Raw genomic sequence first — 72089 nt, forward strand, 5'->3', positions numbered from 1 at the left:
TAGAAAAATGCTCATAACTTTGCAAATAATTAACGTTTTAAAAAAAATAAAAAATTGCACTGTAGTTATCAGCATCAAAACGCATCGAAAACGTAATATTAGGTGTGGGTTTTACCTGCGCAATTACCGGTTTTGATGCAGATTTTCTGCCACAAATTCCGCAACGTGTGCATGTAGCCTTAGGCCAGGTTCCCACGTAGTGTAAACACTGCGGAATATCCGCAACGGAATTCAGTGTGGAAATTCCGCAGCATTTACAGTAGCAGCGAAGTTAAAGAGGCTCTGTCACCAGATTTTGCAACCCCTATCTGCTATTGCAGCAGATAGGCGCTGCAATGTAGATAAGAGTAACGTTTTTATTTTTTAAAAACGAGAATTTTTGGCCAAGTTATGACCATTTTTGTATTTATGCAAATGAGGCTTACAAAAGTAAAACTGGGCGTGTTTAAAAGTAAAAGTCCAAGTGGGCGTGTATTATGTGTGTTACATCGGGGCGTTTTTACTACTTTTACTAGCTGGGCGTTCTGACGAGAAGTATCATCCACTTCTCTTCAGAACGCCCAGCTTCTGGCAGATCACGCTGTGACGTCACTCACAGGTCCTGCATCGTGTCAGACGAGCGAGGCCACATTGGCACCAGAGGCTACAGTTGATTCTGCAGCAGCATCAGCGTTTGCAGGTAAGTAGCTACATCGACTTACCTGCTAACGCCGATGCTGCTGCAGAATCAACTGAGGCCTCTGGTGCCGATGTGTCCTCGCTCGTCCGACACGATGCAGGACCTGTGAGTGACGACACAGCGTGATCTCTCGAGAACACGGCTGTGTCTGCACTGTCAGAAGCTGGGCGTTCTAAAGAGAAGTGGATGATACTTAGTGTGTTTAACCTGTTAGTGACCGCCAATACGCCTTTTAACAGCGGCCACTAATGGGCTTTATTCTGATGCATATGCCTTTTTACGGCACTGCATCAGAATGAGTAAACAGAGCAGGGAGCCGTCAAATCTCCCTGCTCTCAGCTGCCAGAGGCAGCTGGGGGCGTCCCTGCTCTGCCGTGTGAGATCGATATTAGTATCGATCTCACATGTTTAACCCCTCAGATGCGGTACGCAATAGCGAGCACCGCATCTGAGTGGTTTGGGAGAGAGGGAGGGAGCTCCCTCTCCCGGAGATACGATCGCCGAGTGTCAGTGTCTTCTATGGCAGCCGGGGGCCTAATAAAGGCCCCCAGGTCTGCCTGTCATGATTGCCTGCTAGATCATGCCTCTGGCATGACCTAGCAGATGCCTGTCCGTTTTAAACGGACAGGCAGTAATACACTGCAATACAGAAGTATTGCAGTGTATTATAATAGCGATCGGAGAATCGCATATTATAGTCCCCTAGTGGGACTAGTAAAAAAGAAAACAAAAAGTTTAATAAAGGTGATTAAAAAAAAAAATTGAAAAAAAATGAAAAACCCAGCTTTTTCCCTTACAAAATGCTTTACTATTAAAAAACCAAACTAAATTAAAAAAGTTACACATATTTGGTATCGCCGCGTCCGTAACGACCCCGACTATAAATATATTACATTATTTAACCCGCACGGTGAACGCCGTAAAAAATGTAATAAAAAACTATGGAAAAATTGCTGTTTTCTGTGAATACTGACTTAAAAAAAATGTGATAAAAATGATCAAAAAGTCGCATCTACTCCAAAATGGTACCAATAAAAACTACAAGTCTTCCCGCAAAAAAAAAGCCCGCATACAACCGCATCGGCGAAAAAATAAAAACGTTACGGCTCTTCAAACATGGAGACACAAAAACAAATAATCTTGAAAAAAATGCGTTTTTACTGTGTAAAAGTAGTAAAACATACAAAAACTATACAAATTTGATATCGTTGCAATCGTAACAACCCGCTGAATAATGTTATTGTGTTATTTATATCACACGGTAAACGGCGTAGACTTAAGACGCGAAAAAGCGTGGCAAAATTTCAGGGTTTTTTCTATTCCCCCCCAAAAAAAAGTTGATAAAAGTTAATCAATAAATAATATGTACCTCAAAATGGTGCTATTAAAAAATACAACTTGTCCCGCAAAAAACAAGACCTTATACAGCTATGTCGACGCAAAAATAAAAGAGTTATAGCTCTTGGAATGCGACGATGGAAAAACGTAAAAAATGGCTTGGTCATTAAGGTTTAAAATAGGCTGGTCATTAAGGGGTTAAAAAACACGCCACGTAAAAAAAGAAGTGTCAGGTCACTTCTTTGGTGCATAAAAGGCGCCAAAAACACACCAAATTCCCTTAGTCAAGGGGAGTACTAATTAGCCGCCAAAAAAACGCGCAGAAAGTGTGCACAAAACGTGAAAAAGACACATCAAAAACACCTGTAGTTTAAAAAGCGCTTTAGAAAAACGCTGGTGTATTTGACACGTTTACACAACGTTTTTTTTTAGCGCTGTGTGAACAAGACCGTAAGTACCAGGGATCTTTAACTTCTTGCATTGAACTTGCAGAATCTTCCAAGATCAACACGAGATATGAATGGACTTGGTGACAGCCTGCAGGTGATCTGACTGACCGAAACCTGTCAGAAATGAAGATGAAACAGACAAAAGAGAGGCCGACGTCTCTTGTAATCTATCTGCGGGCTGGTGCGGGGCTGGCAGACAATAGGACCCTGCCAGATAAGTGCATGCAGGTTAGCAAAGGTCCTGCAGGAATCCAAAATAAGACTCTTATCACTGAATGGTTTCCACTGTGTGATTGATACATGTCAAAACGACCGTGACGCGTCTATCCAGCGCTCTCTAGGAGGTCTCTTCAGGAACTGTCTATTTGTAATTCGACAACTGATCTATTGTCACTGAACATCTATTAAGATGAAACAAGGGTCTCCGCATATGTGCATGACATCAAACAAGACCGAGGACTGGAAGATTGATCACATTTCCAGAATTCTGCACAATCCGCACTCATCTCCTGACTGGGACTATTAACCATTTCAATATGAATGATGTATGTGCCCCACAAGTTGCTTCCTTTCTCGGAGTGTACATTCAATATATCCACATGTTCTCCTTTTATTAGAGAACTAAATGTCCCAGCATGCCCATATAACGAAATACACAAATGCTGGTAGCGTCACTGTGGAGGAACTGGGGATGTGCCCGCAGCTTCTGACAATCATTACCTGCTCACTAGTTATGATTCTAATGTTCACCTTCACTAGGCTGTGCTTAATCCAGTTTAGAAATCGCTCGATCATGTGCTGATGTATCTTTTTAAAAAAGTAAAATATTATCGTTGTCGGCAGAACATCTTGGTGTGTAAACAGGGAGACGCGCTGCCGACATGATGATAATGTATGGGGACGAGCGATCGGACTAACGACCGCTCGTCCCCATCCATAGCTCCATGTGACAAGAGCAAGCGAGCGCCGATCAACAATCAGCCGGTATTAAAGGGCCTTTACTATCAGGTTTCCCCAGATTACAGCTGATTGCTGGAGGTACCAGCAGGGAGAGACTTTGTGATCTGCTTATTGTCAAGGAACCCTACTAACAAGTAGGAATTGTCAAAATTGGAGAACCCCCCTTTAAAGTAGTTTTCTCCATTTAAAAAAATGTGATACTGCAGCCTTGGGTCTGTTCACATCTGCGTTGTAGGCTCCGTCATAGATCCAGCCGAAAATACCGCCGCATGCTGTGCTGTTGTTTTACGATAAAGCCACAGACACCATGACGGAACACATTAAAGATAATGGGTTCCGTCAGGTGCTGATGTTGTCTGTCATGTGACAGAAGCGGCGCTTTCTGTATTTTTGTTGGTTTGCTCCTCTGATGGAGCAGAACAATGGAAACACCAACACAGGTGTGAACAGGCCCTTAGATAGAGAATAGTATGAAGTGACTGCTGCGAGCTGCTTTCACCCCTTCTCTGCTGCTAGCACAGTGCCAACCAAGTTTGGAATTTGACAGACAGGTTGCTAGGGACACACTACCTAACAACCTACAGCATACCTGCCAACAATCCCGATTTTTCCCCCCAGGACTGTCCTATAGTATGAACCGCTTGTGTAAATAAAATACATAAAAGGAGATGTTTCTGTGTTGTTTTGGGGGTGTTGCTGAGCAAAATAGAGGTGAAGATTAAAATGTCAGAGAATTCAGAATTGGGAGTTTGGTTGTATGACATTTGGCCCAAACTGTGTTAAAAAAGAACTAGTAACCGAAAAAGAAAGTACACCTCGTATGCCGTCTATGGCATGTCCTCTCCCCTAATGCGTGATCCTGCACAGATCGCTAATGTGACTGGCCCTGACAAATGGCTCATGACATCCCGTCTAATACATTTACAAAATCTCGCCCGATGCTTATTGCAGGACTGCATAATAACATACAACATGAAACTAGCCTAAATTTATATTTTAACACAGAATAAAATGACGCAATTTCAGTACCTCGTGATTAAGGATATCAATAGGATACGTTCCCGATTATCCGTGCATTTTTTACCAGGCCATGGCACATAGATGAGAACGTCTCAAACAAATACAGGACTGATGGATGACTTCTAAACAAAACAGACTATCGCTAGTAATTAGGAACAGTTGTAAGCTCTACAACTGGGAAATACAGTACTGCATGCAGACCTCGAAAAAAAAAAATACTCAGAAATTCCTGGATGTACAAGCGAAGACTTTTATTCACAGTTATGACACACAACTGATCAACACAATAATTAATCATGACAATATGGGGAGTTCATCTCAGGCTGTTTCGACCTTTCTCTGTGATCTTTTAAACCGTGCACTTCCGCTCATTGGCCACTAGGGGGAGAATAGTGCATATAAATAAAATGATGTGATACAAAGTATTGAGTGATGTACAGACAGATGTTTCTTTTTATCTGGCACATAGGGCTAGATATGTTATTGTCACAATCCTTATTTTGTTTTTTATTGGCTATTTTGATCAAATATTTTGCTAATTTGCTCACCAATGATAGTTGGGTCATGGTAGCGTGTCACTTTTTATTGTTTGTCGGTATCTTTAAAGGGAACCTGTCACCAGCATTTCACCTATTAAACAAGCAATACCAGGTGGTAGTGGGTAAAAAAAATCATTGCTATATAACTTATAATTGTCTTTGTAGTCACCTCTATAGCTTTAGTATTCCGTTTTTTAATGTTCCCGCACCGTATGCTAATGAGCATGAGTCAAATCTTCATTCCTCAAATCTTTCCGAGTTTTTCCCGCCCCCTTACTTTTGATTGACAGCTCCTCGCCTTCCCCCAGCACACAAAATCCCGCACTTGTGCATTGATGTCCTCTTCTGGTGTGTGCGAACAAAGGGACACCGGATTATTACGATAATTACGAAATGTTTGCAGACCGTTATTTACAGTCGCAGGAGGAATTTAGGAGAGGGGATAACGGCAATGAACTTTTGATAGCAGCGGCCGGCGAGGGGTGAGTAAAGTTCAATAGGTGAAATGCTGGTGACAGATTCCCTTTAACAATCAGCTGATGACAGTGGCCAGGTAGACCGTATCAGGGAGAGCAAAATCTAAAATTTCAGGCATGACCACGCCGCTATAGGAAGGTTTTGCACCGCCACAATGGAAATTCACAAAAATTAAACTGGTTGCCTCATCAGAGATAAAACCTTTCAGAATGCAGCCACTGCAACCCAAGCAGACAGCTTTCTGCCAAAGGAAGCTGCGGACAGCCAGGCATTTCCCCTGCAGTGGCCACTAGAGGAGAGATGTAGTATTACATGGCGGACATTCAGGTGAATGGTTGTAATACAAGGACAGCTCAAGTCCGCTAGAACAGGAGCCACTCGTCTAGATTATACTCTTGTACATAATAGCTCACATAACTTTCTAGAAAAGTGTCTAGAAAAACAGGCGTGGTTATAAGGAGTCATAAATTGTGCCACATTTTGTAATGAGGGGCACCATTCTTGTCGCGCAAAATATTGCTGTAAGGTACGCCAGCTATGAAGTGGCATTAGGAAGAGAATAGTGTCTAACGTGTCTATCAAGGTGCGGCAAATTTACTGATAAAAGTGCGTCCCTTATATATTAACCGTATTGTCCAGTCCGGTAAATAAAGCTTCATCCGTGTAAGGGTATGTTCACACGCAGTGACCAAAAACGTCTGAAAATACGGAGCTGTTTTCAGGCGAAAACAGCTCCTGATTTTTAGACGTTTTTGTAACTACTCGCGTTTTTTGCAGTGTATTTTACGGCCGTTATTGGAGCTGTTTTTCAATTAAGTCAATGAAAAACGGCTCCAAAAATATCCCAAGAAGTGACATGCACTTCTTTTTCGCGGGCGTCTTTTTACGCGCCGTCTTTTGACGTCGTGGGAACAGAACATCGTAAAACCCATTGAAAGCAATGGGCAGAAGTTTGTAGGCGTAATGGAGCCGTTTTTTCAGGCGTAATTCGAGGCGTAAAACGGCCGAATTACGTCTGAAAACAGTGCGTGTGAACATACCCTAATAATGAATTATACTTTGTTTCAACTTTTCACTTTCAAGTTCTCAGCTTGCAGTCAGTGAACAGAAACATTATTCCTTAAACCCAAGGGTTGAAACTCTCCTGACCTAATAATTTTGCCACCGTTGTATCCAGTCTAGACAATCCTCTGTGAGCTAAAAAATCGGGTAAATTTTACCTGCACTGATACATTGTAGCAAACTATCAGGACAGCAGAGAGATTTGTGCTGCTGATGTATTTAGCTTTTTTTTGTTTTAAACTGGATACGATTGTAATAAACCCTCCGCTGTTCATGTTAGGTCTGCACAGACTGCAATAATGTTTCCATTCACTGACAGCCGGCAGAGATCTTGAAAATAATTACATTATTGCAGGGCCGGACTCAGGGGTGTGCGGCAGCACAGGGCGCATCACTCCTCCTAAGTAAAGGGGGCGCCCTCACTGACAAACATGCTGCCTAATGCTTCAGTAGATAGTCCCTCTGCAGCCAGTATTCCCTCCTACAACATAATCTTCTCTATGGTGGCACCATATCCCGTCTCCTCAGCCTGTGGACTGCTGTGAACACAAACTACGGTCCTCTCTCTCTTGTCTGAAGCAGTCGGGACAGAGAAGAGGGGGAGGGGAGAGTTCACAGCCTGAGTGTCTGCAGAGAGGAAGCTCCGTTTCTAGCCGTCTCCTGTATCCCCCTCCTCTGCTGTGTTGCATTTCTCTCCTGTGTCCCCCTCCACTCCAGGGCTGGGTCCCCCTATTCTTGAAGAGCAACAGACCAGCTACTTCTGCAGCTGGTTATATCTGCTGTCCTGGGATGGGGCATGTTGTAAAGGGCCCTGCTGCTTCAGGAGACTGTCTGCATGAGAGATCCTACATAGAAGGTAAGTGTGTGTGTGTATGTATGTATGTGTGTGTATATGAGTGTGTGTGTGTGTGTGTGTGTGTGTGTGTGTGTGTGTATGAGTACGTAAATTGAGTGTGTGTGCGTGCATATATCTGTGTGCATGTGGATATATATGATTCTCGTGTACATATGATACTGTAAGGCATATTCACACATTGTAGTTTTGCAGCAATGACTTAAAAAAAGTTTTTGCTGTGCTTTTGTGGAAATAGTGGCAAAACTGATGTGTACAGTATATAGTGGTATTGTGTGTGTGTAGACTGTATAGCAGTATTTTGTGGGTAGTGTATGTTGCAATATTATAGGTGTATGCAGTATATAGCGGTATTATATGGGAGTATAGTATATAGCAGTATAATAGGTGTGTAGTGAATAGAACGGTATTATATGTACAGTGTAGAGCAGTATTTTTTGATACAAACAATATGTAGTGGTGTTGTGTGTAGAGTATAAAGTGATTATTATATTTACAGCATATGTTGGACACACAGTACATGGGGGTATTATTTATATGTACAGTATTAACGTGTACTGTATATGGCGGTATTACATATGGTTACATAGCTGTTGAGAGCAGGGTCCTCACTCCTCTTGTTTGAATTGGAAATTAGTTTTGTCAATATGTAATGTCTGTACAATGTACCCCCTGAACTGAAAAGTGCTGCGGAATATGTTGGTGCTATATAAATAAAAAATATTATATATACATTTTACAAATGTATTATTTATGTATAAAGTAAATGGTTGCATTATTTATACATACAGGACATACCGGTGTTATTTATGTGAACAGTATACGGTGGAATTATTTGTGTGGAAGGTATATAATATGGGAGGGGGCACCAAAACTATTCTGCTGGACAGGGCGCCCTCCAGCCTAAGGCCGGCCCTGCATTAATGACACACTAAAACACAAGGTATATTACAAAGTTGGATTACTTTGCACTATACATTGTACAGGAGGGTAACTAAATGGGGTGCAGAGATTACAGGCAATGGACCAAATCTCTATGTAAAGGCTGGGGGGGGTCCTTGTTCATATGTTGCCCTGGGGCTCAGAAGCTTCCACGTTATGCTCCTAACTCCAATGTGAACATAGCCTTATCTGTGCGGACTGGCCAAATATAAATAACCATAAGTAAGAAAAGGAGCGTGTTCACACTTTTATGGGTGGGAGTCAGTGTGTCAAAATGACACTTGCTTTAACCCCTTCGCGCCATTTCACGTACAGTTACGTGATGGGAGATGGCCTTTTCGCGCATCTCCACGTAACTGTACGTGATGGAGATGAAGCTGGCTCAGGAGCTGAGCCAGCGACATCACCGCCGGGTGACAGCTGTATGTTACAGCTGGCACCCTGAGGTATCGGCCAGGACCGGAGCTAGCCGCCGATCCGACCGATTAACCCCTCACATGCTGCGTTCAATAGAGATCGCAGCATGTGAGGAGTTTATAGCCACCGGCGCCCCAGCAACGTGATCGCTGGGTTGCCGTTGGCTGCAAAGGCGATCGGAGGGCTAATGCTTACCTCCCGATCAGCCTGTAACGGAATCCTCCTATGCCCCGTCGTCGGCGGGGCCCAGGAGGCTTCCGGTACCATCGGCAAGATGGCGCCGGCTCAGCTTCCGGCTCAGAAGCTGAGCCGGCGTCATCAGCAGTGGGTGTCCGCTGTATGTTACAGCGGACACCCCGATCTATCGGCAGGAACCGGAGCTAGCTCCGATTCCTGGCATTAACCCCTTCAATGCAGCGATTCAATGCAATCGCTGCATCAAAGTGGTTTGTATGCAATTGGCAGCCTTGCCATGCGATGGCAAGGCTGGCGACTGCTACTATGGCAACAGGATGCCTAACAATGGCTTCCTATCTGCCATTACGTTAGCCGATTAGGCCCCGCCCGGAGGCGGAGCCTGATCGGCTTGCTGTCAGTGAACAACTGACAGTTCTAATACATTGCACTACATAGGTAGTGCAATGTATTAGAACATCAAACAAACAGTTGGACCTTCAAGTCCCCTAGTGGGACCAAAGAAAAGTGTAAAAAAAAGTGTAAAAAAAGTAAAAATAAAAGTTGTAAAACATACAATAAAAGTTTCAAATAATAACACAAAACACAATCGCCCTTTTTCCTTTATCAAGTCATTTTATTATTGAAAAAAATAATAAAGCCATACATATTTGGTATCGCTGCGACCGTAACGACCTGAACTATAAAAATATTATGTTATTTATTCCGCACAGTGAACGCCGTAAAAAAACAAAACTAAAAAATACTGACATAATTGCTATTTTTTGGTCACTTTGTCTTCCAAAAATTTTAATAAAAAGTGATCAAAAAGTCGCATGTACCTAAAAATGGTACCTATAAAAACTATAACTCGTCTCGCTAAAAACAAGCCCTCATAGAGCACCGTCGACGAAAAATTAAAACCGTTATGGTTCTCACAACTTGGCGACAGAAAAAATCCATTCGCTTTACAAAAGTTATTTTATTGTGCAAAAAGTTGTAAAACATAAAAAGTGCTATAAATTAGGTATCACCGGAATCGGACTGACCTGCAGAATAAAAGTAACATGTAATTTATAATGCGTGGTGAACGCTGTATAAAAAAAACTAAAAAAATATGCCAGAATTGCTGTTTTTTGGTCACCTTGCCTCCCAAAAAAAAAAGGATAACAGGTGATCAAAATGTCGCATGTACCCCAAAATGGTACCAATAAAAACTACAGCCCGTCCCGCAACAAACCAGCCGTCATACCACTACGTCTATGAAAAAATAAAATTAGTCAAGGCACCAATAAATCAGGAAAGAAAAATATGTAGTTGTGCCGGCTCGAGGGGAACATTTCTTCTGTTTCAAGTGGCGAATTATCAAGGCCCCTAAAATTAGGGAACCAGGAAGGGGTGGGCCCAAACATATCTGCTGGAAGTGAGGGCGCCCGTATTATACTTGGACAACACTTTCCCAGCAAAATTCCCCAAACTTCAAAGGTGCCGAGTGTGGACCAAAAGGGGAATAAGTAAAGACCATTTATTAGTGCGACACCGGCCTGTGCAGAAAGGATTGTGTCACAGCATAACACACATCTATGGATTATTTTATTGTTTTTTTTTACCCCACTATACCACCTGACTATGCCCCTTATATACTCCGCCCGCCTTACATGTGCCCCGACATTATAAACGGAAACACCAGTAAGACTCAAAACAAAACTACTACAAGCAAAATCCACGCTCCAAAAGCCAAATGGCGCTACCTCCCTTCTGAGCCCTACAGTGTGCCCAAACAGCAGTTTACTTCCACATATATGGCATCGCCATACCCGGGAGAACCCTTTTAACAATTTTTGGGGTGTGTGTCTCCAGTGGCACAAGCTGGGCGCCACATATTGGCATATCTATTGAAAAACCATTTTCACTCTGCAATATCGAGTGCACACCAATTTCTGCCAATCACCTGTGGGGTTAATATGCTCACTACAGCCCTAGGTGAATACCTTGAGGGGTGTAGTTTCCAAAATGGGGTCACTTCTGGGGGGTTTCCACTGTTTTGGTCCCACAGGGACTTTGCAAATGCGACATAGCGCCCAGAAACCAATCCAGCAAAATCTGTACTCCAAAAGCCAAATGGCGCTCCTTCCCTTCTGAGCCCTACTCTGTGCCCAAACAGCAGTTTATGACCACATATGTGGTATTGCCGTACACAGGAGAAGTTGCTTTACAAGTGTTGGGGTGCTTTTTTTCATTTATTTGTTGAGAATATGAAACATTTTCAGCTAAAACTACGTCTTATTGAAGAAAAAGGATTTTTTTTATTTTCACTGCCCAATTCTAATAAAATCTATGAAACACCTGTGGGGTCAAAATGCTCACTACACCCCTAGATGAATTCCTCAAGGGGTGTAGTTTCGTGAATCGAGTCACTTTTGGGGAGTTTCCACTGTACTGGTACCTTAGGAGCTTTGCAAAAGTGACATGGTGTCAAGAAACCAATCCAGCAAAATCTGTGCTCCAAAAGCCAAATGGCACTCCTTCTCTTCTGATCCTTGCCGTATGCCCAAACAGCCGTTTATGACCACAAATTGGGTATTGCCGTACTCCAGAGAAGTTGCTTTACAAATGTTGGGGTTATTTTATTCCTTTATTTGTTGAGAAAATGAAAAATTTTGAGCTAAAGCTACGTCTTATTGGAAAAAAATGTTTTTTTTTTATCTTCACTGCCCAATTCTAATAAAATCTATGAAACCCCTGTGGGTTCAAAATGCTCACTACACCCCTAGATGGATTCTTCAAGGGGTGTAGTTTCCTAAATGGAGTCACTTTTTTGGTGTTTTCACTGTTTTGGTCCCTTAGGGGCTTTGCAAATGTGACGTGGTCTCCGCAAACCATTCCTGCTAAATTTGATCTCCAAAAGACAAATGGCACTCTTTCCCTTCTAAGCTCCGCCGTGTGTCCAAACAGCCGTTTATGACCACATGCGGGGTATTGTTTTACTCGGGAGAAATTGCTTTACAAAAGTAGTGGTGCATTTTCTCCTTTTAGTCCTTGTGGAAATTAGAAAAAATTAGCTAAACCTACATTTTCTTTGAAAGAATGTAGATTTTCATTTTCACGGCCTACTTCCAATAATTTCTGCAATAAACCTGCGGGGTCAAAATGCTAACTATACCCCTAGATAATTTCCTCAAGGGGTGTAGTTTCCAAAATGGGGTCACTTTTGGGGGATTTCCACTGTTTTGGCGCCGCAAGAGCCTTTCAGACCCGACATGGTGCCTAAAATATTTTCTAATAAAAAGGAGGCCCCAAAATCCTCTAGGTGCTCCTTTGTTTCTGAGGCCGGTGCTTCAGTCAATAAGTGCACTAGGGCCACATGTGGGGTATTTCTAAAAACTGCAGAATCTGGGCAATAGATATTGAGTTGCATTTCTCTGGTAAAACTTTCTGTGTTACAAAAAAAATAGATGAAAAATGAATTTCTGCAAAAAAAAAAAGAAATTTGAACATTTCACATCTACTTTGCCTTAATTCCTGTGAAACATCTAAAGGGTTAATAAACTTTTTAAATGCTGTTTTGAATACTTTGAGGGGTGAAGTTTTTAAAATGGGGTGACTTATCGAGGGTTTCTAATATATAAGGCCTTAAAATCCACTTCACAACTGAACTGGGCCCTGTAAAAATAGCCTTTTGACATTTTCTTGAAAATGTGAGAAATTGCTGCTAAAGTTCTAAGCCTTGTGAGGTCATAGAAAAATAAAAGGATGTTCAAAAAACGATGCCAATCTAAAGTAGACATATGGGTGATGTTAATTAGCAACAATTTTGTGTGGTATTACTATCTGTCTTACAAGCCGATACATATAAATTTAGAAAAATGCTAATTTTTGCAATTTTTCGCTAAATTTTGATGTTTTTCACAATTAAATACTTAATGTATCGAGCAAATTTTGCCAGTAACATAAAGTCCAATGTGTCACGAGAAAACAATCTCAGAATCGCTTGGATAGGTAAAAGCATTCCGGAGTTATTACCACATAAAGTGACACATGTCAGATTTGAAAAAATAGGCTGTGTCCTTAAGGCCAAAACAGGCTCAGTCCTTAAGGGGTTAAGGATACATTCACACAGTGCAGTTCTGGTTCGGACGCATTTTGTCCCGACTTCTACCTTAATAGGCGGTTTTGTGCCGCTACGTTCGAACACAAAATAACCATTCATGTCCCTGAGAAATCGTTTACAGTTTTAAAATTGAAGAAAAAAAAGAAAAAGCAACCTAAACCGCACCGTGTGAATACACCCTAACCCCCCTCCTATGTGCAGTTGTATGAGATTCTGGAGTATTTCATGGGACACCCGGACAAGTTCCGCAGCCGTCATCAGACGTAAACAGGTGGGATTGGCAGCTGGAGTGGTGCTCCGCGAGTGGCCCACCACTGTCTATTGGCAGCCTTATGCCACCTGTGCAGTTCTGTATGTAGGTACATCACGTGCGTCCAGATCTGTGAGTGTGCAGGGCGTGGGTGAGAGTGGGATGAGGTGAAGGCTTCAGACTATGAATGAACAGCCGGGATGCATTGTAATCATAGTCTGCAGGACCCCGCGAGTCTCCACCTCTTCTTAGTGTAACCTATAACTGCCAAGCTCCATTACATATGACAACACTGTGGACAGACTGGCTTCATGAGCACATTAGTATGTGATCAGAGGGTACGCAGCCTTCCTCCCCACCACAAGCCCCTGTGTTACACACAAAGTGCTGACACTGGCCAGGGGAGCAGAGACTCTCATCATCATTGCAAAGTTTGCACTTCTCTTGGCTCCAAGACTCCAACCTCCATCGGAGTGATGGCACAGCGTTACTGCACCCTGGCATGCTTTCTAGGTAGGCAGCAAGCAGTTATGTTGAATGATGGGCAATGTGTGCCTGATGTTGTAGGACTACATTACCCAGCCACTGGTTGTCTTGTTTATTGTGAATGAATCTGGCGTTCAGTGTATAAATGATCAGCAGGGAATACTGAGACTTGTAGTCCTCCTACAACTTCAGGTTGTGTTACGTTCCACTGCGATTAGGAATCTATTTTGTTTTTTTCTTATCTGCTTTTATATCATTTGTACAGGTTTTGATATTTGCTATTCTATGATTCCGACTTTGTGTTATGTTTGATGGTCGGGCGTTACGACAAAGTTTGTTACGTTTGGTCACCTTCGTAGTTGGAGTGATTGATTTGTGCGCTCATTTCGTAGCAGATTTTGGTGACCTGGACGGTCAGCTGTATATTCCGAAACTTTAAGAAAAAATTTGTATTACTGTATTAGATCATATTTCAGAAATACAGATGTAGCAGAGCTGAACGTTTCTTTTGTACAGTGATATCCAAATGGAAAGCAGCAAATGTATTATGTGTTTTTAGCCACTTTTTCCACTACATTGGCAGTTTTAAAAAGTATTTATAAAAGGGGTGTGGCTAACAGGAGTCGTACAATGCGTCAAATTTATTAACGTTGTGCGCCAAAGTATTTATGTAAAGTATGCCAGCCATGATGTGGCGTAAAGTGCGTAACACACCCAGCGAGTTATGCCATATTGATAAAATTGGTGCAATTTGCAATTTGCACTAATTTGGTTGTTTAATATGATACAGTTTACGACAATATTGATAAATCCCCTGTTGTATTTGCAATTGGCTTACACTCAAGTCATGCTATTCCTCTCTGTTATCATCTAAAATAAGTTGGATATAGACATGACAATGATTTTTAACGATTCACTAAGGCACTAAAACAATTGGCTTCAAATTAAAGACATTTGTTGCATTGGTTAGAAACCGTATTGGAATTGTTTACATTTCTTCTAGTGATTGAATGCTACGAATGTGTATAGTGTGTGTGTGTGTGTGTGTGTGTGTGTGTATGTATATAAAATACATAAACAGTGGGAAACATTTTTCGCTCACAAGATCATCTCTATCACTACAGAGGTCTTGTACGGTTGACGTCCCCCTTCGCCGACCAGTGTCCTGAAAAGTCTAGGGCAAATCGTCCCGTCTATTGCCAGCTTTAGAGGTGCCTTCTGGCATTGAGTCATCAATGTAACCCATAGTCATTAATTTAACTGTAAATGTTCATTGATGTAAAAACCTACACTGCATAGTTCAATATGGTTCTTGGTTTTAACATATTGGGAAAAGTTTCAGAAGTTGGACATTACGATGTGGCACCTGTTTATCGGCTATTGACTAGAGCAGTGTTTCCAAACCCTGGGAACTTGGTTAGAGGTTCCCCAGAAGACAGCAGACGCAGTTACCCCACAGGCAGTTACCCCAAGGAAGTGAAATAATTTTCTTAATGGTAAAAAGGTTGGGAATTACTGGAACAGAGATTTCTTTGGTTGAGGATAAAGCAGACAATGTATCTGGTATGGGGCGCAGCAGTGTTGGTGGATTGTCACATATAATGTAGATAATTTATATACAGTACATGTCTACAGTTAGAACCGCAGAGGTAGATCTGAGACTATTATACGTTCCATATACCTGAGCACATCTAGTGATACAATTTACTAATATACATTGTGTTAAGATTTGGTCCCCGAGCACTGATCTTAGGGACCGCGGCTCCGGGGGGTAAAGTTTGTGTATACGATCTGCCTGCAGGATTGATTGGCTAGTCTTCTAGGTCTGGTGTCCCTATTTTCCAACTTTGTAAATTGCAATACATGGTGAAGCATAGTGGCCATTATAACACCGGCCGAGGGGTCATTTCTGGAAAATGGTTTAGACCAGGGATGGCTCTCCCTAGCTGTGTTGAAACTACAACTCTCAGCAGCCATAGGTATGCTTGGAGTTCTATTTGCACATTGGATGGAGAGTCACCGGCTGAGTGCCCCTGATGTAAACAATATATTAACGTAGAAGTGCAGCAAATGAGCCATGTGCCGTATTTATGTAATGGACGTCACTTTTTCCTCTTTCACATATGGCTGACAATTTGTTGGCGTAGTTAAAAATGGCGCATGTCACCTTTCATGCATAAAAATCGTGAACATTTTCTATAGACAGAAACTGCCAGCCATCTAATAACAGCTCTGTTGTACAGTATAGAAGGTTTTTTTGTAATGAGTGAAATGTTGGATGCCGTCACTATAGGGCATGTTCACATGTGGCTTTTTTTCCACATAATTTTTTTAGAAAAAACAGAGAAAAAAATTGCAGAAAAAATCTGCTGCTACAACACAGTAAAGACGCCTTGTGTGAATATCCGATACATTTTAGTGATTGCTTTATAACTTCAGTTTATACTGTGGCTGTTACAATATGTGGTTCATGTTCATTTATATAATTGCAGATATATGGAAAGCTCTACAATGAGAGCGGCACTGATCGGTGTATTTATTTCGGCCTTTGAATTTTGTAGTAAATGGTTTACATGTCTCTGCAGTAAATGAAATTCGGGGTAGGGCTTGTCCACATCTCCGTGCATGTCCCCTGGGATCATGACGATGTAGGTCAGTGGTCTCCAACCTGTTGCTAGTTCAGCCACAGATGTAGGGCCACCGGTAGGAGACCACTGTAGATGTTAAACGTACCGTGAAGCTGTCTAGGGCTATGTTCACATTGTCATCATGTCTTCTGCTTCGCTCTGCTCGATCTATCGTACAATGGATTCAGGCGGTGACCAACGGGCCCCACTTAAGGGGTCCCTGGATTTATTAAGGGGATATATCGGGGTTCCGAAGAGCGATCTGTCGTTTTGTCAGCAAGAATAGGGCTGCATGCTACACTATTATTACCATCAAAGGTGATCGTAGCCAAACTGACTGGCAATGTGAACAGAGCCTTAAGGCCAAATGCACACAATGCGTATTGCATGCAGATTTGTGGCCCATAATTTTTAGGTGGCAAATCCGCAGCGTAATGAGGTGTCAATTTCAAGAAATCTCATCTACACATTGCAGAGTTTTTGTGCACGTAAACTGATCTGTGGTGCGTATTTTAACATCCTCAGCATGTGCATTTATCTGACTAGTATAAAAAAACAAAAACGCACCAAAATCCGCAGCATAAAAATGCACATATTTCTGTATCAAAATGTAAAAAAACACACACAAAAAAAAACCCTCACACTATTAGGTGCGGGTTTTACCTGAGGAATTTCCTTTTGTCGTGGATTTTCTGCACAAAATTCCGCAACGTGTGTATGTAGCCTAAATGGGTATTCCCATCACATAAACTAATGGCATATCGCTAGAATATGCCATCACTTTTTGATCAGTGGGCGTCCAACTGCCAGAACCCCCACCCATCCTAAGATTGAAGGAGTATCAGCGAAGTTTTAGTACGGTGTCCCCTTAAAAGATTTTCCATGCCACTAGGAACAACAGTGCAGTCCCATGTACTTAACCAGTACTGTGGCCCCTTCAATCTCATGCTCAGTCTGGGTGCAGGCAGTCGGACCCCCCCCCCCCACCTGATCAAAAAGTAAATCTTCCCATTTACGGAAGTGCGTCTCCATATGGTAAAAACCGCACAATTTGAGTTCCTTGAATGTTGCATCAAGCTGCTTAGATCACAAGACAAATCTGCTCCTGACACCGTACAGACCAAAATCACCTCCTAGAAGTTTATGGCCGAAGTCACAAAGCAATATACTTGGTCTATGTTTATTCTGCATATTTTTCATAAAAGGAAATCCTTCTAAAGAAGAACCCCCGTCCTAATAGACTATTAATGCAATTTCAGCTAATAAACGGGAGTTCGCCCACTATAGACCTCCAAACTGTACATGTCTCCCAGATGTATTAATAAATGAGCTGTTTATTATTCCAGATCTCGTGCTGTGATGTGGATCTAGGGACTGCAGGGGGGACTTAGAAGTTCTAGCACAACAATGGGCGTCCGATCAAAGAAGCTGACAGTCTACTGACAATCTAGCAGTACACATGGTACACAAGTGACTTAGGCTTCGTGCGCATCTGCGTCCGGGTACAGTTCTGATGTTCCGTCGGAGATTCCCGTCAGAACGGTTCCCTGACTGACTCAAACGGAAACCATCACTAGCATAGTCGACTACGCTATTTATTCCGTCAAAACGACGGAACCCTTGGACAACTGAGACAAATGGAAACCATTGGGACAGGATCCGTCACGATTTAAATCGATGGGGATGATGAATGGGGAAAGGGCCCTATTCTGACAGAACCCTCCGACGGCATGTCAGAATAGAGCCCTAACGGATATGTGAATGAAGACTTAGGTTCCTATTATGGGCTGTGAAAACGAGCGCCGATCAACAAGACAGCTCATTGATCGACGCTCGTTTGCTCCTTTCACAAGGACCAATGATCAGTTATGTATGGTGACGAGCGATCGTTCTACGATCATTCATCCCAAAACATTTGTATCGTGTTGGCAGCACATCTCCCTGTTTACATGTGATGTGCTGCCGATTTGCGACTATTTTGTTGGCCGCATAAACAAGCAGATCAGCCAATGAACGAGTGTTTGCTGGTTCATCGGCTGATCGTTGCTCTGTTTACACATATAAACACTCAATCATCGGCCCGTGTAAAAGGGCCTATACAAAGAGGAAAAAAAATCAATACAGTACTTAGATATGAGTCTATCGGCAAAACTACTATTATAGTATCAAAGAAATTAACTAGTCCACAATGAAAGCTTAAAGGGGAATTCCACTGTTTTTATATTTAGATAAATCATAAAGAACTTAGAACTTGAGTTGCCCAGACAGGCTGGTACTACAAATGGCAATGGTGGGAACGCCCCCCTGAAGTGTATACATACAGTGAATTACATAGTTTGGTGGCAGGAGTTCAGTGCACCACCCAGTGGTTGGGGAGGTTCATACAATAAATGTTGAGACATGCCTTGTCCCCTACAGCCAGTTGTATTTATCCTTCATTAAAGGGGTTGTCCTCTAGTTAAAAAGGTCCCTTGATAATAAGCTGATCACAAACTGTTCCCTTGCCCGTTTAATTTCCCTGCAGCGCCACCCCAGGAGAATTTAAGATTAGGGCCCATTTACACGAACGTGAATCTCGTCCGTGGGCTGTGCATGGAAATCACGCACAGCACACGAAACCATTGATTTCAATGGGGCCTTTCACACATGCGTGAGTTTTCACGCAGCGAGAGTCCGTTGCGTGAAACTCACTGCATGTCCTATATTGGTGCGTTTTCACGTACCTACGCGGCCATTGAAGTCAATGGGTGCGTGAAAGCCAGGCAGCGCACATGGATGTACATCTGTGTGCGGTGCAGAATTTGTGCATCAATTCCATTAAAAAAATCTATATATATGCTTTGCGAGTACGTGAAAAATGCACGAGGCTCACAAAGCACACAGATGCATAACGCAACGCACACGGACCAGATTTACACGCGTTTTTTACGTGGAACTGACAGAACAATTAAAAGGGTTCTCCGGTTTCAGCAAATTAATGTTATTTTTTTGCATAGTGAAAAATTATACAATTTCCCAATAAACTTTCTGTATCAATTCCTCACAGTTCTCAAGATCTCTGCTTGCTGTCATGCAATTGCTTAGTTAATTTTCTAGTTTCTAGTGATTTTGGTCATGTGATAAACACAAGTGTAGGACTGATTATACAGTGCAGGTATGAAATCTATCTCTTCTAATGAGTTCTGCACCTGTCTGTCCAACACGTGACCAGGACAAATGTTTTATCCCATGAGAGTAAAAAAAATAAAGTTTCCTATGGCATAAAAGCAAGCAGAGATATTGAAAATCGTGAGGAATTGATACAGAAAGTATATTGGAAAGTTGTACAACTTTTCATTATACAATGAATAACATTTATTTTCTGAAACCAGAATATCCCTTTAAGAAGTGTTATGGAGTATTTGCTGGTACAATATAAGTATCATCACTATACTGTAAACCAAAACAGCAAGAAGTTTCTTGAATTGATAGGCCGCATCCTCAGGGATATTTGATCAAATAATATAATATATAATAAAATGGCTGCCGACACCAGGCGTAGGCGATGGACATGCTGTAAACTTATTCTGCGTGCATTTTGTAGAGCTTGACAGAGCAGTTTGTTTTTTTGTGTATTGTGGATAATTAATCACATGGACGACGTGGATGATTCATTAAGGGAGATTAGAGGTCTCTCAGTAAAAAGGAGCAGCTGGCCGGAACATTTGCACATTTTGGCTGAATGTTGTGTTTTTGAGGTTTCAACCAGAAATAAACATAATCTGATAAATCTACGGATAGGACTTAGCGGAGATATTTTTTAATTAATGTGCCATGTATTCTGTTGGTTGATATGATGATTTCAGAAACTGGATGTAACATAAACACATCCCTATTTACAGATTGTCGTCTCGAGTAGATGTTCTGCTCTTCTTTCTATATACCGGGATCTACATTCATATACATAGCCACAATAGAGCAACTAGTGCAGCCAACCAGAACAATAATTCACACTATGGAAAGGATCGCAGGCTTACATATGGCATTGAGCTGCCACACGCAATGGGTATCCAAAACACTTGTGAGTTAAAGAGGCTCTGTCACCACATTATAAGTGCCCTGTCTCCTACATAATCTGATCGGCGCTGTAATGTAGAGAACAGTGGTCTTTATTTTGAAAAACGATCAGTTTTGAGCAAGTTATGAGCAATTTTAGATTTATTCTAATGAGTTTCTGAATGCCCAAGTGGGAGTGTTTTTACTTTTTACCAACTGGGCGTTGTACAGAGGAGTGTATGACGCTGACCAATCAGCGTCATACACTTCTCTCCATTCATTTTTAGCAGTACTCGCAACACAGCGTGATCTGGCGACATCACGCTGTGCAGTCACATACTCCCACATTAACTTTACCAAAGTATCTTGAGTGAATAGACATCGCCTCCAGCCAGGACGCGATATCTATTCACTTCGGTAAAGTTTCTTGGGGACTTACTCACACAGCACGGCATGATCTCGTGAGATCACGCTGTTCTGTCATTCACAGAAACTTTACCGAAGTGTCGGGAGTGTGAATAGACATTGTGTCCTGGCTGGAGGCAATGTCTATTCACACTCAAGACACTTCGGTAAAGTTAATGTGGGAGTATGTGACTGCACAGCGTGATCTCGCGAGATCACGCTGTGTTGCGAGTACTGATAAAAATGAATGGAGAGAAGTGTATGACGCTGATTGGTCACTGTTTGGTCAGCGTCATACACTCCTCTGTACAACGCCCACTTGGTAAAAAAGTAAAAACACGACCAGTTGTCTATTAAGAAACTAATTAGCATAAATCTAAAATTGTGCATAACTTGCTCAAAATTGATCGTTTTGCAAAATAAAAACCACTGTTATCTACATTACAGCGACTATCACATTATGAAGGTGATAGGGCACTTATAATGTGGTGACAGCCTGTTTAGGGCCTACTAATCGGAGCGATTATCAGACAAAGTTTTGTATAATCATTCGAATGCAAGAGATAATAGCCACGTGTAAGGGTAAGTTCACACGTATCGTAAATACTGCGAATTTTCTGCAAAGTATCTAATTGCGGAAAATCGGAAGAATAATACAGTAGCAGCAGGATGGATGAGATTTGAACAAATCTCATTCTCACGGTGCGTAAATTAGAAGCGGAAAAACTCTGGAGGACCCGGCATGTCCATGTATTATACAGACCGCTTACTATAAAAGTTTACCCAACAGTCAACACAAATTGTCAAAATTGCTTTTGGGGCACAAAGATATGTATTGAATTAGCAAAGTTAGGTATTTTAGTCCAAAAGCTTCTAATGCGAATAATCAGGACTGTCTTGATAATAGGAGATGTCGAGGTGGTACACAACCACAAATGCTTAAAAAAAAAAAGGATTTCTGACAACTAGCTTATTGGAATTCACTAACCCCTGTGTGAGAATCGATCTACCCCGCTCCCCATCAAATTATGTTTAGAAGAGTTGAATAAAAGAAGAATAGGACGACCGCATCAATATAGATGGATAAGATCATTGAAATCCTCATCACGCCATTGAGAAGCCTTGTGACGAGGAAAAACCCTATGGATAGAAACCACATGCAGCACACGGACCCATTGATTTCAATGGGGCCGTTCACACATGCGTGAGTTTTCATGCAGCGAGAGCGCGCAGCGTGAAACTCACCGCATGTCCTATATGGATGCGTTTTCACGCACCTAGCCGCCCATTGAAGTCAATGGGTGCGTGAAAACCACACACAGATGCACATCCGTGTGCGGTGCGTGATTTGCGCATCAATTAGATAAAAAAAAGATGTGCTTTGCGAGTGCGTGAAAAACGCATGCCACTCGCAAAGCACACTGATGCACAACGCAACACACACGGACCAGATTCATGCACAGTTTTCACGCGCGTCAATCTGATATGCTCGTGTGAATGTAGCCTAATATAGTTTTGTTTCTTCAGTCCTCAACATTTTCAAGATCTCTGATTGCAGACTGCAGATGAAAACCTTTGTTATAGCCATCCAGAAGCTGATAACGGTCAGAGGTGCCCCTGGGCCCCATAGCAAAATCTATAAAATGGCCCCATTGTGCCACTCCTAAAACTGGTGGCTTTTTAAGGCTGGATTCGCACTGGACGGAAATGCTGCAGATTATCCGCAGTGAATCTGCAGCGTTTGTGTTACGTGAGGATCCTGCTGCTGATTTCACCCTTTCCACATTAAAAATGGTGACAATCTCATCTCATCCACATGGCTGGGACTGTTATCTGCAGCACATTTTTTGCTCAGAGAGTTTGCATGGAAAATCTGCAGCACTTCCATCCATTTGAATACAGCCTTTTTAGACACCAAGGCCCTGGTGCGACCGCTACCCCATGTGCAAGGGAATAGGGGAAGGCTGTAATATTGTAAACCGCCTCTTCAAGTGTGTCGGCATTTTACAGTATGGAGCAATGAAAGGAATTAAGAGGCTGCAGCTCCTGCACAATCTCCATGGGCCCTTTAAACAGCTGATCGGCGGGGGGTGCCGAGTGCTGGAACCCCACAATCCGATATTGAGGACTTTTATTTACTGGTGTTTGTAGTTTAGTGTCCACAGAGCATTCCTCTTATGTCACTATATTCACTTATGTCCAGGCATGTAAAGTATGTGAGCCCGGCATAATATGTCCATCATACGTGTCCACATTTACATGGCTGATCTGGTATCCTTACACTGAGCCCCCCCGCCAGTTCTTTGAAGCTCTATCTAGAACATTTCAGCTCTGACAGAACATCTAGATTGATCTGTTTCGCTCCTCACACTTGTGAATGAAATCTTCGGAATTCCTCACATAGGTCAGCCTGGGAAAAAAAAAACATTTCTGCCAGACGGGTTTTTATCTCCGAGGTGAGCTGTGCCGGGCACTCCCTCCAGTTGATATCACTAATGGACATTTATTGATCTCCTTCTATCTAGAAACCGATAAACAAGTCCAATAATCCATATTCCTACTGGTGATTATCTGACCAGGCCGGAGCCGCTACTACGCAAGGTTATGATCACACGGATGCCACGAGGATAAGCAGATGATCTGTCAAGGACAAGTCTATCTGATCCCGGCTCAGTAAACTAATTTATGAGACCAATTCATCTGTAATTAGATTATTTTGCTAACATTTTCTATTTGTATAATATTTTACGCTTCAATAATTTGACGGAAAAAAAAATCTACCTGCTGAAAACAAAACGTAGCTGTGCTGAGAATTTCACTTCTATCATTGTGTATTGGGTTTTTAATTCTTCTCTCATACAGTTATGCCTCTGACCTCTCCTTTCTCTTGTAGGAAGTTACAGTGGCCATTTTAGCAGCTATGGAGCTGAGTGCACTGTCACAAAGTCACCCAGGTGTCATAGAAATGCATAGTCCCTGCACTCTTCCCTCCTCCACATCTCCTCTCTGTGTGACTCTTTCTGTTGTGCAATTAATTCAGTATGGAAGAAATTAAAACTCTGCTTTAATGAGATGGATCCTATACAGTCACTGATTGGTAGATCAGGGCATTTTTGAGTGGATGCTATAACACCCCCTTTTAAGTCTATTGAGGGATCCGTGAAAATGGATAAAAATATTTTTTCACGTTACATCACACGGTCCGATAGAACGGCCGTGTGAATAGCCCCATAGAAATACATGTTGCCATGTGACGGTCATTAAAAAACCAAAATAATAAGCCCACACGCTGCAAATTTTATTTAGTACTGTAGACGCAATTAGTAATAGGGATTTCTCAATAATTTTCCAATGGCGTGGGGCCATAAAAAATATCCCAAAGCAAATTTAGGGTCCAAACATTGGGGTGAATACCCCTGAAATATTTCATCAGCAAGAATAAACTTGGAGATAACTAATAGAAGACTTCTAAGGTAACGTCCATTAGTCTGGTCCCGCACATGACGGACTACGAACATGTTACTGTTTACATGTTAATCACAAATTATAGTCAATTATAGTTAATTACCATCCGAGCCTTCTGCACCGCATGTAACTCCAGCCGCCGTGTGGTCTCTGATTGGTCCAGTGCATTTATGTCACCGTGGCTCGCGCGTCTCCCTTCAGATTAGATTGATATTTCATTTACAATTACCGCTATTCTGTTCAGTCATAGGAACAGAACAATGAAAATAACCGAAGCGCCGGATCCATCACAAGATGCACACCAACAGCAGCCGATGGAACCCATTTACTTTAATGGATTCCATAGGGTATCTGGCCTGGTTTTCTTCAATTTGCCGGACAAAAATAGCGCTGCATGATGTGTTCTGTCCAGCAAATATGATGCAAAATGCCACAGAGTCTCCAAAGCAAATGTGTACTAGCCGAAATATACAACTGAACGCACCTGGGCACATGTATCAATAGTGGAAATTCTGCTACGTGTGGACCTGGCCTCATTGGGTTGTCCATGGCAACAATGTCAACTGTTCCAACAACAATCAGCAGAATAATGAGTGCTGCTCTGGAGTATAATACAGGATGTGACTCAGGATCAGTACAGGATAAGTAATGTAATGTATGTACACAGTGACTCCACTAGCAGAATAGTGAGTGCAGCTCTGGAGTATAACACAGGATGTAACTCAGGATCAGTACAGGATAAGTAATGTAATGTATGTACACAGTGACTCCACTAGCAGAATAGTGAGTGCAGCTCTGGAGTATAACACAGGATGTAACTCAGGATCAGTACAGGATAAGTAATGTAATGTATGTACACAGTGACTCCACCAGCAGAATAGTGAGTGCTGCTCTGGAGTGTAATACAGGATGTAACTCAGGATCAGTACAGGATAAGTAATGTAATGTATGTACACAGTGACTCCACCAGCAGAATAGTGAGTGCAGCTCTGGAGTATAATACAGGATGTAACTCAGGATCAGTACAGGATAAGTAATGTATGTACACAGTGACTCCACCAGCAGAATAGTGAGTGCAGCTATGGAGTATAATACAGGATGTAACTCAGGATCAGTACAGGATAAGTAATGTAATGTATGTACACAGTGACCCCACCAGCAGAATAGTGAGTACAGCTCTGGAGTATAATACAGGATGTAACTCAGGATCAGTACAGGATAAGTAATGTAATGTATGTACACAGTGACTCCACCAGCAGAATAGTGAGTGCAGCTCTGGAGTATAATGCAGGATGTAACTCAGGATCAGTACAGGATAAGTAATGTAATGTATGTACACAGTGACTCCACCAGCAGAATAGTGAGTACAGCTCTGGAGTATAATACAGGATGTAACTCAGGATCAGTAGAGGATAAGTAATGTAATGTATGTACACAGTGACTCCACCAGCAGAATAGTGAGTGCAGCTCTGGAGTATAATGCAGGATGTAACTCAGGATCAGTACAGGATAAGTAATGTAATGTATGTACACAGTGACTCCACCAGCAGAATAGTGAGTACAGCTCTGGAGTATAATACAGGATATAACTCAGGATCAGTACAGGAGAAGTAATGTATGTACACAGTGACAATTTTTTAAGTCGTTTATATGTATATTTAACCTGTAATATGGTGTCCAAAGGTGGACATACCTTTTTAAATATAATAAATAATACCTAATATACAATACATACTTGCCAACAGTCCCAAAAAAGGAAAGTGGTTCATGCAATTTTTACATTTGTAGGGCGTTTCTGGCAGTTTGGAGACGGGGCTTTCAAATGTCCTTCAACTTGGTAATGCTGGTAAGTATGGCAATATAAAATAGAACAATAATGACTTCTACAGTTAATAATATATACAATTACATATTTAATATGAATATAAAGGAAAAAAAACCTGTATAAATTTCCTTGCTTCAGCGCCGCACCAGTCGTAATGACCAGACTCTCCCTCACAAACCATCATGGGCCTCATGTGCTGACAAATAGTAAAGGACCAATCAAATTACAGCTTTCATCTTTCCAGTGGAGGTTCAAAAATGAAAGAATTGATCTGATTCGTTGCTAGGGGCAACTAACTGCTCCAGACTCTGTCTCCACTGGTTTATACAGTGCAGGCTCAATATGTCTATCAATGTGTAATAACATGAAGGGCTATGATGTTTATTCCCACAAGTGATGAATTACGAGTTGCTGACATGCCTGCCTGGCTGTTCTCTTGTGCCTTACATATATACATACAGAGGAAAAGCAATGTTGTCATATTCACCTCAGGAGATTCTTGGGACAAGATGGCTGCAGCCCCTTTCCTATTGGATAAATGTAATCACATGACACAGCGCAGGCTCGTGCACATAATTAAAGCTGCAGAAAGAAGTTGCTCCGATGTGAAATATGAATTGCTTAGAACAGTTGTCTGCATCCTCTGTTGTGAAAATAGTAGGAGTAGTAGTAGTTCAATACAGCCACAGGTTGCAGACTATTGGTTTAGAATATTGAGCCTCATTTATTAAAGAGGTTGTACCACAAACGACAATTATCACAGGAAAGGCGACCCACAGTTGGGACCCCCAAAGATCTTAAGAACGGAGGACTCAAACCCCCCGTTTCTCCTCACTGGTCGACCGCTGGGGGAGGACATTGAATGGTGTGGCGGTCGAGCATGTGCGCTGCTTCAAAGTCTATGGGAATGATGGAAACTGCTCAATACAGTGCTCAGCTGTTTACGTCAGTTCTATAGACTAAATGGTGTGGCGGTTGCATGCTTGACCGCTGCGACATTCAAGCTCCTTCTCACTGCGGAGAGTGCATTGAGGTGGAACGAGGGGTTTGGGACCCCCGTTTTCTGATCTGTGGGGGTCCCAGCGATGAGACAATTTTTTAATTTTCGAATAAGGGACAAACCCTTTAACAGAAAAAACGGGCTTGTTTGCCCACAGCAACCAATCACAGTGCAGCTTTCCTTTTTTTTTGTTTTTTGTTTAGAGCTGTTGAAGAAATGAAAGCTGAACTCTTACTGGTTGCCATGGACAACAGGGCCAGTCTTTCTTCTACACAGTTTTAATAAATAAGTTCCATAGTACCAAAACATAAAATTTTTAGAGCAACTCGAATTCCATAATTGACGGTTTTTATTTTTAATCTGTTATGCAATTTGTCCCCAATAGATGTGGAGGTCCGACCTTTGGGGCCCCCACCAATTCTGAAAATGAAGGGCCTGCATTACTGATTTAGGCTGTGTTCACATCACGGTTCCTTTCCGCTGAGGGGCTCAGTCAGAGGTTTCCGTCGGGTTAACCCCTCAGCGGAAAGACAAACGGAAACCTAAGCTTCCGTTTACCTCACCATTGATATCAATGGTGACGGAAACATTGCTAAAGGTTTCCATTTGTCACCGTTGTGACAGGGTTCCATAGTTTTGGACGGAATCAATAGCGCAGTCGACTGCGCTATTGATTCCGTCAAAACAACCACTATAAATACCAAAGAACATTTGATTGTGGTTGTATTATTCTAGAGAAATTACAAAAGTATTAATTTGCATTGAGACCATGGGCCCCTGTTTATAAATGGTACTTTTTTGTGGTAAAATCTTTATTTTGTGTAGAGAAAATACGAGTGAAGTCGGAATAAAACTGAATTCTGTGCCCCAAAATGGCATTATGCATCACAAAATGGTTATCGAATATAATCACAAGATGGTATTTTAGTACAATGTCTCCTTTCTGGCAAATACGTACACTGGATTCTACAAAAATGGAGTTCGTTTATTTCGTCTCTGCTTATAACCTTTTACAGACTCCATCAATTGCGTTTTATAGATTGTATTCACTTCGGTCTCAAACCACTTTTCCATTAGTGAGATTTCCGGTACTGTAAATGATAAGAAAAGGCCTCAAAGTAGTTCCAGAAATTTCCATCAATCATTCTACGTTATCGCATTTAAAAGTCTGTTAAGATATGTGAAATATTGTACGTTCTATTACTATTGCGTATCATTTCCAGATGTTCATTAGTAAGATAATGGTAAAAGTATAAACTGTCATTTTTCTACTCCACTTTTTATAATAAATGAATGCGGATACAACAGGATATTTAAAAAAAAAGTTGATCACTTCCTTACGCCGATCCTCTATTTTAAAAAACGCGTTTCTAAGAACACTATCAAGGGCTCGATCATTTCCTAATAACCGATAGCAGGACCAGCTATGCAATGCACTGATATATGTATAAAGGTTTTATACATCACAAATATTTGAATGTAGGGGTCTAACCGCTCGGACCCCGACGGTACACTAAAATGAAGGACTGTGACTCTTTACTAAACACCAGGTCCCTTCGGCGGTAGTGAGTTACACTCCGGATTGGCAATCAATATTTAATTGTAAAGTCCGAATTACAGACCCCGGCCAATCGGCAGAATGAAGGGGCCCTTCATTGTTTGGAAAGGCACCCTGCCATTCATATAATGGTGGCTGTGCCTAGTACTGCAGTTTATACTTATTCACTTTAACAGGACTCAGGACCAAGCAAAGCCCCCCCCATATAGATGAGACAATGCAGCCCCGTTGATTTTTCTGATTGGCAGGGTTTCCCCATACCAATCAAATTATTGATTGCTTATCCTAAGGATAGGCCATCATTAATTAAAGGGGTTTTCCGGTCAAATACAAGTTTTGGGTCTTTCAATATGTAAGTCGGGGTTACTTCCCTACAGACCGACGCACCATTGATTAGCTGTGCCGTTAAGTCCCGTTCCACCGTTATCAGTATCAGTCACGTGAGCACCAAGTGCCGGTTTTCTATGTGATGACACTAAAATGGGCGGGCCAGGAAACCTCCGTCGTGACGCCTAAACCACTCCTTTACATCTTACCGCTTACAAGGAGGAAGATGTATTTTGCCACATCCGTGGTATGACGTGCCGACCACTAGGGGCATGTTTAGCACGAAGCCATGGAGGGCAGGTGGTAAGTACCACTGACTACCAATGAAGAGGTGTGGTTGCGGTAAGCACGTGACTGGCGATGGTAACAGTGGAAGGAGGCGGAACAGCGCATCTGACTGCCGGAGCGTCGGTCTATATGTAAGTAACCAACTTACATATTAAAGCAGCCAAAACTTTTAATTGCCCGGAAAACCCTTTTAAGTACCTGAAAACCCCATTTAAGGCTATGTTCACACTGAGTATTTTGCAGAGTTTTTTGACGCGGAAACCGCGTCGCATAACTCTGCAAAAACGGCCCGAAAATGCCCCCCATTGATTTCAATGGGAGGCGTCGGCGTCTTTTTCCAGCGAGCAGTAAAACTGCCTCGCGGGAAAAAGAAGCGACATGCCCTATCTTCGGGCGCTTCCGCCTCTGACCTCCCATTGACTTCAATGGGAGGCAGAGAAAGCGTATTTCGGGTGTTTTATGCCCGCGGCGCTCAATGGCCGCGGGCAAAAAACGCCGTGAAAAACTCTGCGAAAATCGGCGTGCAGGGAGAGGAAATCTGCCTCAAACTTCCAAACGGAATTTTGAGGCAGACATTCCTCCTGCAAAATACTCTGTGTGAACATAGCCTAAAGATTTATTACCATCATAGAAAAGATTGGTATGTTCCTAGGATATGTCATCACTTCATGATCGGTGGGGGTCTGATCTCTGGGACCCCTGCTAACCCTGAAAATGAAGGTCTCTCTGTCTGAGTGGCGCTGCCGGGCACGCGGCTGCCACTTCAATAGGGTCATGTTGCAGTGATCCTAATCGGCGATCAAAAAGTGATCCTTGCGATATGCCATAACTTTATAAGATGGAAATATAACTTTTAATATTTTCCCCTTTAAAACAATCCTATTTATCTACCATATCCCATCCAGAGAATAACGGTGACCTGTTTTTGTACCCGGACTGATGCCAATGTGGTCTGGACCACAAAATCCTTTGAAACTGCCAGGACATGTAACAAAATAGCTTCTTGTGAAAATCCGTCATCAACATTTTGGATAATCATATTTATGTTTAAATTCAGATGAAATGGTAAAATTCTATACATTTTACTGTATCATCATCTTTGACATAATGTTCCCCACATGGCAGTGTTTTGCAATTCCTGTCCGAGCCGTCTTCAGCAGAGGATCTCAATATTGAGCTATTATGGGTGTTAATGTAGCCAGCGATCGCTCGTGTTGTGGGCTTTTTTCCCAGGAAAGCGTTTTAATAAACCACTGGAAATGTAAAACTTGCTTATTTTGTTACTGTTTCCTTACTTACAGAATTAATACCAACTCATCACTTCATAGACTATATGAGTAATTGCTTAGCAGATTTAAAGGGGTTACGTGGGGACCAAAAATTATTATCAGTGTAGTCCCTGCAGTATGTGATACACTCGCTAATATACATTCCGGTCCCCGTCGCGCTGATTCTGAGAATACCTTCTGAGAAGGGTCGTATAGTCATCAAAGAAGACTGTGCAACTAGACTTCCGGTCCCCCAGCAGCGCTATGAAAATCTCAGAATCAGCGCGACGGGGGACCGGAAGTCTAGTTGCACAAGCTTCTTTGATGACTATACGACCCTTCGTCATGTGACCCACCCCGCTGTACTCTATGTACTCGCTGTACTACTACTCCTGCTTGTATATAGAGTACAGCAAGATCGGTCACGTGCTGAAGAGTTGTATCGTCCTCAAAGAAGGCTGCGCAACTAGATTTCCGGTCCACCGACAGCACTATAAAAATCTATGAAATCTCTCAGAATCAGCGGGACGGGGACCGGAATGTATATTAGCAAGTGTATCACATACTGCAGTGACTACACTGATAATTTTTGGTCACCATATAACCATTTTAAGTAATGAAAAATGATTCGCATATTATAAGTAGGATTACCACACAATTACAATGTTAAAAGGGTAATTGTTAAATTCATGCATCATAAGTCAAATCAGCAAGGGCTTACATACCATAGAGGCAGCACATGTTGGTGCTATGGGGCCCTTGGACTAAGGCTACATTTAGACGAGCATCGGCAACCTCGGACGTGGAAAACGTAAGTTTTTCACGTCCGAGGTGCACCAGTGGGGGACGCGTTGTCACGGATCCCCCTAAGACATAATATACGCTCTTCTGAATGAGCCCTAAGGGGGCCCGGCCCAGCCCTGGTTGACCCCATCACTGTTGGTAATTGTTACTGTCGCTGTCACGGACCACGACCTCCACTTACCTGTTTCCCGCAGATCTCCCTCCCCGGAGACGCTGGCACATGCGTCCGCTCTGTCCTGTAGTGCTCACTAAAGGGCGCACGCGCGCTGGTTCATGGCCTTAAAGGGTCAGCGCGCGCATATGTAAATAATTATTCCCAGATCACCCTGGACTATAAAAAGGGCCCTGCCCTTCTGATCCTTGCCTGAGCGTTGTTAGTAATTCCCATGTTCTTCTTTGCAAATGGTCCCTTAGTGTTTACCCTGTTCAGGGTGTTCCCGTGCCCTGCTACCTGTATCCCGTGCTGTGTTATTGATCCTGAGCCTGTTAGTGATTGGAGTCACATCCTACTGCACCTGCTGTCATCCGCTACCTCTGGCGCAACCTACTGTCATCCGCCACCTCTGGCGCAACCTGCTGTCATCTGCCACGTCTGGCGCAAACCTGCTGTCATCTGCCACATCTAGCGTAACCTGCTGCACCCACCTCCATCCGTGGTAAAGCCTCTGCCACTGTCTGGACTATTCAGGTACCCTTGTGCTGGACCTTTGTATTGCTTGGGTGCTCTGTTGTTTGGCCAGCTGCCTCCCCACTACAGCTGTATGGCCTAGTGGGTCCACATTCCCACAGACCGTGACAGTAATAAGTAACAAAAACACGTGCAGGACTCTCCTCTCTAAAGAACTTGGGTTGTTAGCAAAGAAGGGGGTTGACAATTGGCACACCTTCCATGGTAAGGTGGTGGAAAGAAACACCAGAAAACAAGTGGCAAGCCTGGCCCCAAAATTGGGCCTGTCTCTTCTATGTATGACACAATGATGTATTATGGGGTAGTATTCAGTACTGCATAGTGGGGCACAAGTTAGAATTGCAGATCTAAACCCAGAGAGTCCATGAGCTACTCTGCAATACAAGAGTACAACAGCTTTATAAGTGAACAGCAAAGAAATTGGCATATTGATATAGCATTCTCATTAGTCTCCCATGAAATGGAATATACATATGGTTTTAAGACTGATGACATCATATATTGGCTGTTTTTGCATCAAAGTTCCATGCAATGCTTTTGACTGTATCCATTGACCGCTCTTCCCTCCGTATATTTGACTACTGTGACTACTAATCCCGATAACTGTCTTCTCTTTGACTCTACGATCCTCATATTGTTTGTTTCGTTTTGGGTGCTTTGGTTCCAGGTTTTGTATTCATGCCTATAGCTTCATGGTCCAAAAACTATAGTGCTAGGTTTAAATTCTGGGTCCACTTTGGGTTAATAAGCAGATCAAAGGGTGTCCCGCTACTAGGAGTCCCAACGATCCTCTGTAATCTGGACGGGAACATGGCAGCAAATGGTCAATTCCCACAGGGGAAATTAAGAATTACATAGTGCCCATTAAAATCAATTGCCTGTCTGTGTAATGCAAATGTTCATTAAAAACTCTGTATCTGCAGCTTTAATAAAAATCCTGACAGGTACAATAGGTTTGGACTGTTGTAAATGTTCACCATAGCCCAATTTATACTGGTCCTTTACTTGTATATATATTTTTATATATGTGCCCCTCTGTGTATATACAAAACAAAGAAAATTCTGCATTTTGGACCCTGATAAACAATGCGGTGTTCAGAACATAGTTCTCATTCTTTTCGAAAGACTGAATACAGCTGCCGATCTGTATCTCGGGACCGAGGCTCACAACTTCCATCTTAAAATAAATATACGGTCATCTGGGATTGTTCTTCACACATTTACTCCAAGCAAAATACTCTACATGCAAAACATGCTGGAAAATCAAAAGTGGCTCCCTCTCTTCATAAATCCTAGGGATAGGCCTAATAATTCCACGGTTTTAGGCGTCAATTAAAATGGCCCCCTTTCAATACCTTACACAGGCTAATATATGAGTACGGTGTGTACACATCTCTGACAATTACTATAATGTAATTACTATCACTAAAACAAGATAACTCATTTGTTACGGCAAGAATATTATATTTTTTTCATTAAAATAATTTTATTTTGCATCCTCTAAAATCTGATTGCTTTACTGCCCCTGTCTGACGCTTTATTTAATCTGTAGTTTGCGCCAGCGGTACATAGACGAGAGGGTGTCGCATAACAAAACTCCAATTGCGACCCATTTCTGGCGGTGGCGTTCACAAGTACTCTACTCCTATCCTGGGACAGAACAGTCTTTTGTGGTCCCAACCTCTCTTCCCATCTCTTGTAAGAGAGATCATCAGCGTAATCCTTTGTCTGGTTACCTCATTCTTCATTTTCTACTGTTGAAGGGCTTGTGGATAGAAGGAGCTCTGCGTGGGTTGATGATGAGGTATATGGACGTGGACAGCCTGAGGTGGAACATCCCTCTAAGAGGACTCCATTGCCGGCAGAAGGACTGAGTCTATTATATCTATCCCGTTGACTTTATTCTTGTGACCACTCAGAGTGAATGAAGCCTTTTCCAAAAACGGTACGGCTTGTCAGGTCAGATCATGTCCCCAACACATTAATATTAGGCCCAAATATTAGAATTTGGTCGTCAGTCATGTGTTTCCTATCAATAACCGGAAACTTGACACTCGATCGTTGGCTGATTATAAATGATCGTTGTTTGGCGGCAGATCTCCCTGCGTAAACAGAGGATGTGCTACCAATAATATGAAAACTATGGGGACAAACTACCATATTAAGGATCAGTTGTCCCCGTATAGCCACAATCAATGCAACAAGTGCCGATCAACATGTTGTTATCATCGATCGGCGCTCGTTACTGGAAAAGGATCTACCCAGGTTGAAGAGCCCTTAGGCCGAATTCAGATGACTATCGTATATGTCCGTGTGACGGCCGTTGTTTTAATGCATGTATTTCAATGGGGCCGCTCACACAGCCGTTATTTCAACGGACTGTGTGAAGGGTCCGCTAAAAAATAGAACATGTCCTAGTTTCTTCCGCTTTCATGGAACCCTTGATAGACTCAAGTCTATGGAGATCCGTGAGAACGGGACCCGCGCAGGTGCAACTCTGACGTGAAAAACTGCAGTTTTTCACGTCCGAGTTTGCTTTGCACTCGTTCGTGTGAATCTGGCCCCATACACTACTCATTCAGCCACCCATTTATACAGCTGACACCTTCACAGAGATTATAACTTTTAATTTGCTTGAATGACTTTACACAAAGTTCAATCTACAGAACTTGCTCAAATTAAGGAGAAAATAAAAACAGGCCGAGTTCCTAAGGGGCCCTGCGGGGCCAGGCTGAACTGTTTTTGTAAGCTCAACGCTGTTATGTTTTCGATTAATTCCCTGGGAAGGAAGACATTAAGCTTTGTCTGGCGATGATCTTATAACCCCCATTCCGTGGATGATAGTGTTTAAGTTGGGGATATGATCTCATTTTCTGCCAGTTCACTGCAAGTAAGATTTATATTTGTGTTCATTAGCTAGAACTGCGCTCCATGATTTGGGATTTTATATTCCTATTAGCGACATGACCCAGAAGGTCTCCACACATAATTCATGGCCCCTGCCTTCTAAGCGAAAGATGCACATTTTACATATTCGGAAACTTCATATACAACAACTTACTAGGTCTACTGTCGGAATCGCTGCCTGATATACATAGTTATATAGTTAGGTTGAAAAAAGACACCGGTCCATCAGGTTCAACCTTCCTCAAAAAATTACCCGTCATTCGTTGCTTGATTAGTTCGAACCCTCCATGCTATTCGTAAATAAATAATCATCTAGCCTTTTGTTAAATGCTGACATAGTATCCGTCATCACTACCTCATGGGGTAGGGCATTCCATAGTTTGACTACTCGAACTGTAAAGAACCCTTTTCTATATTGATGTCCGAAACGTCTTTCTTCCACACGCAATGAATGTCCCCTGGTCCTTTGCAGAGTCCTTGGAAGGAACAGATCATGTGCTAGTTCTCTGTATTGACCACACATATACATATACATATTAATAAGATCCCCTCGAAGACGTCTCTTTTCCAAGCTGAACAAGCCCAATTTTTCTAGCCTTTCATTGTAAGCAACACCTCCCATCCCATTTAATAATCTCGTTGCCCACCTTTGAAACCTCTCCAGTTCTCCTATGTCCTTTCTACAATGTGGAGCCCAAAACTGAATTTCATATTCTAGATGTGGCCTTACAAGGGATTTATAGTGTGGTAATATTACATTTGAATCACCGGTTTTTATCTCCTTTTTTTTAAAATTTTTTTTTTTTTATACACACCCTAAAATCCTATTTGCTTTTGCAGCTGCTGCCTGACATTGAGTGCTGCTGCTTAGCTTATTCGTTACCGGAACACCCAGGTCCTTCTCTTGTTCCATTATCCCCAGTTTTATTCCATTTAATGTATATGAATTATTGCTATTATGGCGTCCTAAGTGCATTACTTTACATTTATCAACATTAAATTGCATCTGCCATGTTCTTGCCCATGCTGCCAGCTTATCTAGGACTTTCTGTAATATTTTAAAGTCAAGCGTAGTTTTAAGGATTCTACAAAGTTTTTTGTATAGTCAGCAAAAACTGATCCAAAAACAAATTTCCTATCCTTTTTTTTATGGCAGCCTGTGTCTCTCGTGCTCCATAAACAGATAAAATACTGTTCTGCCAATGGTCTTCTAGTGTGCTGGTGCGGACGTACTGTATCCTGCTCTATTATTGGATCACGCAAACTAATAAAGGACAAAATATTGATAACAGAGGTATAGCTCGGGGGCGGCATGTTGGGTGCCAGTGGGATGCCAACAAGTCACTCTGCCATGGCCATTGGGTATTCAGTTAAAGGGCTAGGATGACAAACTGAATCTTTGCCCGCTGTAGCAGTCCGTATGGTTGAATATCCAATTTATTAGGGATGCATTATGATCTGCAGCAACTGAGGTGTGTTTTATGAGGTTCTGCAGAATCTGAGGTGCGTTATCTGTTGTATTGCAGCAGCGGGGACACGGAAGTGTATAAAACACACTCCAGGAACATGTCAGCCAACCAGTGGTTCGCACAGCAGAAGTAACTTTTTGAAACGCTGATGTGACGGACTGCTCCTGCAGGAAAAGATGAGCGGCATCTATGTGGCACCGCTCATCTCTGTATGATCATATGGTTCTGACACCAGAATGTGATGACTATACAATTAGTTACCGGCATGGCAATGGGAAATTTACATTGACGTGTATTATAGAAGGATAGTAAAGATAAGCGAATAAGTTCTGGTTTGCACCCTATGATTTGGTGAAGATTCAAAATATGATGTAGGCTTTTCTTTACCCAGCGCAAAGATTTAAAGGGTAACTAAACTTCCAAAAAACTTTTGACATGTCAGAAGTTTTGACTGGTGGGGGTATGCGCACTGAGACCCTCACCAACGGCTAAAACGAAGCGGCAGAAGTGCTCGTGTGATCGCTGTGCTGCTTTCGATTTTGATCGGCTTTTCTCGGAAAGCTGAGTGAGCAATGTGCGGACTCAGACTTTCTATTGAGCCTGCACGCCTTTCAAGGAAAGCTGATCAGAAATGACAATGTTTACCCAAGCACTTCTGCTTCTTCGCTTTAGCGATCGGTGGGGGTCTCCGTGCTCGGACACCCACCGATCAAAACTTCTGACATGTCACAAGTTTTTGGGAAGTTTAGTTACCCTTTAATTTGTTGCCCTAGCCATGTATCTAAATACCTGGTCAAGGCAGAGTGGCTTGTTGGTGTTGGTGCCCCACATGGCACCAAGCACCCAGGGCCCCTGCCAGCCCCCCTCCAGCTACACCTGTTATGCTGCGTAACAATGAATGAAGGATTCTATGTAGCAATGTCTCGATCAGGTGAGTAAATGCAACTATTGGGATGCCATAGAAACATTATGACAAAGATGAATTCTAGGAAACAGCAATTTTTGTATTTTTTTTCTTCTTCACATTTTTGCATTATTAGTTTTTCAAAGATGCTGAAATCTAAGCAGAGCCCAATGGGCGGTTATGAGCCAGAACTGGCTGCAGGTGTGATGCCGAGGGTAAAACGGTGACCTATCGCAATGTCCGTCTAACAGATGTCTTGTTCTGCTATATATATGTAAGGGGGCGATTGTTCGTGTTACACTGTCCAGCTGGAGTGTAGGCGGTGAACCAGCCTCATGTGTTCTGTATCAAACAATGATCCCAATATCGTTAAGGACGGAAGATCTACAGCAGCCATGACCTCATAGGCCAACATCCTAAAGGAAATGCTATACGGATTAAGTACAATAAATAGATTTACTAAAAGGGCAGAACGTGCAGGTGAAATCGGGGTCATATATAGCTATAATACCTCTAAATCATTCGTATGTGGCCGGGTCATGTTGGGGGTTGTAGTCTTCTATTCATATAGTATAGAATTGTATTATGGTCATGTCCAGTGGTCTGGTCCTGTTGGGGGTTGTAGTGTTGTATGTATAGAGCAGAGTTTCCCAACCTTTTTAGGCTCAAGGTAACCCTGGAAAAAAAAAAAAATCATCAGGGCACCCCTACCAAAGATTGCTTACAAAAAGACAAAAAACGGCTAAAAACAAGCACTACACTTTGGGTATGTTCAACATGGCGTTTTTTGTAAGGCAGAAGGAATTTTGAGGCAGATTATGAATTGACAGCAGGGTTTTTTTCGCGCTTTTTTGCAGTGATTTTTGCCAGCGCTTCTTTAAGCCGTTGAAGCTACTGCAAAAAAAACAGGCAAAAAAGCACTCCAAACGAGCGCCACAGGTTTTTCCTGCCTCCTATTAATTTTAATGGGAGGTCAGAGGAGAAAACCACTCAAAACCCATCAGCTTCCCCAGTAAAGTGACCATCAGCCCCCCCCAGTAAAGTGACCATCAGCCCCCCCCCCAGTAAAGTGACCATCAGCCCCCCCCCAGTAAAGTGACCATCACAGACATGAATGGCAGAATGAATACTTACGCTGCCAGGACCCCAGTGTTAATGGCTCCTCTCCGTCAGGCTCTTCTGGCGGGAAGTGGTGGGCGAAAGTTGTAGCAGACGTGTGAGCGTCACGTCTACTACAAGCAAAAGCATATTTTTTTTTATGGCAGTGGATGAGCGGAGTGTCAAGACACCCCTGGACGGTTCACATGGCACCCCGGTTTGGAACCACTGGTATAGAGTATAATAATAATAGAATTGTTTTATGGACATGTCCAGTGGTTGGGTCATGTTGGGGGTTGTAGTGTTCTATGTACAGAGTATAATAGAATAGTATCATGGTCATTTTCAGTGGTCGGGTCATGTTGGGGGTTGTAGTGTTCTATGTATAGAGTATAATAGAATAGTATCATGGTCATTTTCAGTGGTCCGGTCACGTTGGGGGTTGTAGTGTTTTATGTATAGAGTGTAATAGAATTGTATTATGATAATGTCCAGTGATTGGGTCATATTGGGAGGTGTAGTGTTCATGAGGTCAATGAGATCCGTCAGGCGCCGGTGGTATCTGTTATGCATTGGACCGGCACAGTGCTGTTGCTTCTATTATTAATGGCAGCCACGGCGCAGATGTGACCAGAACCATACTCCTTGCTCAGGAATGGCCGGCATTGGAAACATATGTACATATGAAACGTATGAGGTACGTGCCGTAGCCTAGATCAGCATTGACAGTGACTGTTAAGTGTGAGCTCCCGTGTCCCTCTAACTGACCCCACTCCTTCCCGTCTCCTGCAGAAACAAAACACATGCACAATCTGCTTTTTATCCAGCCAAGGCCAGGAAACTGCATGTGCAGATTATCGGCAAAACCATGAATTAACTCCGATGATAAATCCAGAAATAAAGTGATAGCAAACATGTGAAGGGCGACTCCAGATAAAACTGGAACTCCAAACCTTTATCTAGAAACCTGGCTCCATGTGGTTCCTTTCTTAAAGAGACAACGCACCCAATTTACTAGTCACAGAATTAATTAACTGTTAATTAATTATTAACAGAAAAAAATAATGCGTTTCGTTCCTTTGACTGTTAAAGAGGCTCTGTCACCAGTTTATAACTGCCCTTTCTCCTACCTAATAGGCACTTTGATGTGGATAACTACTGGTTTTTTTTTGTTGTTTTTTTTAAACGGTTATTTTTTACTAAGTTATGAACATTTTAAGATTTATGCAAATTTGTCCTTAATGCCCAACTAGGCGTTTTTTTTTAACTTTTCACCAAGTCGGTGTTATCGTGACCAATCAGCATCATACACTTCCCTTAATTAATGTCCAGCTCCACAGCACAGCGTGATCTCACGAGATCACGCTGTGACATCACTTCATCCCGCTGGTCCTTCACCGGAGCGATGGAGGACTGAACAGACATCACTTCCAGCCGCTGTAGATTCGGATAAACGTCCTGCCACGGCTGGAGGCAATGTCTATTCATTCTTCCGTCGCTCCGGTGAAGGAACTGTGGGAGGAAGTCCTGTCACAGCGCGATCTCGCGAGATCACACTGTGCAGTGAAACAAGCTGGGCATGAATGAAGAGAAGTGTATGACACTGATTAGTCAGCGTCATGCACTTCGCTTTACAACGCCCACTTGGTAAAAAGTTAAGACGCCCAGTTGGTCATTAACCCCTTAGTGACCAGCCTATTTTAGGCTATAACGTTTTCTTTTGGTTTTTTTTTCCGTCGACATAGCTGTATGAGGACTTGATTTTTGCAGGATTAGTTGTACTTTATAATTTATATTTTGGGGTACATATAGTTTTTTTATTTTTTTTTATAATCTTTTTTGGGGGGGGAATAGAAAAAACCCCCTGAAATTCCACCATAGTTCTATGCGTTTTAAATTGACACCATTCACTGTGCAGCGTAAATAACACGTTACCTTTATTCTATAGGTCGGTGCGATTACGACGATACCACATGTAGAGGTTTTTTACGTTTTACGACTTTTGCACAATAAAAACACTTTTGAACTAAAATTATTTGGTTTTGCATCGTCCCTTTCCAAGAGCCGTAATTTTTTTAACTTTTCCGTCAATGTAGTGATTTTTTTTGGGCTTGTTTTTTGCGGGACGAGACATAGTTTTGATTGGTACTGTTTTGGGGTACATGGGACTTATTGATTAACTTTTATTGTGACTTTTTCTGGGGCAATGGAAAAAAATAGCAATTTCACCATTGATGTTTTTGTTTTTACGCTGTTCACCTTGCGGTTTAAATGACATATTAACTTTGTTTGTGTCACTACGGTTGCGGCGATATCATATATGTGTAGTTTTATTTATGAATGGTTTTATTTTATTTTTTTTAGTCCCACTAGGAGACTTTACAATGTGATCTTCAGATCGCTGCTATAATGCTTTGATATACTTAGTATACCAGAGCATTATTGCCTGTCAGTGTAAACCTGACAGGCAATCTATTAGGACGTGCCGAAGGCACGTCCTAATAGGCATATGCCCAGGGCAGACCTGGGGGCCTTTATCAGGCCCCCGGCTGCCGTGTGTGTGTGTGTGTGTGTGTGTGTGTGTATGTATGTATGTATATATATATATATATATATATATACATATATACACACCAGTAGAAAAAACGGCAGCACTCTAATTCAATGTACAGATTCCAGTAATGAAGGGTGCCAGCTGATAGTCCCGATCCAAAGACCATACGCATATCCAAGAAGAAAATTCAGCAGCACTCCAATGATCAAGGTGAAAAAAAAGTGAAATTTATTGTGCCAACATGGCAATGCAACGTTTCCGTCCCACGCTTGAGAAAGGTCCCAAGGTGGGACGGAAACGTTGCATTGCCATGTTGGCACAATAAATTTCACTTTTTTTTTCACCTTGATCATTGGAGTGCTGCTGAATTTTCTTCTTGTGTATGTATATATATATATATATATATATATATATATATACACATTTATTTTTAAAAAATTTGAAAAAACTCCTTTAAATATGAGTATGATAACAAGAGCGATTTAGAATTACTTTTTAGCAGCTTTAGTAAGTTTGTAACTTTTCTACATCAGACTGAAACAGTTCAATTATCACCATGTTTGCAACGGCTACAATTGGTAAGATTATACTTGCTCACTATGGCCACCTTTTACTTTTGAATTCATGGTCTCTGGTAGGGGCTAGTATCTGATGGAGTTTTTCACTGTCCACTACATGGACACATTGATGTTATGCTGCAGTAATCCTGCTTTAACTAAATGTCGCTGTGTAGCATCCGCTTTTACTGGTTGATCACACAACTCAAAATATTTAATACAACTTTTACAAAACTGCTAAATAGTAACCAAGTAGTGTCTATAGTAGGAATGTTGCAGCGAAGTTGTATCAAAATCCAACTTCTGCCCCTTTCTGTGTCATAGATGCATTTAATAACTCACAAAGTGAGACTCAATGCTTTACTACAGAGGCATCCGTTACATGACTCAAACTTTCATCTAGCCTGAGCAGAGCCTCATACAGAAACTGTCCTAACAAAAAGTATTACCAATCTGATCACTTTTTTAATCTGCAAACCTCTTCTGGAAAGATTTACTGACTTGTGGGGATTTAAAAAGATAGTGGAACCGCGATGGGGACTAAGTTTACCCCAACTTACAACTGAGAGTGAAACTGTGAAAATGTTTAAATAAACTAGATCAAAACATGGTAGAGTCTTAAAAGGCATCCTTATGATAGGCATCAAAGAACGTAGTCCAACTCTGGGAATGTTGAGACATAACTAAGTAATAAAAAGCTAAACTCCATTTGATTTTCTTTGGATGACTATTAAAAAGTGAGTGATATCATATTAATACATAACACGGCACAAACACAGCCAAATAGTTGTCTCCTGCGTGGAGATCTCTATCTCTCTAAGCACTAGAGAACGTTTACAGCCAAGTTCTAAGCTAAAGAAATAATAATATAGACCAGAACAGATTATTCAACAAGTACGAAAGATTAATTTTTTGCTTTCATTTAACTGAACAGGGAGTTGGTCGAATCTGTAAAACTTTCGGGCACATAATAAATTTAGAAATTGTTACACAAAAATCGTTGCAGCTGTAGGAGAAACATGTATTGCTGAGAAGACTATCAACTAACGGGATAATTCTTAGGTCCTGTGAGTTGTCTTCTTGAAGGAAGCATTTAAAGGGTATTTCTAGCCGTAGATATGAATAAAGTTAATGCATTGTATAATTAAAAGTTCTGCAACTTTGTAAAATACGAAAAAAAACAACTTTGTAAAAGATCTCTGCTTGCTGTGAGTGAGTGGAATTTTTATTGTTTATATTAACCCTAATAGGGTATATGGATATCATAGATGGGGGCCCATTGCGGATCTTATTCTGGCGGACTCAGCCCTTCCATGTATTATATAGTTACCTATTCATTTGATCGTCTGGCATGTAATACTACTGTATGGCCAACCACTACTCCCCCTGGCAATATCAGCTGTTTGCCAGGATATTCAGTAGCCGAACCTCAGGAAATCAGCAGAATGTTGGGATGATTATCTTACTTTGAACTAAGTGTTGTCTTCATGAGGCAACCCCCTTTAGAAGACTGAAAGCCCATCCTGAGTGTGTCCTATTTTCAAACAGCAGCAGTTTGTTACAATGTATCAGTGCAGGTAAGAGAAATCCGTGTCCAGAACAAGAGAGTTTATGCAACTGCTGTATTGAGCTTATATAGGATGGCCTAAAATGATACCCTGTAACAAACCCTCGGCTTTGCTAAAGTAGGAATAGGTGATAACGTGTTTTCATCCTCTGAATGTAATGAATTATATTTACATTCAGCAAACAGATCTTAAGAGTTGTCCAGGCACGGACAACCGATGACTTATTTACAGGACAGGTCATCAGTATATGATCGGTCGGGTTCCGACACCAGGACCCTCTGGGTTGCCGGATGTTATGCAGGGTATATTACGCAGGGTTTCGGAGCTGGAAGCAGTTTGCTCCGTGCACTGCATAGCGGCCGTGCTGCAGAACAGCAACTCTGCTCCTATTCATTTGAATAGTACTGCAGCTTGGCTGCTATTCCGTGACCAGAGCCATCTGCTTATGGCATGGACGTCCGGTGCCCTGAAGCAGCCGGAGCAACTGATAGGTGCAGGGTCCGGGTGTCGGACCCCCACCGATCATATACTGGTGACCTATCATCAGTTGTCCATGCCTGGACAACCCCCTTAAATCTGGTGAAGAATCCATATTCTAAGTATTTTAGGTAGTTTTGTAGTGCTGGTATTATGTCCTGGATAAACTTTGCTATTGTATTGCTATAAGAGTGCTTACACATCTGTGATGCCAGGGTCAGGGCCCACTTCACGTTGTACCCTCTCAGCGTATATAAAACACACAGTGAGTGGGCTTGACAGAAAGGCCAGTGATGTTGGGTAATATGTACGGCAGCGTGTTGGCAGATTGGGGGTCCTAGGTGGTAAATTGGTGGGGGGATCCATCGTGGGTATGGTCCCTCCCAAATTCTACAATTGGTCAGTGGTCTTGCTTAATTTGGACTCCTGCTTGGTGGTGGTCCAGGGAGTGGTTTATACTTATGACAGCCAACTGTGGTTTATAGTGGTGCCCCTGAGCCTGTTGGGAGACGTCTGGGGTCAATATAATATAGGTGGGCAGTTTGGCGCCAGATTTGTAGCTCCAAGGACTCCCCTTCCTCGTTATTTTGATCTATGCAAATTTTTATTGTTATGTATGTTTGTTAATAAAATGGCTGCTGTGGCCAAATTTATCCAACCCAATGTCTCTGTGTGTTTTATGGGAATGGGTTAAGGGGGTTTTACACTCGGCGATTATCAGGCAGACGAGCCTTCATATAACTCTCGTTGCCGATAAGTGCCCTGTGTAAACGGCAGCGATCAGCAGATGAACGAGCAAACGCTGCATCATCTTCTGGTCGTATCGTTTTAAAAAAAGGAAAATATGATCGTGTTGGCAGCGCATCTTGGTGTATACACAGGGAGACGCCCTGCCGACATGATAATAATGTATGGGGACGACAGCTCATACCCGTCCATAGCTCCGTGTGACAGGAGCAAACGAGCGCCGATCAATGATGTCTCGTTGATCGGCGCTCGCTGCACCGGCTGATGTAATAGGGCCTTAAGTTGGGATTTATGGCCACTCAGGAGTTAAGAGAAATGATAAGGATATAGATGAAACGAAGGCTGCAATCCCATGGTCATGCAGTTGTGTGATAAGGTAACACTGTACTCCCGGAGATTGGCAGAGGATTAGGGTGTCTCGGTGTGGTTTAACAGGGTGCCATCCTGTCTCACAGCCTCCAGACAACTGTAGCTGCCATATGGTGTACAGGATACACAGCAGCGAGGACTGTCGGAGGGAAGAGCTTCTACCCAGTGCTGTGGGATTCACTTTCTTTGAGGATGAGTAGGAATAACGAATAGTTCTGGACCTCGTTGTAAAAACACAGATCTTATTACAGATGAATTATTGCACGTACTTTACTCTCACTCTTCATGGAAAAGTCTGCGGCAGTAGAGAAACTCGTGTGTGTGTGTGTGTGTGTGTGTGTGTGTGTGTGTGTGTGTGTGTGTGTGTATGTATGTATATATATATATATATATATATATGTGTGTGTGTGTATAAAGTATATAGAAGGGAACGCATAAATAGCAATTCCCCACAAGAACAGCTAAGGCTCTGCTCGCATTTGCGGCGGAGGCGCCGTACCAAAGCCCATTCGATTTGATGGAAAGAATAGCGCAGCTATAAGTCAATGGTCCATCCATCGCCGATGGTATCTGTGGGACGAGGGATCCAGCACTGCGTTGCGGCTTCCATTATAAACGTATACCACAACGCATATTTCAACAGCGCCTACGTGCAAAGCATTGACAAATGCTAATGGGTCTGCATGGCAAAACCCCAGAAATTCCCATCAGCCCGATCGTACGAGGGAACGATTTCATTAGATTGTGTTTGAAGCTGCGGTGGAGGTTCCGTTGCAGAAATATGACGGGAACATTAGCGCTGAATTTTGCGCTATCTAAACGACGGACACCTTGACGGAACCTGACAGATCCCATTGTAACTGAATTGTGTCCCTCAGGCGTCGCTGATATCCGTTGTACGACAGTCAGCATGCAGGTATGAACAGAGCCTTAATAACCATATAATATGGCAAAGCAGGGGCTTCACTTTAAGGCCGGGTTCACACATAGCGTAAACACTGTGGATTTTCCGCAACATATTTTTTTGTGGAAAATCCGCAGCGTAATACAGTAGCAGCAGTGTGGATAACATTTGAACAAATTTCATCCACACTCTGCGTAAATGAGCGGAAAAAAATGCTCAGAAATTGACTTGCGGTGCGTTTTTTTACTCCATAGCATGTCAATAGTATTTGTGTAATCGTTGCTATTTTGGTGCGGATTTTCCCCATTGAATTCAATGCAAAAATTGTAACTCCAACAAAAAATAAATAAGTCTTATACTTACCCAGAATTCTGTGCTGCTTTGTCCAAAAGGGCCTCCTGGGAAGATGTTACGTCTCATGTGACCGCTGCAGCGGTCACATGGGATGAAACGTCATTCCGCAGCGGACATTCCTGGGCGAAAAGCTGCACCCCAACTTTGTGCATTTTTTTTGGGCCGGAATTCCTTGCGGCGACCAGGGCGTATATGCGGTGTGTATGTATCCACCCTGTGTGAACATACCCTAACCAGGTGCTACCCTGGGACAATTTATGTAAATGAACACTCCTAGAACTATTGCTTGCGTTCATGCTGAGCATTAAAGAATGAAGTGACAAATTCAGCTCTGCTACATCTGTATTCAAATAGTCATATAAATCTATAACTAAACACGTTCGAGGTCTAAATAATAAAAAAAAAAAACTGCTCTCTCTGTGTTCACTTGGTTATCTGCCAAGGGATAAGGATTTAATATATTTGACATGTGTTATTGTTATTTTCAGCCCTGGTCTATGGGGATAAACTGTGGGATGTACCAGTCCCTTCTGATCACTTCCCTGGTCCTGGAAAACCGAACTGGGAGCCTGAATGTCAGTACCAACTGCGCCACCTACAGGATGGAGCCCGTATTTCCTCTGTATTGCCACCTAATATAGAAGGTCATTGGATTTCCACAGGGTGAGAGAATAGTGTGTTATGTTACTAATGTCCTTTTAAATTAGCAAAATCACGCCAAAGTTTTCTTAAGGGGTCGTCTGGTTTAGAAAACCCATTTTCAAATCCTGTTAGGGAAGCCTGAGTTAATAGAGGGGGTCCCCTGTTCAGGACCCTTATCTTTTAGCCAGAGTGGAAAGCAGCTACAACGAGTCTCGCTATCTTTGGAGAACCCAGCACATCCATGCGTTACACAAACAGTCCATTTATTTTAAATGTAACCTGTGTAATAATTCATTTGTCCTGTGGTGGCGCTGTAGGGATATTAAACATTTGATGTCAGCTTCTCCCACAGATCACAGATGATTGTTGGGCATACACTTCTAACAAAAAGGGACCGTGCAAAGAGGACAACCCATTAACCGCATTCACACCAATTAGTAGTGGTTGCAAATAAGTAGCCACACCACCGCAGGAAACGGGATCCCCTGAATTGATGTTGAACCACTACTGATCACACTTTTAGGATTATTTTACATTTTATATATATATAGAACTAATCTACATGAAAAAGGTTGAGTCACTGTGTACATACATTACATTACTTATCTTGTACTGATCCTGAATTACAGTCTGTATTCTACTCCAGAGCTGCACTCTGAATTCTGCTGGATGTTATTGGAAACAGGCAACTAGGTTGTTGTCAGAAAGAACCGCTAAAAGCTTAGCTGAGCTCCTATAATGCAATTCAGTTCTTCCAAAATCAGATTACTATTCATTGTCTAGTGTAAAGACTGTACTTCCCGGAATGCAAATCACTAAAGGAAGTGCTTCATAAACATTAAAACAGCAAAGAATTCTGTGAAAATTGAGCTCTGAAGCTTGCAAAATTGTGAATGCAGCTCTGGATTATAAAACTCAGGATCACTACAAGATATGTAATGTATGTGCACAGCAGAATCGTGAGTGCAGCTCTGGAGTATAATACAGGATGAAACTCAGAATCAGTACAAGATAGGTAATGTATGTACACAGCACAATAGCGAGTGTAGCTCTGTATACAGAATGTAACTCAAGAACAGTATAAGATAAGTAATGTAATGTATGTACACAGTGACTCCACCAGCAGAATAGAATAGTGAGTGCAGCTCTGGAGTATAATACAGGATGTAACTCAGGATCAGTACAATACTGAAATTGTTGGTTATGCATAGAATTAATTACACTTTATCTCACCCCTTAGATGTGAAGTTCGACCCGGACCGGAGTTCCTCACAAGATCCTACACTTTCTACCCAAATCGACTGTTCAAGGCCCTCCAGTTCTACTACTCGGACCCTCAGTGCCAACGGCCCTTGTACTCTCTTGTGATCAAGGGAAAAATTCGCCTTCGCCAGGCCTCATGGATAACTAGGGGGGCTACAGAGGCAGATTATAATTTGCACAAAATGGGGATTGTATTCTACACCCAGGAGGCAATGAGTAGTATCAGAACCCAGATGAACAGGACCTGTGTGGGTTTTGTATCTACTGGTAGAACCTGGGCTCCAGGAAGACTATATGAGCTCCTCAGTGCCAAGGCTGATAGAGACTGCACGGTTGCGCTCAACTTTACTATGCATGAACTGAGTCTGGTGAGACTGGAGAAACAATACATCTCCCAGGAGAGGGGAGGACTGGTGGAGAAGCTCTTTCTGGGAGATATTAATACAGAGATGTCAGAGAGGATCCATTACCGACCAAATGGATACCAGCAGCCATTGCATAGTGCCCTGGTGAGTATCGCCAAATGCAAGACTACAGTAGCCAATGTATCAACCACTCCAATGACATGAAACTGGAGCGCACCACAGACAGAGATCTACAGGTTGCTTGTATCCCAGCTTATGCCTTAGGCTAGATGTTGGTCTTTCCCACTGGTGCTTATGTCCTCTTCCCTCTTTAAAAGGTATGTTCATTTTTAGACACAGCCTCTTTTATAGTCCAGAGCGGAATTCACAATTCTGCTGGTTATTGGCAACAAGCTTGTCATCAGACACACCCCTAACAATTTAGCAGAGCTCCTATAATGCCCCACTGCATTAGATCTTCCTTAAAAAAGATTACTATACATTGCCTGGTGTACGAAAGATGCTTCCAAGAATGCAAATCACCAGAACCAACTGTAAGCAGACCGCAAGAAATGCAGAATTGTGGATGCTGCTCTGGAGCATAATATAGGCTGTAACTATGGATCAGTATAACAGAACCAGAGTAGCTAACGTTGGGTCAAATTAAAAGAAACTTCAGGTTCCCATTACCAAATATTGGCAGGGGTGAACTGGGATTTTTTTGGTAGACGTGACTGAATGCGATAGGTATCTGGTTTGTCATGCCTCAGCCCTGGCCCATGCAACAGAGGAGCAGTAACCCAAAGACCCCTTTATATAAATATCCTAGAAGTCCTAGTGATGGTTGTACGGAGCCTGGTACAGAGAGTCTTCATTAGGACACCATTATTACTAAAAACAACAGCGACCTCAAAAGAATGTATGTCAACCATGGCTGACCTATAACCCCCATCTGCCAGCGCAGGTAGGAGAGACTCTCACAATGATCAATGCAAGCTGCATTACCCGTCTCAATAATCAGAGTACACCGGGTAACCCCAACGCCCACAAAATATTTTCTAGCGTCATTCGTCATTGTCACAAGCACTCTCTTAAAGGAGACTTTCACCTTTATTTATCTTCTGACCTGTCATAACTCAAGACTCAGGATTGTGACCCCCCCTCAGAACCTACGGACCTTCTCTATGACAAGTCAGAAAATATCAAAGTGGAATTGCCCTTTAAGTATTTGTTTTATTTCTTTGCATTGTCCTACCACTACTATTCACTCTCACGCCTTTCTTTGCAGCATCATGCCCACCCATGTCACGCGTGCGGCTTAATCTACAACTCCGATGAACACCACCCACCGATCCTGCCCGGTATTACACAACCTCCAGCCCATCTCGGTGGCAAATGGGTGAGCAGCCAATGTGAGGTTCGCCCAGCTGTGCTCTTTCTCACCCGCTACCTGACGTTCCATGAAGAGAACCGTACCTGGGAAGGATTCTACTACCATTATGCCGATCCACTCTGCAAACAGCGCACGTTTACACTCCGAGCTGCAGGACATTATACCAAAGGTGTGCCCTCCAAGCGAGTGAAAGGCGGCACAGAGCTGGCGTTTACTGTAAGCCAAGTATGGGTTACACCATTGAACCATGCCATCCTACGGATGCTGAATGCATCACAGCCCGGGCGTTGTGGCGCTATGGGATCATGGGCTATAGGGGAGGAACAAGACATTACAATGACGGGGGGCTGTAACGTGCTGGGTATCCGGCTCCCCCACACCGAATATGAGCTATTTAAGACTGAACAAGACCACCATGGGAGACATCTCTTATATATGGGTGAAAGGCCGACAGATGGCTCCAGCCCATCAACACCCAACAAGCGGCCAACGTCCTATCAGCCCCCCCTGATCCAGTGTTCTGCTGAGCCGACCAAACCGTCTAAGCGACATCAATCTACGGATTTTGCCTCGAACATTGCACCCTTACCCCAACCAAAGTTTTGGGCTCTGCTAATGTTTATTATATTACATATTTTAAGGCCAAACTGATCCACGCCGGCTGTTTTCTCAGGTGCAGTTCTCGGAGCTGGGACAATCTTGTACTCGACTAAAAAGATAACAAAAAATACATCTTGAGGTTCTGCTTTGTTTGTTTTGTTAAAAGATATTGTACATAGTATTCTCTCTAGCTAATGCACTTGCTGAAAAGATATAGGGCTTTTTTTTTCCCAAAAAAACTTTTGAGGCTGGAGGTTTTCCTCTGCAGATGTTCTTATGGAGATAATGGGCTACATTGAACCAAATGGACAGACCATGCACTGTGGGGGAGGGGGGCACAGTCACATTTTTTTTTTAAATTAACCCTGCACTTCCTCTGAAAAAAATGACCGGGCATCTTACAGGTGAAATACATGGTGCAAATGGGGTTTTCATGTCCTGTAAGGGAACACCACTCCTATAAATAAACTGGACACAAGCGATATTCCTATGACTGGTGGGAATGGCGTCTCATCTGACCTTCTTTCTCCACCTACGACATATTTAGTGGTGTAAGGTCTAATGCTTGTGACTGTATTAGGGCTCCTGACAAAGTTTGTATGGATTTATCATATGGCTTTCTATAGGACCCTACTGAACCTTCCTATGCTTCCAATTTCACATCTATGAATCCAACATGGCATGCGTCATCTGACACGGTATCAAAGGGGTTGTCAGCTTGTTAGAAAGGTCCCTTGGCAATAAACTGATCACAAAGTATCCCCCTGCTGGGACGATCAGCTGTAATCGGTAGAGAGACCTGGCAATAAGTGTTCAGTTTCCCTGCAGTGCCACCGCAGGGCAAACTGAGCATTACACAGTGCCCATTCAAATCATTGAGTTGTCTTTGTAATACAGGACAGGTCCCCCAGAACAAGAGACTTTTTGTAACTACTCGAGAGAAGGATCCTGCACACAGGACTACCTCTTAACTCAGAATTCCTTAATACGGTATATGAAATTGGTCTTTCTAAACTAGACATCCCCTTTAATTATTTATCTCACACACGCCATGAACATGAAACGTTAATCTGCGTTAAGAACGACTATGGCCGTTGCACGATCTAGGAATTGTGTACAAATATATATATATTTATTCTGAAATTCCTATACAGGGTAACTAAACGATCAAAAAACTTCTATGACACGTCAGTTACCCTTTGCGTATGTTCACACGTTTTATTTTCAGACGTTTTTCGGGTCAAACGCTTCGAAAAACGGCTGAAAATACAGAAGCTGAACGCCTCCAAACCGTTGCCCTTTGATTTCAATGGGAAAAATGGTGTTTCATTCTGACGGGGCGTTTTTTTTTACGCAGCCTTTTGAAAAAACCAGCGCGGAAAAAAAACGCCCCGTAAAAAGAAGTGCATGTCACTTCCTGAGCCGTTTTTCATCGTCAATCGAAAAACGACTCCAAAAACGGTCGCAAAAAAACATTGGGTTTCAAAAACGTCTGAAAATCAGAGGCTGCTTTCCCTTGAAAACCGCTCCGTATTTTAAAGCTGTTTTCTGTTTAGCGTGTGATATTAATCCGATAATTCCGTGAGACAGCACTTGTCACTAGCCCAGAGCCGCAAACTAATCTTGAATATTAGGAGACTGAGCATAAAATTATGGAACTCCCCAAATTAATTGTGCAATAACTTGTATTGATGTTTTATGGTGGGCTGTCTTCAAATCCAAAATAAATTTGATATACTTTTCTATGGCTGTCTAATAATCTGGAATACTTGATAATGTGGCATGCCTTAGACCCCAGTAACGCCAGATTAAAGGAATTTTATTAAAACCTTACATTAGCCTGCCTATTTTCAGACAATAGTGGTGAGCCAGGACTGTGTTTCGTTACAATGTAGCACCTTGCTGTCTTCTACATCCCATAGAAGCATCCAAAAAAAAAACATCATCTTTTGACCATACCATCAAATCTCATACCACAACTGCAGGCTGGATCAGTAGCGGCTGAAAATCCGTGATAACCAGGACTATATTTCTTGCCATGAAGAGCGACATGTCATGATAGTCACATACATTTATTTTTTTTACAGTCTTTCAAATCTGCAGATTCCATCTTTGATGTCTCTGGAAGCAAATAAAGAAATTCCCAAAGCAACAGTGCCATCTGCAGGCTGTAAATAGGTACTGTCTTTAACAGGCGTATACTGTATACCAAGGTAGAGGGAAAACTTGTGCTGAAAAGAATGGAGGAGCACAAAACACAGAGCACGATATAGATGAGACTATAACAGTATGTGCATACAGAACGAGTTTGTTAAAGGGTAACTAAACGTTTGACAAACTTGTGACATGTCAGAAGTTTGGATTGGTGGGGGTCCGAGCACGGAGACCCCCACCAATGGCTAAAACGAGGAGTGGAAGCGCTCAGCCAGTTCAATACATCAGCTTTCCGGAAAAAGCCAAACAGACACGGAGTACGGGCTCATAGACTTTCTATTGAGTCCGTACTCCGATACATTGATTTCTGGAAAAAGCCGAGCAAACGAAGCGGCTCAGCGCTCACACGAGCACTTCTGCTGCTTTGTTTTAGTGATCGGTGGCGGTCTCAGTGCTCAGACACCCACCAATCAAAACTTCTGACATGTCAGAAATTCATCAAACATTGTTACCCTTTAAGGCGGAATTTGTTGCTAGAAATTTTTCTTTTTCTTTGTTAAACATTCATTATTTGAGTGATTAAAGATTGGTTTTAATTTTAATTTTTTTCACAAGTCAGGAAATGTTATAAATTAGATTCTAATTTATAACATTTCCATGTGCTGGTCACTAGAGGGAGCAGTTCCCAAAATTGCAGCATGGTCAATGTGGTAAAGCAACCTCATTGTTTATGCTGCAAATTTGGGGTAGACATTCGCTCTAGTGTCCTCACACAATCCCCCCTCCCTTATTCTGGCTAGTGCCAGGAGAAGGCAGGGGTTGAATCTTTAAACCTCCTACACGGTGTGTCACCATTTTTTGAGCGAATGCACAGTGTAGGAGGATTAGATACAGTGCTCAGCAGACCGTATAACACGAACATAATACACACATCACATACACAAACATAACTTACCTGCTCCTGCCGCCGCTCCTATTCCTTGCGCCTTCGCTTCCTTGAACATATGGCCGGTCCACATGAAAATGGCGCCGGATTTCGCTCTGCTAACGAGCTTCGTTTTGGTCTGTGTGGGAGCGGCACATTCGCCGTTCCCACACAGACGGCGTACACTGCAGTGAATGGAACGGCTCCCGTTCGCATTCTCTATGGGGATGTATGTGCCGTATTCCATCACTGTATGTGTTGTTAATCGACACATACAGAGATGAAAAAAAAAATGGCAGCCCCCATAGAGAAGTAAAAGAAAGAAAAAAGTAGAACACGAGAACACAAATAAATACAATTTATTTTAATATGACACTAAAAGCAATATTATAAAATAAAAAAAATAAATCATGACACCTTCCCTTTAAGGTGGCGGTATGGCTAGAATAGTATATAACCGGTACGAGCCGTGGTTTTGATATTCTGGACCCCAGTGTGCAGAGACTAAAACCGAGACTCCCTGCAATTCTATTGAACCAAGTTTACAGCACCGTAGGGATCCATGGTTTGGGAGACTATAGGCCCCCAAGGATCCAGGTCCTGCTTAGAATTTCTATGGACCAAGGTGACCTGGGTACATTATATAAGAAGCTCAAAAGGTGGGGAATATTTATTTTAAAAAAAAAGTGGTGAGCAGGAAAAATCCATAGCAACCAATCAGCTCTGTGATTCAATAAGCCGTCCTGACAAATGACAGGAACTATCGGGCCGGTATTTTATAGGCACTGTTGCTTTTATTTTTAGCAGCAAAAAAACTGAATGAATTTCTGTTGTCACAGTGAAGATCCGGTTTGGAGTCCTCTAAATAAAGCACACAGGTTTAATTCCCCATTTTTCCAGCGGACCACTGAGAGGGGATGAGAACAATTCATTAAGAAATTATCTTGGATCATTACTATTTTTCCCACACATCACTAAATTGTCCCTGTTCCCAGGCAGTGTTGTCATAGGAACACCGGGCCTCACCCAATCAGAATCCAGCAAGCCCCACCCCACCCTGATTGTTATAAAGCAGTGTGGTCCATATGACAACACTGAGCAGTTAGAGCACAGGGACAGGATGTGTTGTCATAGGAGAAACAAGTAGAGAAGCTCTTCTCGTAAAGTTTCACTTAACTGTGCAGAAATAACATTAAAACAGCTTACACTACAAAAACAATCAAGTCACCTTCAAGCTTAATTCTAGCTTAATTTCCATATGTCCAGGGCTGAGGATCTCCAGGAATATTTCTATACATAAATGGGGACAGCTTGCATTTTTACCCTTAGTCCCTTGAGATAAGTGGCACCAGAGATGTGTGTTGAACACTTATCTCCATCCACCATAGAAATAAGGCCATTTGGCCTACAATAAAGACTATTGGAGGTGTAATAACACATATACCTATTTCTTCTGCAGTAGCAGAACAGTAGATACCAGTTCAGAACAGGGACTTTATTCATGTAGATCTCAATTTTTGAGTCCTGAACATTAACAACACCAAGATACTTAATACAAGTTCAGGCCCTGCGGTAAACATAATTTCTCAGGAAGATTTGCAGGATGGGGCGCACCAGGGACCTGGACCACAAACCAAATTAGCATGGAGCACGTATATCCTCACGGTGCTCGGGTAGGTTTCCTCCATGTTCTCCTGTTTCCTCCCGAACTCCACAAACATATTGATAAACCAATGGCCCTCCTACAATGTTGCACCAGTGAGAGCGAGGGCATAGGAGAAAGTGTTAGGTGCTTGCCCACACGTAAAGAAGTTGCTGCAGAACACTTATGCGGATTTCACTGCGTTTTCTCAATGCTGGGAGATGGTGGCACCTCCTCTGGAAGACGCAGCCATTCTGTCCACAGCAAGAATTAACACGCTGCGCTACGAAAAACAAGCACCGCCGGTCAATTTCTGCTCGGAAATTTTAGTGTGTGGATGAGATTTATTTAATCTCACCCGCTTTACTGCTACTGTATTCTGCTGCGTATTTTCCATCTGCAATTCCAGACCGAAAATACACAATAATTCCGCTACATGTAGGGAGTGAGTGCATATGAGAGAGAGAGAGAGAGTAGGGAGCGAGTGCATGAGAGAGAGAGAGAGAAGGGAGCGAGTGCATGAGAGAGAGAGAGAGAAGGGAGCGAGTGCATATGAGAGAGAGAGAGAGTAGTGAGCGAGTGCATATGAGAGAGAGAGAGTAGTGAGCGAGTGCATGAGAGAGAGAGAGAGTAGGGAGCGAGTGCATGAGAGAGAGAGAGAGAGAGAGTAGGGAGCGAGTGCATGAGAGAGAGAGAGTAGGGAGCGAGTGCATGAGAGAGAGAGAGAGAGAGAGAGAGAGTAGGGAGCGAGTGCATGAGAGAGAGAGTAGTGAGCGAGTGCATGAGAGAGAGAGAGAGAGTAGTGAGCGAGTGCATGAGAGAGAGAGAGAGTAGTGAGCGAGTGCATGAGAGAGAGAGAGAGTAGGGAGCGAGTGCATGAGAGAGAGAGTAGGGAACGAGTGCATGAGAGAGAGAGAGAGAGAGTAGGGAGCGAGTGCATGAGAGAGTAGGGAGCGAGTGCATGAGAGAGAGAGAGAGAGTAGGGAGCGAGTGCATGAGAGAGAGAGAGTAGGGAGCGAGTGCATGAGAGAGAGAGAGTAGGGAGCGAGTGCATGAGAGAGAGAGTAGGGAGCGAGTGCATGAGAGAGAGAGTAGGGAGCGAGTGCATGAGAGAGAGTGAGAGAGAGAGAGTAGGGAGCGAGTGCATGAGAGAGAGAGAGTAGGGAGCGAGTGCATGAGAGAGAGTGAGAGAGAGAGAGTAGGGAGCGAGTGCATGAGAGAGAGAGAGTAGGGAGCGAGTGCATGAGAGAGAGAGAGTAGGGAGCAAGTGCATGAGAGAGAGTGAGAGAGAGAGAGAGAGTAGGGAGCGAGTGCATGAGAGAGAGAGAGTAGGGAGCGAGTGCATGAGAGAGAGAGAGTAGGGAGCGAGTGCATGAGAGAGAGAGTAGGGAGCGAGTGCATGAGAGAGAGAGAGAAGGGAGCGAGTGCATGAGAGAGAGAGAGAAGGGAGCGAGTGCATGAGAGAGAGAGAGAAGGGAGCGAGTGCATGAGAGAGAGAGAGAAGGGAGCGAGTGCATGAGAGAGAGAGAGAAGGGAGCGAGTGCATGAGAGAGAGAGAAGGGAGCGAGTGCATGAGAGAGAGAGAAGGGAGCGAGTGCATGAGAGAGAGAGAAGGGAGCGAGTGCATGAGAGAGAGAGTAGGGAGCGAGTGCATGAGAGAGAGAGAGAGAGTAGGGAGCGAGTGCATGAGAGAGAGAGAGAGTAGGGAGCGAGTGCATGAGAGAGAGAGAGAGAGAGAGTAGGGAGCGAGTGCATGAGAGAGAGAGAGAGTAGGGAGCGAGTGCATGAGAGAGAGAGAGAGTAGGGAGCGAGTGCATGAGAGAGAGAGTAGGGAGCGAGTGCATGAGAGAGAGAGAGTAGGGAGCGAGTGCATGAGAGAGAGAGAGAGTAGGGAGCGAGTGCATGAGAGAGAGAGAGAGAGTAGGGAGCGAGTGCATGAGAGAGAGAGCGAGCGAGAGCAGGGAGCGAGTGCATGAGAGAGAGAGAGTAGGGAGAGAGTGCATGAAAGAGTAGGGAGCGAGTGCATGAGAGAGAGTAGGGAGCGAGTGCATGAGAGAGAGTAGGGAGCGAGTGCATGAGAGAGAGAGTAGGGAGCGAGTGCATATGAGAGAGAGAGTAGGGAGCGAGTGCATGAGAGAGAGAGAGAGTAGGGAGCGAGTGCATGAGAGAGAGAGAGAGTAGGGAGCGAGTGCATGAGAGAGAGAGTAGGGAGCGAGTGCATGAGAGAGAGAGTAGGGAGCGAGTGCATGAGAGAGAGAGAAGGGAGCGAGTGCATGAGAGAGAGAGAAGGGAGCGAGTGCATGAGAGAGAGAGAGAGAGAGAGCGAGAGTAGGGAGCGAGTGCATGAGAGAGAGAGAGAGAGAGAGAGTAGGGAGCGAGTGCATGAAAGAGAGTAGGGAGCGAGTACATGAAAGAGAGAGCAGGGAGCGAGTGCATGAAAGAGAGTAGGGAGCGAGTACATGAAAGAGAGAGCAGGGAGCGAGTGCATGAAAGAGTAGGGAGCGAGTGCATGAAAGAGTAGGGAGCGAGTGCATGAAAGAGTAGGGAGCGAGTGCATGAAAGAGTAGGGAGCGAGTGCATGAAAGAGTAGGGAGCGAGTGCATGAAAGAGAGTAGGGAGCGAGTGCATGAAAGAGAGAGTAGTGAGCGAGTGCATGAAAGAGAGAGTAGTGAGCGAGTGCATGAAAGAGAGAGTAGGGAGCGAGTGCATGAAAGAGAGTAATGGCGGATTTACACGAGCGTGTGCGTTTTTGTGCACACCAAAAACGCAGCGTTTTGCGTGCGCAAAAGGCACTTAACAGCTCCGTGTGTCATCACATAGGATATGCGGCTGCATGATTTTCGCGCAGCCGCCATCATTATGATACTCCGTTGGGATGTTTGTAAACAGAAAAGCACGTGGTGCTTTTGTTTCCAAACATACTTTTGACAGCTATTGCGCGAATAACACACGTCCCACGGAAGTGCTTCCATGTGGTGTGCGTGATTTTCACACACCCATTGACTTCAATTGGTGTGTGATGCGCGAAAACACAGAAATATAGGACCTGTCGTAAGTTTTAGGCAGCAGACTATCGCTGCGCAAAAATCACGGACAGTCTGCACTGCTCCATAGACTTGTATAGGTCCGGGCGACACGTGTGAAAAACACGCAGGTGGCACGGACGTATATCGCGTTCGTGTAAATCCGCTTTAAGAGCGAGTGCATGAAAGAGAGAGTGAGAGCGAGTGCATGAAAGAGAGAGTGAGAGCGAGTGCATGAAAGAGAGAGTGAGAGCGAGTGCATGAAAGAGAGAGTGAGAGCGAGTGCATGAAAGAGAGAGTGAGAGCGAGTGCATGAAAGAGAGAGTGAGAGCGAGTGCATGAAAGAGAGAGTGAGAGCGAGTGCATGAAAGAGAGAGTGAGAGCGAGTGCATGAAAGAGAGAGTGAGAGCGAGTGCATGAAAGAGAGAGTGAGAGCGAGTGCATGAAAGAGAGAGTGAGAGCGAGTGCATGAAAGAGAGTGAGAGCGAGTGCATGAAAGAGAGAGTGAGAGCGAGTGCATGAAAGAGAGAGTGAGAGCGAGTGCATGAAAGAGAGAGTGAGAGCGAGTGCATGAAAGAGAGTGAGAGCGAGTGCATGAAAGAGAGAGTGAGAGCGAGTGCATGAAAGAGAGAGTGAGAGCGAGTGCATGAAAGAGAGTAAGAGCGAGTGCATGAAAGAGAGAGTAAGAGCGAGTGCGGCTCCATGTACATGACTGTAGAATTCTTCCGCAATTGCGGACCGATTCAATTTATTGACCACAGACACCTTCCATATATATTTACGGGAAGGCGTCCGTGCCGTAGAAAGCCTCCGCAAAAGCCAGGACATGTCCTACCTTATGCTTTTTACGGACCGTGCTCCCATAGTGCGTGTTTGCTGGCACGGCCGAGTGAACGAAAGAAAATGTGAGTGTGTGAATAAATGAAATGCTGGTCCTACATAAGCAATGAGGATAAAACGATCTGATCTCCCAGAGAAATTGCATATTATATAACACAGTTATTCCTCTAATCCGGCACCCAACAATCTAATAATTTGATTGACAATCCTGCGGAGATTGTAGAGACCCAGAAGGTATCGTAGGAGGATCTCTACGGTTATAAATGCCGTTTATATACTTATATATGATCGTTTTATAAACCAGGACATCTGATAATCTGGCACCCACGTGGTCCCATTCATGCCGGATTATAGGAATTGTTTTGTTTTTTTGTGCACTCATTCCAGGAACACGGACATATTTGCGACAAGGGACAGGTTAATATCTTAATTTTTAATATTTCCACTCCGAACATGGACAACTCTAATAGTCTTGTGATAAAAGTGTAGCAACACACAGAGCACTTGTAGCGGAGACTACAAACAAGAACCATTGTTTCCTATGGAGGAACGACACGAGAATTGTAACGTCATCAGCCTACGTGGAAATGTGCTTTACACAGCTGGAAGGAGGTGGCCATTTTATTGGTGATGAACACCACAGGTAGACCCAGGAGGGGGAGGGGGTACATGAGCAGATCATTTAAAGGGGTTATCCCAGATTTTAAAAAAAATGGTCTGCTCTTCCACCCCACCAGAAACAGCGCCACTTTTACTCATAGGTTGTGTTTGGTATTGCAGCTCAAATGAATGGGGCTAAACTGCAATACCAAACACCGCCTATAACCAGGAGCGGCGCTGTTCTGGGAAACGCTAATCTCAGACAACCCCTTTAATTTATCCTTTGACCCCAGTCCAAATGTAATTCAGAAATGATGTAATACTGGCCACTTAAAGGACCAACAATTTACAAACAGATTTTATTACCATTGATGAAAATTACTGTAATTTAATAATCGCCGTGGAAAATAAATCTTTCATCTCTATGAACTGGCTTAGGGAGGGTAATCAGGAGGACAAGACGGGCTGACAAGGACCACCGCAAGTTATCAGACTGCCGCTGTAACACAAGCCACCTTGTCTCCTTAGGTGGAGTGGTCCTTTAACAGTGAAATACAATTTGATCTGATATGAAAAACTCATCTGATTGACATTCAGACACATTAGAAGTGATCAGAGATTTCTTAAAGGAATATTCCTCTTTTCACAACATATTTATAACATTGCCCAGACTAAATCTACATAAAATGTTGAATATCTTTGTAAATACTTTGCTCTATTTATCTTGCTCTGCTTTTTAATTAGACAAGATTTTATTCTCCGTTTAGACACCAGGCCACATTTCAAGTTCTGCTTGGAACAGAGCAGTGCATTGTGGGAGCTCAGATGACAGGTTAAGTCACATGACTGTGTGCAGAGCTGACAAACACCAAGGAGGAACCGGAAGAGATTTTACTTTCACTTTGGGTGTGAATAGAGAAGAAAACGACACATAGCTCAAAATTAGTACAAAATAACGTAAGGAAAGTATTTATAAAGTTACTCAAATCTTAATGTAGATTTTAACAGTTAAACATTGTCCTAAAATAGAGATTACTTTTAATTTATGTGTAAAATTTTTTTTCTGACTATGCAAGGCCCCCCTCAAAACAATCTATATACAATACTGGCCCTTTAATACAGGACTTCTAATGTATTTAATCTCTTCTACCCCTTATGATCGAATCCTTGACATTTGCGGCTTCTTTTACAACAAAATTAGAAAGAATTTGGGGAAGCGACCATACATAGGATCAGACAACATTAAACAAATTGTTGAAAGGGGTTCTCCACCTCCAGAACTTATTTTTAGTAAAATCGAATTAATAATGCAATCTGTGATGGGAAACGGCATGTCTGATACCAAACCTTTCCCGTTCTCTGCTGTCAGCACAGCGCGAAGTAAAGTGAATTAGACTGGTTGCTATGGATACTGGATAATGTTTAATTTATCTATTCGGAAATCCTATAAGATTGTCATATAAGCTTTTCTTGTAACTGGTCACCTGGGATTTCTATTAAATCTGGTCTAGAAAACTAGTATTCCCATGGGGCCAGGGGAAAAAACTTAAAGGAGAATGATCAGCATAAGGCCGAATTCAGATGACCGTAGCATACATCCGTTAAAACAACAGCCGTCACACGGACTCCTGTATTTCAATGGGGCCGTTCACACGACCGTTGTTTCAACAGACCGTGTGAAGGGTCCGTTGAAAAAATAGTACATGTCCGATTTTCTTCCATTTTCACAGATCCTTCCATAGACTCAAGTATCAAGTGATACAATTCAGACCCGATTAATCGAAGACAGATTTAAAGGGGACCCGTCACGGTTTTTTGTTTTTTTAAAATCACATTCCTTCTCTTATTCCCCGCCCGGGGAGGGGTGACAGTGCTGGAATCAGGAGGCCGTAGAAATTAAGGGAAAGTATATTACTTTTAAGAAAACAAAAACACAAAAAAACGACCTCTTTAAGCTTGGTTCAACAGAGTCATAAAGGGGAAAAGGTCTGAACCGGACCTTGGATATTGTATCCTTAGCAACCAGTTTGTCACCGGGCTGTCCAAGCGGGAAAAGAAACGTAAAAGGAATTGTATGAGATTAGAAATCGAGTCTGCTTTTTGCCCTCAAACAGCGCCACTCTTGTCTATGGGTTCTCACTGGTATTGCAGCTCAATCCCAAACAAGTCTGAATGGGGACGAAAAGCACACGTTAATTTTAACTGTATTAATCCCTTTTTTCTACAAATAAATTTAGATGGAAAACAGATTAATCTCACCAAAAAAATAAAAATAAAATGCAAAATAAAAAAACACAAACGGAGATATTTTTGAAAGATTTAATTTACAGCAGGGACACCTAATGGGGTTTGATTTCATTTTATCCCACTTTTTTTTTTTATACCTAAACAGGAACGGAGGAGGGGAAAGAGTGTGGGGGGGGGGGGGGACGCTAAATGTTCAACAAGACCCAATGTATTAAGATGTTCATAGGCAACATTTTTTTTGTTTAACCACACAGAAGTAACACACAAAAGACCCCCACAGATAGAGACAATGAACTCCAAACTATATACTGAAACGTGTGCGGGTTTTACGCACGCACTGACATAAACGTGTTTTTATCCACATCAACAGATCACCTAAACACTGGAGGGTGATGCGGGGGAAACACTGTAAAATGGCTTTATTATGGGGGAGGGTAGAGGCGACTTCACCCTACCGTACATAAAATACTATATGATGGTCTCCTGTTTGGTCCCTATTCCAAAAACTATTCTCAAGCACCCCATGTTCACTGCTACGCCAGAGCACCCCGTCCCTGTTATTACGAGCCAATACCTGATACAACAAGCAACTTCTGTACATATGGGTCATCAGAGGGGGCGCCCCATAACCATTGCAAAAAAAAAAAATCTCTGTACTGTACAGCCAGGGCAACAGGATTAACCAAACCCCCCCCCCCATTTGACTGGCCCCCCCAAACCTCGAACTGGCAACTGACTGTGCAAATCCAGGCAGGCTCCAATTGGAGGATACAGCCCGGGGGATCGGGAAGGTTTATACACTTGGACGTAATTCTTCATGAGCAGCAAGTATAACTATATTATATATATATATGTATACATAGACTGGAGGAAAAAAAAATTACCACTTCCCTTCCCCCTCCCTTGGGACCGAGTTGACCACAGGGTGTAAGATGGCGCCACTGGACCCAAGTGATGAAATTTAATTCACTTTTTCCATATTTTTTTTTTCTTAAAAGAGTTAAACCAGAAACTTTTATCCAGAGGTTTAAAAATGTGTTTGTTTTTTTTGATCGTCTTTAAAATGACATTTTACAGTACGACGACGTTAAAGAATTAGGTGACGATTTCTGGTTATTGAATCAATAATGATCTTTGCTAATGAATCATTCTGTACAATTGATCTGACCCTAGAAGCAAAATGTTAGTACTGAGCGGGGTGGGGGGGGGGGGGGGTGTTTAGGGAGGAACTTAAAGGCAGGACCTGTGAAATGTTGTACTTTTTTTTTTTTTCGCTCTGGTCATGGATAAATTGTAATTTTTTTTTTTGGATATGGCTAAACCATCGACAGTATGATTTTGTAAATTTTTTTTTTCTCCTTTCCTTTAAAGCATGCGTCATCTACAAGGCCACTTTCCCTATGATTACACCGATAATGAAAACCAAGACCGCCAGGGCGAGTATCCGGGTATTTAAGCCTTCCTCTTTTACAAGGCTAGTGGATGAGACGGGGTTACTGGAGGCTTGAAGTTTTCGCATCCTCAACCCATCTTCCTCCTGTCAAAATAAAGACGTGTGTCAGTGCGCAGCCTAGTGGCCAAGAAGGGGAATTTCAGCACAATAAAATCTCGTCACTTACAGATAGGACATAGCTACTTGTCCGTATGAACAGACCCTAAAAAGGTCAGTCAAGAAAAGTCGGCTTTTCTAGCACCATTGCCAGCAATCGCCAGGATTCACAGCAGTCAGACTCTCGCCTTTTCAACATTGCTGGCATATACTTGCAATATGCCACCAGTGTCTTTGACAAGACAACCCTTTTAAAAATCGACCCCATTACGTGGATCCAGATCATCCAATGGACATTGATGTAGATCCATACAGTGTCCCTATGACAAGGTTGAAGATCCGAAATAAAAAGGACAGGTAGTGTTGTCATAGGGACATTGTAGCAAAAAGAGCTCTATGCTACAAGCTGTTCCCTCCATAGGAATAAAGCCGTGATTTTTTTTTTTTTCTGTCGTCTGTACCTTGAGCAGTTTGTAGTCCTCCCGTAGTCTCTGGAGTTCCGCCTGCAGCCGCTTATTATCTTCTGACACTTTCTTCTGCTCGGAGTCGTCCAGACTGGAACTTATGGATTTGAACATAGAGGTGGATTCTGTCTTTGTTACACTGCTAGATAGGACCTTGTTTGTTTCACCTTCATGCTGAAACGCAACAGAAAAAGAAGAGGAATCAAATACAAACTGTATTCTTCAACATCCGACGCTCATTTAAACAATTAAAGTGTAACTAAATGTTTGACAAACTGACATGTCAGAAGTTTGGATTGGTGGGGGCCGAGCACGGAGACCCCCACCAATCTCTAGAACGAAGCGGCTGAAGGTCTCGTGTGGGCGCTCAGCTTCTTCGTGTCTGTTCTGCTTTTTCCGGAAAGCCGATGTATTGGAGTGCGGGCTCATAGACTTTCTATTGAGTCCGTACACCGATACATTTCCGGAAAAAGCCGAGCAGACACGAAGAAGCTGAGCGCCCACACGAGACCTTCAGCCGCTTCGTTCTAGAGATTGGTGGGGGTCTCCGTGCTCGGACCCCCACCAATCCAAACTATATGTCAGTTTGTCAGACATTCAGCTACACTTTAATAAATATTTCGGGACATATCGGTATAAAATCCAGAGCAGACGGAAGGTCGAGTAGCTGTTGAAGCAACCAAACCGATCATTTCTTTCGTCCTATGGGTATTCAATTAGAAAAACACACAAAAGAGAAGCGAAGCGATTCTGCAGCATAAATTGACATGTTGCGGCGCCAAAAACCGCACCGCTTTTCGGCAGATTTTTCCCGATGTGTGTGGGGGGGTGAGATTTGTTTACATGTCACCCCCACTGCTGCTACTGTAATACGCTGCGGATTTTCCTCAATGAAATCCGTGGTGGAAAATCTGCAGCGTTTACGCTGTGTGTGTTCCTACCCTAAGGCCGGGTTCACACACAGATTTTTGCAGGAGGAAAATCTGCCTCAAAATTCCATTTGGAATTTTGAGGCAGATTTTCCTCTGCCTGCACGCCGATTTTCGCCCGTGGCCATTGAGCGCCACGAAATACGCTTTCTCTTCCTCCCATTAATGTCAATGGGAGGTCAGAGGCGTAAATGCCCGAAGATAGGGAATGTCCCTTTTCCCTGCGAGCCGTTTTTTCCGCTCGCGGGAAAAAACCGCCTCCGCCCGAAATCAATGGGAGGCATTTTTGGACGTTTTTTGGTGCGTTTTCCGTGTAAAAAAAAACAACAAAAAAAACTCCATGTGAACTGGCCCTAAGGCCTCCACGGAACGCGTAAAGCGGAAAACTGGATTGGTTTCTATAGGCCAAATTTTTGGTCAAATGCACAGAACGGCCGCCACCTCCGACATGTAGTAAAATGCATTCGGTGATCTTCAAAAACACAAAGATACTTACGGGCTTGTCATTCTCAGACGGCAGCTCAAACATGCACCGGAGTTTTGAGTCCATCAAATCATCTGGCTTAGCGTCTTTCCACTGCAAAGTATCAAAAAGTTTTATAGGCCCCTAAGTATATATCCTTTCTATACATCCAGACCATATTTACCGATCCATATACCTCTGCACAAAAAAATATATATAAACAGGAAGCTTCATAAGGAAGTCCAGAATCAAGAATACACCACACCTTTGGGTGCCGCTTATCTGACATTTATTCTCTCCAAGCGTTGACAGCTTATTATTTCTGCTCCATTAGCTTACAGCTATTATCAGAAGTTCACCTCCTGTTTAAATCGGCAGCTCGGGGTGCGGTTCTATCCTTGCACTATGCTCTACACTGCAGCTCTGCTTGTTCTGATTAGATGCGGTGCAAGAACTAGCCCGCCACAAGATCAATAGAAAGTCAGTGCAAGGAGAGCGGATTTTTATTGCAACAAGGACACAATGATCATAAAGTAAAAGTGAGAAAACAAATAATTCGGTAATGGGCTCAAATATGCGGCAACAAATGCCGCTCAATAAGTGGAGTCTGGCGATACTACCATAAAGTTAGATCGCCTGGATACAAAGGAAGTTGGCTCAGTTTTGTAGGACAGGCGTCATAATAAAAAAGGTTATATATGGTCTCAAAGATACTTACAACGGCTTCCATGTCGGTGATGTCTGGCGGCGCAAACATGGACTGGACCATGAACTTATGCTTGCTTTTCTCATTAGGATCATAGTCAAAGGGTTGGAGCATAACTGAAAAGAAGAAAAAGGGGTTCAAATAAACACATTATCCAAGGCTATAAAGGCATAAGTACAATGCAACACTTCATAAACCGCACGAGGGGTAGTGACGGAGCGACTTTCGTATCTGCGCGGGGGGGGGGGGGGAGCTGAGGTCTTCAGGAAACGACGGCAGTACTTTCAAAAAAGTTGCGGCAGAACCATCAAGTCCGTTCCGCCACCTGGACACCATATGAACGGTATTTCTTCAGTACGTCTTGTCTTCGGGATGACCTGTTCTGTGATTGTTCCATTAGTTAAAACAAACTGGGATAACTGGGTGAAGTATTTTTAGGATGGAAGAGCATAATTGATGAACCGATCTACATATGAATTAAAAGTCAACACCCAACTAGATCTGTACAGACGAGGACGTGGCCAGTCATCAGAAAGGAGTGTGGGATTTCGTGTTTTAATGTGCTGGTTGAAATCCCACGATGACTTAATTTTTAGGGAACGGACCCGAAGTATAAAAAAAACCTGGAAACCCCCTACTTAGATACATACTATACAGTGTTTAAAATGGCTACTTAAAGGGGGGACTCCGAGCAGGTACAGACACCTGACCATTGATTTCAATGGGAAAAGCGAACATCTAGGGCCGTTTTCAAACAATGAACAGAGGTTGCGGACATGTCCTGTGCCCAAGATGGCAATGCCCCTTTAAAGGCAATGTGTCACGAATTATTTTTTTTTTAATAGAATATTGGTTTTAGTTTGATATTTAAATACATTTCATTTATTTGTGTGTTTGTGTTTTACTTTTTTCATTCTTTTACTTCTCTATGGGGGCTTCCATTTTTTTTCCCATCTCTGTGTGTGTCGATTTTCGACACATACAGTGATGGAATACGGCACACACATCCCCATAGAGAACGGGAGCCGTTCCATTCACTATAGCGTACGCGGTCTGTGTGGGAGCGGCGCATGCGCCGCACCCACACAGTCCAAATGGAAGTTCCTCGGCCGAGCGACATCCGGCGCCATTTTCTTGTGGACCGGAAGCCGCGGCCGGACAGTAAGATGACTACTTCCGGTCGCGGCTTCCGGACATGTGTTCAGAAGCAAGCGGAGGGAGCAGACGGACCGGAGGGAGAGGCGGCGGCAGGAGCAGGTAAGTCATGTTTGTGTATGTTTTGTGTTATAACCACTGTATGTAAGCCTACTACACGGTGTAGTCGCTCAAAAAATGGCGGCACACAGTGTAGGAGGTTTGACCGTTCAATCCCCTCCTTTCTCCTGGCACTAGCCAGGATAAAGGAGGGGGGATTCTGAGAGCTCACTAGAGCGAGAGTGTCTTCTCAAATTTTGCAGCATAAAGCAATGAGGTTGCTTTACCACATGCCAATGCTGCAATTTTGGGAATTGCTCCCTCTAGTGACCAGCACAGGGAAATGTTATAAATTAGAATCTAATTTATAATATTTCCTGACTTTTGAAAAAATTAAAATAATTAGAACAATGTCTAATCATGTATACACTAACTGTTTAACTAAAAATAAAAACATTTCTAGTGACACATTCCCTTTAAGGATACTGTAAAGTGCAGGCAGAGTCATTATTAAAATGCAGCAGTGAGAAAAAAAAAAATTAACACGCATTTACAGAGCATCTGTCAGCATTATTATTATTATTTTTTATTTTATTTTTTAAATATAATCCCCCTGCACATCTAAAAAAAAAAAATTTATTCGGTGAATAAGTCTATGAGGAGGATCTTGTTGAACCAACCTTTAACCAATCAAGCTGAACCTTGCTCATGATGGGCCAATCAGCTGTCAGCTTGTACAGGAAGCTGCTAGACCAGAGGTGGTACAACTAATGACAATGGAGTTGGATAATTTCCCAGACCCTTTCTTTTGGGGAAGGTTTCCTGACCAGATCTGATTCAGTTTTCAGAATAAAACAGATTATTGAAACGGATTGTTAATATGGCGGTGGAATTGAGCTTCGTAATAGCCAAGTACTCACCAGATACATTGATGGAGGAGCCGGCCTCAATGACTCCACTGTTAGGCCGCACACAGTACCGGCGAGGAGCCGTGGTCTTCACTTTGAAACAAATATTTTTTTCTGTGGGGTTCATGAGTTTCAGGTTTGTTGTAACGACATCTGTGAAAGGACCTGAAACGGAAAGTGAGGAAATAAAACTTGTAAGAAGCAGTCGGAATTCTAACGCCTCATGCACACGACCGTCGGCCAGTTTTTGACGGCACCCGATAGTCTTCATGGACACATTGGCTTAAGTGGGTGAATCGGGTCCGTGAAAAATGGTCCGAGGCTCCGATCCGAGGAAAGATAGAACATGTCCTATCTTTCCACGGATCACTGACGGGACTCGGACGGCACAGGCGGTCGTGTGCATGAGACCCAAGACCACCGTCAACATCACTGGTAGGGCATGAGCCACGAACTGCACCCAATGAACCACTGAAGCTAAACATACTCAAACGCAACCAAATATGACTATAGAGGGCTTTCTGACTACATCAGCCATGTGTGGACCAGCCCATCAATCTACACATATACCGTGAAGCCTCTTTGAGAGGACCACCCAAAATTGCACCAAAAAACAACTGTTCTGGAGAAGTGGTCTTCCCAAAGAAGTCAACATACAAAAGATAAGAGAAATGGAAACTAATCATAGAAAAATCTGGTCTAGATCATGGGTGGTCTTCTGAAAAGGTTTCACTGTAAATCCCAATGTGACACAACTGGGCCACTAATAATTTCAAATAGGCTACCGGAGTGGTCCGTGAGGCCTAAAAGATATGTCCTTTTTTTTTTTTTGTGGTTTGAGCAGTGACAAATGCTCGTTAATTTAGTGGATGAGAGAAGGAACGAATTTCCCTTTGGTCTACAATTTGTCAGCTGAATGATCTTGTGACACTTGTGTGACAAGTTTCTGACAGCGCGTCTTACTCTTTACATACAACCACAACTCGTATCCACATTATATACAGGATATGGAAATACAAAACACTGAATATACAGAAGATACGACAGAATACCGTGGACAGAAACAAGAATAAAAGTGGACCCTACAAGCAAATCTCGTCCAACTTCATGAAATTATATGGGCTGATGCCATCATTCATTGGCCATATTATTAGAAGACTATATATATATATATATATATATATATATATATATATATATATATACACACACATATACATACATACATACATACACACACACACACAGTGTGGTCAGAATGTTTTTTGTTTTTTTACCACGACTGACAAGGGCTTGCTGTAAATCTGCGAAAGCCGCAGTATTTTGGTGCGTTTTAGTATGACCTGCCTAAACATTGTCGCAGACCAAGTACACCTCCTTATGGCAACGGTATTCCCTCGTGGCAGTGGCCTCTCCGCAGGATAATGTCCCTGCCTCCCTGCAAACTTTGCTCAGGAATGGTTTGAGAAACGTGGCAAAAAGTTGTTGACTTGGCCTCCAAATTCCCCAGATCGAGCATCTGTGGGATGTGATGGAAGAACAAGTCTGATCCATTGAGGTCCCATCTCACAACTTACCGGACTTAAATGGATCTGCTGCTAAAATATTGGTGCCGGACACCACACAAACCTCCAGAGGTCTCGTGGCGTCCATGCCTCGTGGGTCAGAGCGGTTTTGGTGGCACAAGTTAGACCTACACAATATTAGGTAGGTGGTTTTAATGTTATGGCTGAACGGTGGACATCAACGTGTGGATTTACCCCCCGAATTGAAGGTTGGCCATAGACGGCCGACGTCTTAGTATCAGCTGGTTACAGGACCACATACTCCTGAAGCACAGCGAGTGTTATCCTAACATTTTATCTGAAAGAAGGATTGGGTCACGGATTTACAAACATGTAAAAAAAAACTGGAAATGATGGTTACCTTCCCCCTCCAGTGTCAACTCAGAACTTATCATCGGATAAGGCCTAAAAACTAGTATGCTTATGGGCAGCTTGAGATTCTTGTGATCTCTGATGACTTCAAGGGGTGGTCAAGGAAGAGAAAAACATGGCAACTTTCTTCCAAAAACAGCACCACACCTGCCCACGTTAAGTGCGGTATTGCAGTTCCGCCCAATTCACTTCAATCTAGCTGCAATACACCACGCAACCTGTGGAGAAGGGTGTCACTGCTTTTGGAACCAAAGCCATGTTTTTCACTGAACCCTACTTAAAAACGTAAAACAAAAACTGGTATAAAGCACCTGAACTACGAGAGATCTACGGAAGGTCAGTACCATTAGGAGAAAGCGATGTAATGATTACCAAGACAACGCCGCCAGTCAAGGCGTGGAATGGAACGCAGCTTCTAAAACCTTAACAAAATCGATAACCTGTCAAACTAGATTCTCAACCTAAAGAGCGTTCATTGTCTTCACAGAGCAAACACTCCCCAGGATCTCTCCGACATGATCACTTACAGGTCATCGGCTTTCTATTCGGAGCAATAAATGGATAGCCTGACCCACGCTCACGGAGCGCACTAGATATGCGGAGGAACCGCAAACAAAGCCGAAACAGCGTCCTCAGTAATCTGTGGTTATTAGATATAAGACCGTGGTGGTACGGATGCAAGATCCTCCATTATTACTAAAAACACAAAGAAAAAAGGAGAATGGACAAAGGAGAACATACTCTCGCTTGTCTCGATGACCAAAGCAAATTAATTCTAAAGGCCATTGCTTGATACCGATACTTTACCATAGGCATAACCCACCAGAAAACATGTGCAAGTCTATTAACCCAGTGGGGCCGGCGGACCTAAAGTTAGCCGTATATGACGCAATTCAGCAACTAGGCAGAAATCAGGAAAAACTTTGGGATGGGTAAACTTCTTACTGACATTTGACTCGCTATAACCAGTCATTAAAACCAACGTTGCTTCTGGTCAAGAGTTTCCTTGTGGCGCTGGGGTCATTGGTACAGAGCCGGCGGCAGAACAAGATCTGTGTGGAGTTTGTAGGTTATCCGGGTGACCACGTGGGTTTTTGTCCCATACTAAGTACTTGTTTGATTTATCTGGCTTCCTTAGAAATTGGCCCTACACTTGAAATATGGGCTAAGGGCCAGTTCACACAGAGTTTTGACAAGTTTTTTTGACGCGGAAACCGCGTCGGAATATGCACCAAAAAAACGGCCAAAAACGCCTCCCATTGAATTCAATAGAAGGCAGAGGCGTTTTTTTCCCGCGAGCGGAAAAAACGTCTCGCGGGAAAAAGTAGTGACATGCCCCATCTTCGGGCATTTACGCCTCTGACCTCCCATTGACATCAATGTCAGAGAAAGCGTAATACACAGCGGTTTTTTTTGCCTGCGGCGCTTAATGGCCGCATGCAAAAGACGCGGCAAAAGGCGTGCGGGCAGATCAAAATCGGCCTCAAAATTCCAGACGGAATTTTGAGGCAGAATTTTCTGCCTGCAAAAAAACTGTGTGAATAAGGCCTAATTCAGCCGATCGCTCCTGACCCCACCATAAATTAATTTCAATGGAGAGAAGAGGGGAGTAAGCCGGTAGCCAGTTATCCCTCAAGGATACAAAGCAGAGGGCGTGCTGAAATCCAACACGCACGATCTGATATCCCTCAACAGCTGCCTTCGGGGGGGGGGGGGGGGGGGCGGTGATGAGACTCCGTAGATCGCCATACACATTACAGAGACGGCTGATCTCACCGAAAATGGCAGGTCCGAACGACCTCTCACGAACATGGCAAGCTTTAGTGCGCCCTAGATAGGGAAATCAGATTGCGAGCTACAATGAGAACAGCAAATAACGGAAGCTTTACAACCTATAAGGCCACATGCACGCAACCCTGTTGTGGCTCCATACAACCGCCGGAGCCATAATATGGCACGCGTACAAATTTATGGGCCCATATTATACCTCTTTAGGACTCCGATTTTTATTTTATTTTTGCTGAGGCATAACAAGATTTTGTTGTGTCGAGATAATAAAAAAACTGTGTCACGTTCCATAATATGCCATTCTACAGCGCAATATGGACGCAACATACTATAGTATATATGAGGGAGGTCTACGATTGCCAGTGCCGCCATGCAGACTCTGTGCACATGGGGTCGGCAGCGTCAACAACACTTGAGCCTATGAATGGAGAAAAACCCAAAAAGTTAGGCCTCATCATACTGTGTTAACCCTGCGCTCATATTCGTACACAGGATTACAGAGGAGTCTTGACCAGCCCTCAGG

The 72089-nt window shown here is 43.0% G+C and overlaps 2 protein-coding genes and 1 long non-coding RNA gene across 3 annotated transcripts in view; 1 reads left to right on the plus strand and 2 right to left on the minus strand.

The window, feature by feature from the left end:
- Nucleotides 1-4676: 4676 nt before the first annotated feature.
- On the minus strand, nucleotides 4677-26308 carry LOC142666452 (uncharacterized). Its single transcript, XR_012851693.1, has 2 exons — nucleotides 26230-26308; nucleotides 4677-4824 (listed from the first exon to the last, which is right to left on the minus strand). It is a non-coding gene; the product is annotated as an uncharacterized LOC142666452 (long non-coding RNA).
- Nucleotides 13578-52030, plus strand: APCDD1L (APC down-regulated 1 like). The gene is made up of 4 exons (XM_075846491.1): nucleotides 13578-13784; nucleotides 46444-46618; nucleotides 47838-48369; nucleotides 49493-52030. The coding sequence occupies exons 1-4, from the start codon at nucleotides 13583-13585 to the stop codon at nucleotides 50246-50248; spliced, it is 1665 nt and encodes a 554-aa protein (XP_075702606.1). The 5' UTR covers nucleotides 13578-13582; the 3' UTR covers nucleotides 50249-52030.
- Nucleotides 52031-61686: 9656 nt separating this feature from the next.
- VAPB (VAMP associated protein B and C) overlaps nucleotides 61687-72089 on the minus strand; it is a 25079-nt gene continuing 14676 nt past the window's right edge. Inside the window, exons 2-6 of the mRNA XM_075846515.1 lie at nucleotides 67854-68006; nucleotides 65752-65855; nucleotides 65067-65147; nucleotides 63639-63815; nucleotides 61687-63165 (exon numbers count right to left, since the gene is read on the minus strand). Coding sequence (XP_075702630.1) covers nucleotides 63010-63165; nucleotides 63639-63815; nucleotides 65067-65147; nucleotides 65752-65855; nucleotides 67854-68006 — 671 coding nt within the window. The 3' untranslated portion in view covers nucleotides 61687-63009. The remainder of the gene's footprint in view (nucleotides 63166-63638; nucleotides 63816-65066; nucleotides 65148-65751; nucleotides 65856-67853; nucleotides 68007-72089) is intronic.

This window comes from Rhinoderma darwinii, chromosome 13, assembly GCF_050947455.1.
Source record: "Rhinoderma darwinii isolate aRhiDar2 chromosome 13, aRhiDar2.hap1, whole genome shotgun sequence".
Taxonomy (NCBI): Eukaryota; Metazoa; Chordata; class Amphibia; order Anura; family Rhinodermatidae; genus Rhinoderma; species Rhinoderma darwinii.

What these genes read in the sequence shown, in the direction of transcription:
- APCDD1L (XM_075846491.1), top strand. Translation starts at nt 13,583, where the DNA reads ATGAGCACATTAGTATGTGATCAGAGGGTACGCAGCCTTCCTCCCCAC. An exon ending in CACCCTGGCATGCTTTCTAG is followed by an intron (nt 13,785 to 46,443) that starts GTAGGCAGCAAG and finishes TGTTATTTTCAG; the next exon opens with CCCTGGTCTATGGGGATAAA. An exon ending in AGCCATTGCATAGTGCCCTG is followed by an intron (nt 48,370 to 49,492) that starts GTGAGTATCGCC and finishes CTTTCTTTGCAG; the next exon opens with CATCATGCCCACCCATGTCA.